General features: G+C 43.1%; 7 protein-coding genes across 10 annotated transcripts in view; 2 read left to right on the top strand and 5 right to left on the bottom strand.

The window, feature by feature from the left end:
* The window catches only part of LOC127784191 (probable monogalactosyldiacylglycerol synthase 1, chloroplastic), a 6,615-nt gene extending 3,613 nt beyond the window's left edge, over window positions 1-3,002 (top strand). The window contains exons 3-8 of the mRNA XM_052311382.1: window positions 584-745; window positions 861-1,002; window positions 1,104-1,328; window positions 1,702-1,764; window positions 1,872-1,946; window positions 2,540-3,002. Coding sequence (XP_052167342.1) covers window positions 584-745; window positions 861-1,002; window positions 1,104-1,328; window positions 1,702-1,764; window positions 1,872-1,946; window positions 2,540-2,776 — 904 coding nt within the window. The 3' untranslated portion in view covers window positions 2,777-3,002. The remainder of the gene's footprint in view (window positions 1-583; window positions 746-860; window positions 1,003-1,103; window positions 1,329-1,701; window positions 1,765-1,871; window positions 1,947-2,539) is intronic.
* Window positions 3,003-5,141: 2,139 nt separating this feature from the next.
* On the bottom strand, window positions 5,142-7,743 carry LOC127785502 (aspartyl protease family protein At5g10770-like). Its single transcript, XM_052312968.1, has 2 exons — window positions 7,261-7,743; window positions 5,142-6,670 (listed from the first exon to the last, which is right to left on the bottom strand). Exons 1-2 carry the CDS (start codon window positions 7,388-7,390, stop codon window positions 5,379-5,381), a joined length of 1,422 nt encoding a protein of 473 aa, XP_052168928.1. The 5' UTR covers window positions 7,391-7,743; the 3' UTR covers window positions 5,142-5,378.
* A 5,173-nt stretch (window positions 7,744-12,916) lies between these two features.
* LOC127783980 (probable folate-biopterin transporter 6) lies at window positions 12,917-19,262 on the bottom strand. Of its 2 annotated transcripts, XR_008019415.1 has the most exons (6): window positions 18,586-19,262; window positions 17,307-17,566; window positions 17,105-17,203; window positions 16,395-16,568; window positions 13,309-14,344; window positions 12,917-13,163 (listed from the first exon to the last, which is right to left on the bottom strand). XR_008019415.1 is itself a non-coding variant. In XM_052311147.1 (5 exons), exons 1-5 carry the CDS (start codon window positions 18,935-18,937, stop codon window positions 13,715-13,717), a joined length of 1,515 nt encoding a protein of 504 aa, XP_052167107.1. In that variant the 5' UTR covers window positions 18,938-19,262; the 3' UTR covers window positions 13,242-13,714. The 2 variants fall into 2 exon arrangements, 1 of the variants encoding a protein (XP_052167107.1); XM_052311147.1 differs by lacking the exon at window positions 12,917-13,163 and having other exon boundaries at window positions 13,242-14,344.
* A 408-nt stretch (window positions 19,263-19,670) lies between these two features.
* On the bottom strand, window positions 19,671-23,368 carry LOC127785230 (pentatricopeptide repeat-containing protein At4g30825, chloroplastic). The gene is made up of 2 exons (XM_052312662.1): window positions 23,178-23,368; window positions 19,671-23,050 (listed from the first exon to the last, which is right to left on the bottom strand). Exon 2 carries the CDS (start codon window positions 23,000-23,002, stop codon window positions 20,114-20,116), a length of 2,889 nt encoding a protein of 962 aa, XP_052168622.1. The 5' UTR covers window positions 23,003-23,050; window positions 23,178-23,368; the 3' UTR covers window positions 19,671-20,113.
* Window positions 23,369-27,951: 4,583 nt separating this feature from the next.
* On the bottom strand, window positions 27,952-34,507 carry LOC127785305 (putative leucine-rich repeat receptor-like serine/threonine-protein kinase At2g24130). 2 transcript variants are annotated; one of them, XM_052312743.1, is made up of 5 exons: window positions 34,093-34,507; window positions 33,824-33,924; window positions 33,043-33,182; window positions 28,683-32,309; window positions 27,952-28,605 (listed from the first exon to the last, which is right to left on the bottom strand). In XM_052312743.1, exons 4-5 carry the CDS (start codon window positions 31,534-31,536, stop codon window positions 28,187-28,189), a joined length of 3,273 nt encoding a protein of 1,090 aa, XP_052168703.1. In that variant the 5' UTR covers window positions 31,537-32,309; window positions 33,043-33,182; window positions 33,824-33,924; window positions 34,093-34,507; the 3' UTR covers window positions 27,952-28,186. The 2 variants fall into 2 exon arrangements, with proteins under 2 accessions (XP_052168703.1, XP_052168704.1); XM_052312744.1 differs by lacking the exon at window positions 33,043-33,182.
* A 21,249-nt stretch (window positions 34,508-55,756) lies between these two features.
* Window positions 55,757-61,978, top strand: LOC127785260 (AUGMIN subunit 8-like). Of its 2 annotated transcripts, none has more exons than XM_052312695.1 (7): window positions 55,757-56,006; window positions 57,400-58,703; window positions 59,105-59,224; window positions 59,896-60,012; window positions 60,123-60,212; window positions 61,223-61,330; window positions 61,490-61,978. In XM_052312695.1, the coding sequence occupies exons 2-7, from the start codon at window positions 57,468-57,470 to the stop codon at window positions 61,553-61,555; spliced, it is 1,737 nt and encodes a 578-aa protein (XP_052168655.1). In that variant the 5' UTR covers window positions 55,757-56,006; window positions 57,400-57,467; the 3' UTR covers window positions 61,556-61,978. The 2 variants fall into 2 exon arrangements, with proteins under 2 accessions (XP_052168655.1, XP_052168654.1); XM_052312694.1 differs by having other exon boundaries at window positions 57,393-58,703.
* A 574-nt stretch (window positions 61,979-62,552) lies between these two features.
* LOC127785259 (cellulose synthase A catalytic subunit 9 [UDP-forming]) lies at window positions 62,553-67,007 on the bottom strand. The gene is made up of 11 exons (XM_052312693.1): window positions 66,597-67,007; window positions 66,256-66,491; window positions 66,064-66,160; window positions 65,846-65,972; window positions 65,147-65,759; window positions 64,794-65,057; window positions 64,499-64,711; window positions 64,169-64,376; window positions 63,881-64,077; window positions 63,446-63,799; window positions 62,553-63,342 (listed from the first exon to the last, which is right to left on the bottom strand). Exons 1-11 carry the CDS (start codon window positions 66,865-66,867, stop codon window positions 62,755-62,757), a joined length of 3,168 nt encoding a protein of 1,055 aa, XP_052168653.1. The 5' UTR covers window positions 66,868-67,007; the 3' UTR covers window positions 62,553-62,754.
* Window positions 67,008-69,417: the final 2,410 nt, after the last annotated feature.

Here is a 69,417-nt window from a genome sequence, read left to right as displayed (position 1 = left end):
TTTTGTTAATATCAGGCCAGCCACTCTTATGGTCATGATTGAATTAAAAATATATTATGTCGCCTTATCTAAATTAAGCGGTTTTTTTATGATTAAAGAACATTAGTTAGGACCACTGCCAGGGATGTGGGTTTATATACCCAATGCCTCAATTCTATGGTTTCCCATGAGCCTGTGATGATGTTCTAAAGTTTAGCTTTTCGACAACACTCCGCGGTGGCTAGCTTTCTTTACTTTGATCTCTTTAGTTATTTTCCTGTTAATATTAAAGTGATTCACATGTAGACCCTTATTGTCTTGTTAAATACTCCCTTCATCCCAAAATACAGCAACTTCTCCCTACTCCCTGATCTCAACCAATCACAACTCTCTCATTTAATTTCTCAACCTACTTCCTCATCTCAACCAATCACAACCATCCCCCATTTAATTTTACCTCTCTCCTTAATCCCCGTGAAAAACTCCAGAAGTGCTTATACTTTGGATGGAGTGAGTATGTGCTATACTTTAGCTGTGGTCCTTGCCTATATTTGTGAATAACATGGTATATAATATCGAAATTGCCTCTCTTATTTTCCTGCAGAGAGGTTGCAAAAGGTCTCATGAAATACCAACCAGATGTAATTATCAGTGTCCATCCTTTAATGCAGCATGTCCCACTCCGAATCCTAAGGTCAAAAGGTTTACTGGATAAGATTCCGTTCACAACAGTTGTCACAGATCTGAGTACTTGTCACCCAACATGGTATGCCGGTTTCAATGTTCATGTAACTTAATACCAGTTCAGGTCACTTATCAAGTTTAAGATACACATGTTATTGCCCTTACAGTGAAATAGTTATTTTACTGCTATCCCGTAGGTTTCACAAGCTTGTGACTAGATGTTACTGTCCATCAGCTGAAGTGTCAAAGAGAGCACTAAAAGCTGGATTGCAGCCCTCGCAAATTAAAGTCTATGGCCTCCCAGTACGTCCATCTTTTGTCAAACCTATTCGACCAAAGGTAAACAATTTATTCAACTATCAGCACCTTACTGCCTTTTGGATCTTTTGTCATCTGCACAAGTTCCTGAGTTTTCTACATGTTCTTATCTTCTTTGATAGGATGAACTGCGAAGGGAGTTAGGTATGGATGAATATTTGCCTGCTGTTCTACTAATGGGTGGGGGGGAAGGGATGGGTCCTATTGAAGCCACTGCTAGAGCACTTGGTGATGCTCTATATGACGAAGTCCTTGGTGAACCCACTGGTCAAATACTTGTGATTTGTGGCCGTAATAAGAAGCTGACTAGCCGATTGCAGTCAATCAATTGGAAAGTTCCAGTTCAGGTGCATTCTTAAAGCTGATCCAGATTTGTATCTTCCAAGCATTTGGAAATTGCAACAACTCTGGCTTACCAGTTTTTGATATTGCTCTTTCCTGCGCAAGGATATGTTTTCTTCAACCTTTGCAAAACCCAAAGTATACAGCACATGTCTTCATCTGTTAAGTGCAGAAAGAACTTAAACCAAACTACCATATTGATTGTAGAATTCGATTTATGGTGGATTCAGGATACATCGAGTGAGTCATAAGCGTAGACTGTAGCATAGGCTTTCTTCATCTGTTGCACAGAATCTTTTACTAAAGGAATTATTTGCTGGCTGCACCAAAGTTATACACTCCAGTGCTTTAAGTCTTCTTTTGTTTTTGAAATCTTAGGTTAAGGGTTTCGTTACAAAGATGGAAGAATGCATGGGTGCTTGTGACTGTATAATTACAAAGGTATGCTGTACATTAGCTTCACCTTTTCAGATCATGTTCTTCGCTATCTGATATATATTACACAATTAGTGATGAACTTATGATACATGATTTATGGTGATCTTCAGGCGGGGCCTGGTACAATTGCAGAGGCCATGATTCGTGGCCTGCCCATTATACTAAATGGATATATTGCTGGTCAGGTAATTCTCCAGTCAGTCAATGTAGTGATTGCTTGATTTCATCATTTTCGCTGAGAAATGACACTGATTTATATGTTGTTGGGTAGTTGGCACATCGTTTCACCCCTCACTATAAGCTTTCATAATATTACAGCATTAATGCACCCATTTATCCTTTTTCTGAATCTAGATTGAAAATGTTTGAGTAGTGGTAAATAAAGATCGCAACAATATCTGTAGAATACAATCATAGATCGAATACCACCCAGCTCAAGCCAAGTTCCAAACTATGCTCAACATTTATTTTGATGGATTCTTAGTTTACCGAAGTTGGCTTTTATACCCACATGCCATTCTTATACACACCTGGCATCTTTGGTTTACACCATCCATTTTTGCTCTATCATCAGGGTTCATGCAGCTATTCTCGCCATATTTATTCCAAAAGTTATCCTGATAATATGTCTTTATGTTAAATTAAAGATGGCATTAGATCCCATCAATTCCTTAAAAGTTTTTTTTTTCCATGGACGAGGTGTATCATATCTATAAGTATCGATGTGGTGTACAACATGATTTGTTTATCTTTCTAAAATATTTTATTCACACGACAGGAAGCTGGCAATGTTCCTTATGTTGTTGATAATGGATGTGGGAAGTTCTCAAAATCTCCAGAACAAATTGCAAAGATTGTAGCCGATTGGTTTGGCCCTAGGTCAGACGAGCTCAAAATGATGTCTCAAAATGCCTTGAAACTAGCGCGACCGGATGCAGTGTTTAAAATTGTCCACGATCTGCATGAGTTAGTCAGGCAAAAATGTTTTGTACCCCAATATGCGTGTGCATCATAAACTCCTACCATCCTTAGCGAGTTTAGTTAATTCTATTATTTTTTGTGCGGCATTAGTAACTAGTTTATCTGTGAGAATTCATAAATATCAATTGATTTGGAAATTTTCTCCATGATAGAAAAAGGTCATGATCCAATTTGGTTTTCCTCAATATTTTGCTTGTACATGACTGTTGGGACTAGACAGTTTAGGAACTGTATGAAAGAAAAAAGAACAATTGAATTTCCATGGTGCTATGTAGATTTTAAGGTGCTGTTTGGTTGTGACTTACTGACCTGTGACACGGTATTGAATGATCTTGCCACACTTTGGTGCATTCTCGGTAGATGATGGATGTAATTGAGTTTAATAGTTATTCTGGAGTATAAAGAAATGAATTAAATATTCTGTTGTTTAGGCGCATGGCAAGCGTGCTTATGATGGACCTCATCATTTCCTCCGTACAGAATCAGCTGTTGCTAAAATTTAAAATTTAAAATTTACTTTAAAGTTTTTTCAATCGTAGTTTACTTTTTAATATTGTTATTTAAATCACTAAGAATACATATATAAAAGTTTTACTTATATTTTTTTTCTAATATGTTGTATGACATATTTTCAACCTTTGACAAAAAAGATGGGGCCCGATAATTTATAATCTGTAAGCTATAAAAAGAGCAATTGGCCGAGCACATAATCTTGCGATCGGCATCCAAAAAATTCCATGCAGTATTAAGAATCATTGAGCTTTGTGACAGTATCTGGTCAAGTCAAACATGGGAGCTCTGATCACTCTTGTTTTTGACTGACAACCCTCTGCAGCCTGCCTCCTGACCCCATCAAACTATTGCTTCATGTGCTAAAATCTCCTGTCATCTGATTCGCATTGTCAGGCAGGCAGTCACAACTTGAGCATACCATATAAATCTATTAATATATCGTATTCTATTAATATATCGTATTTTGTTTTATTATGATAAACTTTAGCTAAAATTTGCTTTACTAATATAGGAGTATCATTTATGTGATACCAAATCAAAATTATAAGGAAGTGCTTTTGAATATAAATCAAACAACATTAATTTTGTGACAATTTTTTTTTTGATTGAGTAATTGTCGGTTAAAGTCTTTATCCTAACGAAACATAATATGCATCTTATATGTTTGAACGGATAGAACAATACACTAATACTTCTTAAACTTTAGAGAAGCTTTAATATCCCAAAATCTAAGTATAAGCCTCCAAACAAACAAGCTTATATTATATAAAAAAATCAAGGAGTTGCCTAATCAGTCACTCCAGCCTTAACCTGATGTGCATGCTGAGGAACATGCATCCTGAGCTGGAGGATGCATATGTTGTTTGGCACGTCTGCATTGCACGCAGGCAGGCTAGCCTGATCCACAGCTGTGTTTCTTTGGTCTCTTGTGCTGTCTGCAAGCACCGAAAGGCCAGCCAGCATGTGGATGTTGGGTCGATGGACGGATGTTGTGTTGCATGCCCTGCCGGGACACTGTCAGATCAGGTGGATGATGAGCTTCTAGTGCTTAGCGCGAGACTGTACCTTGCTTTAGATTCTGAATCCGTGATTGTACTACTACTTCAGTTTTTGTATTCTATTAAAAAAAAATTCCCTCCGAGTATTCATGTAAGTACATAATGGTGCAGCAGTATGTATTGCAGTATTGGTAGCTCAGTGGCTAAGACTGCTTGTTTGTTTGGTAGTTTTTTCTTCCATTCTAGCCAGAACAAAGTGAATGGTTGAAAAAAAAATGCATGAAAAATGTGAAACTTGCAGGAGACATGTACTGGGTTATAGGCAAATATATTTTGTTCATAAGTTACAACTATCATTTGCCAGTTATTTTTTCAGTTTTCATGAGATAGAATACCTGAAATCACTGGAGCTCGCATTCCCAATTGGGTGATGTGGGAACTGAGAATGCGATTCTAGCCTTTTATTCTTCTTTCATTTTTAATTTATACTATCAGTAACTCTGGCGTATGATTTGATCTGTATCCTGTAAAAGCACATTTCTGCATAGTGTATATTCTCTGTCTGCTGTTTCTTGCAGATGTCTTCATTTGGAAAGGTAGTGCCGACCTCATGTGTCATATCTGATCGCTATAGGATCGGCATGTCCTGATCTGCTTTCTTTTTACATAAATTTTCTTATTCGGCATTCTCTCAAGTGATTGCGCAGTTGCTGTACATTGCTCACTTATGCCTAATTTCTTTCATTAAAAAAAAACATAACCACTACTGCCTTCCCCTCTAAATTTACAAGTTGGTATTGTGCTTCTTGTTGTCAATATGCACTGGATGATCTACAGTAGGATCTGAAATTACAAGGAAGTTGTAGGATCTAATGAAACAAGAAGACAAACAAAAAAAATCCACTTGTTTCTTGAAACGATATTAATCTAGGATGAACTGAAGCACAAAGAAACGGCAGTAAAAAAAAAAAACAGAACGAAGCAATTATAGATGCTTGTACATTTGACAATAACTAATACTGTACTACCATTTGCCAATTACCAGAAGTAATCTCAAAACAGATCTCCAGGTATAGGGATATTCACATAGCTCATGGCCCCCTTCCCCCTCCAAATCAAATCATGTTAAATATAATCACAAGTCTCTTGTGCAAATCCAATTTGAGATCCTAGAGTGTCAAATATGACCCTCAGATTCTTCTGCTGGTAATTACCAATGATTGAAGTTTCATACTCAGATTTCAGGGAGGCCAGAGCCAAGCAAACCTGAGAAGAATCACTGCTGACAAAGTAGAGCACTCCACTGGAATCAACCTCCACCTCCACATTGCCTTCAAACACAAACTTCAGGCTAGGAATCTGCACTTCTCTGAACCCTGTCAAGTTGAAGCAAGTGTCAAGAATCGAGAACCCCGGCGCTTGCGGATACTCCGCGAACTGGCTCAAGAACTCTGCCTTGACCGCATTGTACACCGAAGGCACGAGGCTCGTGATGATCGTTCCCGAGTCGACGATAACCTTGCCAGCTGAAGATTCTACCTCCTGGCCGCCAATGGTGATACCGGTCAGGTTAACAAAGTAGAAGGGCCCTTGCACCGGGTCGGAAACCATGGTTGTGTACACAATTGGGGTTGAATTCCGGTACACCGAGGTGTCGTCGCCGAGGACAAGAGACCCTGATGATTCTGACTCCTTGAGAGGTAGGCAGTATGAGAAGACACCATCGAATTGATCCATGGTTTGTGATATCAGCGAGAGCTGGCTCCGGCCTAGACCCATCAGACCGGAGGTGCCGCCGAATGGCCCCTGGTTGCTGGTGCCGCAGCCGAACACGAAGCCGTCGATGACCTCGCCGGCGAGGCTCAGCTTGTCGTGCGCCAGGACGCCCTGGGAGTAGGAGCCGTCACGGTAGCTGAGGGTGTAGCTGCAGGAAGGCTGCTCGCCGCCGCCGCACGCCCCGGCCGCCGAGCCGGTGGCCACCTGCAGCGCGTCGCAGGAGGAGGAGTTGCACGGCAGCACGGCGTAGGACGGCGACGACGCCGGGTCGAACAGCGGGCCCTGCTGGTCGTGGCACGACGCGCACGGCGCGCACTGCACCCAGGTGAGCTCGCTCGCCGTGTCCACGATCACCGTCGCCTCGCCGCCGCCGAGCCCCACGGTGGCCACGTAGTTCAGCGTCCGTAGCCTCGCCCCGGACGTGACGGGCACCCGCCCGGTCGCCGCCGCCGCCGCCGCCTTGTCCTCCGCCCAAGACCCGCCGCCTGCGCGACGCTGCAGCGACGAGACGCGCGCGGCGTCGGAGGAGAAGAGGCCGCCGAGCTCCTCCTCCCTGCTCCTCCCGCCGCTCTTCCCCGAGCCGCCGCCGCCGCCGCCGCCATGGTGCCTGAGCTCCAGTATGGTGGCGCCACTCTCTGCTCCTGAAAAACCTCAAAGCATCATCGATCAGTCCGAGTCACCACCATTCACCAACCACATGGAAATCAATCCACCAGCTCACTAGCTACTATTCCCATCATTGCTTATGCAATTCTTCCCATGGTCGAAGGCTACATTGGAGGCGTGCTACTTTTGGCAAACGCCCCGGGTGAGCCGCTGACCAACGAACACCATAGATATAGAAGGAGCTCATCACATTCATGGCGCAGTCACACTCACATCTTGGCAATTCACGCGCCTCCATTTTTCTTGCCAAAACGGGTCATTTTTCCCCCCATTGGCAACACTACGATGTAAAACTGGGAGCAGTAATCATTAACTAATCCAGAACGCAAGCACCATCAAACCAACACATTGCAGATTATCGTGTTACAACAACACGTCAACACCTATGCATGTTCAGAGAAAACTATGGTGTCTGAAGCCTGAACACCAAGCAATGAAAAGCATGGAATCCGTTCTAGCTAGCTAGCTACCCAATCCCATGCCATCGAAGAGGATCAAGAAAGAAGGAGAGAAGAAGAAGAAGAAGGCGATGAGCAAAGAAGGGATCAATGCAAAGAGAACTCACTTGACCTCAGGTGGTGCCTCCTCTGCAAGGCTCTCCTGCTCCTCGTCACCTCCAGGCAATGCACCCCTCCTCCTCCTCCCGCACCAAGTACCAGGAGGAGGAGGAGCAGAGCGCAAGCCCCCCACGCCATCACTGACCTTCACCTCACCTCACCTCACTGAGACTAGAGAGAGAGAGATGGAAAGAAGAAGAAGAGGAAGACCGAGTGAAGTGTGTGAGAGAGATTCTTGGGTGGTGGTGGTGGTGGTGGTGGGGGTGGGGTTTCTTGCGGGCGCATGGGAACGAAGGCGCAGGAGCTGGCTTGGCTGGCGGCTGGAGGACGCGAGGGGTGGGTGGGCCCCGCGGCGCGGTGGTGGTGGTCGCTGCGGCCTGGGTGGGGTGAGAGCCGAGAGGAAGGAAGAGGAGGAATTATTGAGTAGTAGCGGGGGGACTTCACATGCATGTCCTCTTGCTCGGCAGCCGCAGCAGCAGCAGACGCGCGCGCGCTCGTCGTCGTCGCCGAGCTGAGCTGAGCTGAGCTCTCTCGGGTGTCGCCGCGGGGGTTGGGTTGGGTTGGGTTGTGTCTGACAGGGTGGTGGGGGCCGGGAGGTGGGCCCCACGCGCTGACACAGGTGGCCTTTACTTTAGTGGCACTGAGGGAGGGTGGGTGGGTGGAGAACTGGAGATAAGGAGGAGAGAGAGAGAGAAGGGAGGTTTGGTTTTTGGGGGGCGAATTGAACACGGGGCGTGAGGGGGGCATTAATGGTTTGTCAGCCGCAAGGGGGGAAGAGAAGAAGGGAAGAAGGGTCAGCGTGGCACGGCGCCGGCGCCATGTGGTGCGTGACCGTGTGCCCATCGTGTCATGAGTCCTGACTGATGACTCATGGCACATTGATTCCTCGGGGGTGTCTAGATCCACCGGTAAATTTTTTTTCTTCATCACATTAAACGTTGGATAGGTGATGTTTGAATCTCTTGAAAATAAAGATGAAGATTAAGTTTTTTACGCAAAATAAGATGGTATTAACTTATAATTGATTGAGTTTTACACAAACTTGAAAAATAGATTAATATGATATTTTAGAGCAACTTTCATATAGAAAGTTTTCGCACAAAACACATCGTTTAGCAGTTTGAAAAGTGTGCCACAAAAATCTTAATCTTAATCCAACTTTTGTTGGAGAAAAGAACATGACCATAGAGTATTAAATATTAAAAAAAACTAATTACACAGTTTGCGTATAAATTGCGAGACGAATCTTTTAAGCCTATGTCAGGGTTACGGATAAGGTATACCCTCTACCCTTGGATATACGTCATACATCGATATGGTATATCTGCGCGTATACGGACGTTCTCTGTACACGTTAAGGAAATTCATCACGGAGTCCACAGATGGAAAGATTCCTACTCGGATAGAACTGGGTCGTCACTGTATCGTGTAGGGTCCGATGTCTCCAAGTCCTACTTGGAGACCAACTGACCTGCGGTATAAAAGGGAACCCCCGGGAGGACCTAAGGCATCGAATCTTATCGCCAACACATCCACTACAGCTTACGAAGCCGGAACCTACAAGAGCCAAGTCGCTGGGTGATCTAGTCGAACCAACTCAACTACGATCTCGTCGGTATCATTGAGTTCCACTATTCCCTTTGTAATCTATGATTTCCGTCATATAATCCCATATCAACTAGATTAGGGCTATTACCTATTAAGGGGCCTGAACCAGTATAATCCCTGTCTTTTGTTGCTTGATGTCGTATTACGTAGATCCTCGTACCAGCGTACCCTAATACCCTTTATATCCGGTCTACGGGTATCCCCCATCGACAGCCTAATTGCGCCATAATCTGACGATGTGGTGCTACAATAAATATTTGCTAATGATGGATTAATTAGGCTTAATAAATTCGTCTCGTAGTTTACATGCGTATTATGTAATTTATTTTGTTATTAGTCTACGTTTCATACTTCAAATGTGTATCCGTATATCTGATATGACCCAGTAAATTCTTTTTACCGGTGGAACTAAACACAGCCTTTACCATATTTAGGGCTCACTCCAGGGTTTATAGGTCATGTTTGGTTCACTCTTAAACTTGGCGAAAGTTACTCCCTTCATCTATTAAAAGTATATATTATTTTAAGCTAAGTTAAAGAGAATTAGTAGAGGATTATCATTTCATAGTCCCATCGGTTGACCTAATGAACCAAAGAAAAAAAACCAAAATTTGAATTTTTGAACTTAATTTGAAGTTGATTATAAGATATTCTCAACGTAATTTCCTTTTAATGTTGGCATTTAAGTTACTATGAACAAATACATAAAAGTTTTACTTATAAATTATTTTTTCCTCTAATAAACCTTTTTCTTATTAGGAAATATGGGCGACCAATGAGGCTCTCATAGAAAAAACGAGGGGGGGGGGGGGAGAAAACAAACGAGGATGATAAGGGAATAAGGGAATATTGTTGGTTTGATGGTTAAAACGAGAAGAAAATGATAATGTACTATTATTAAAAGGTCTAGTGAATTACACCCTAAAGATAGTTTAGGTGAGACAAATATTGAAGACAACTAACAAACTTATGGTCGCATCTAAGATAAGATTTGACTAAAACATAGTAAATGTATAGCACGTGGGGTCTAAAAATTAAATATCTATGACATGCACCAACTTTGCAATGAAACAAGCACATACCTAAAAGAGTATGGCAAAGCGAGACGATAAATTAAATTTTGCGCAAGGTACACCTCTTGCCTCAGTATAAGAGGAGATAGGAAAGTTGTGTTTTTTTAGCATGGGTTCTACTTGTGCATGGAAATCAATTGAAAACAATTTTGGTGTATTAACCTTTGCCATTTTATAAGCTGGGAGCTGAACAACTGGTACATGATGTTTGGTTGTTTGAATTTCTTATAGTGAAGAAGCAACATGCCAAAATCAAGGCTAACTTGGGCCAAGTCACACTATGATATTCCACCAATTTTCACAATGATAAGTTTAACATGGATCACCCACTACCATTGATTCATATTCATTGTCACCACTTATTAACCACTTTGTTTCTCTCACCATCGTAATTGTCTAAGTTGACTATCTAATTTCCAGTTACTATAAATTTCACTCATATTTAGAGGGTCTAGATTGCAACAAGATCCATGTTGCTACAATGATTCCAACCTTATCTTCTCCCCTCGGGTGTTTCTTCCCACCAACGCCTAACATGCTTCGTGCACAGCGGTGAGGTATCCATGAGTCCTACAAGGTCGACCTCCCCCCTCCCCTTACCCTCTCCTTACTAAGTCAAACAACGGTAAGGTGCCTCCCCTCTCTGCCCTGCCATATTCTTCCCCCATCTTTGGTGGTTAAGGCTGCCAGAGATACCATTACCTCCTAACTTCTCTATCATCGACCTCTCTCATTGTCCTCCTTCAAACTCATGCTTTGTTGATGGCTCTGTTGTCTCACTACTAACACATGTCTATTGTCCCTGTCGGTCCACCATCTAACACAGGAAACCCTTTTCTTCCCCTTACACTAACCTCTAACCTTAGCCCTACCCCCAATCCTTACCCCGAAACTCTAAACACTAACCTAGCTATCATCGTTGTTGTTACTACTGTCATGCCTTCGCCAGATAAGACATCACTTTCATTATGTCGACGGGGGATACCCGTAGACCGGATATAGAGGGTATTGGGGTACGCTGGTACGAGGATCTACGTAATACGACATCAAGCAACAAAAAACAGGGATTATACTGGTTTAGGCCCCTTAATAGGTAATAGCCCTAATCCAGTTGATATGGGATTATATGACAAAAATCACAGATTACAAAGTGAATAGTGGAACTCGATGATACCGACGAGATCGTAGTCGAGTTGGTTCGACTAGATCACTCGGCGACTTGGCTCCTGTAGGTTCCGGCTTCGTAGGCTGTAGTGGATGTGTTGGTGATAAGATTCGATGCCTTAGATCCTCCCGGGGGGGGGTCCCTTTTATACCGCAGGTCAGTTGGTCTCCATGTAGGACTCGGAGACATCGGACCCTACACGATACAGTGACGACCCAGTTCTATCCGAGTAGGAATCTTTCCATCTGTGGACTCCGTGATGAGTTTCCTTAACGTGTACAGAGAACGTCCATATACGCGTAGATATACCATATCGATGTATGACGTATATCCAAGGGTAGAGGGTATAGCTTATCCGTAACCCTGACACATTACTAGAGCACAACATGTTGGATTTAAGGGTTTTAGGTGACTCAATTGCAAATCCTTCGTCCTAATCAACCATAAACTCCTATATCAAGGGTAGGTTTAGTGTCGTTACCACTATCTCACAGCAAACATTGTATTGCTATCTACTCCATCTATCCTAAAATAAGAGGATTGCTACAGCACGGGATTCCATTCCAACGGGATACTTTATAAATCTAATCCCCCACCTCCTGTCTTCCCCATGTTCGAGCACCCATGTTGTAAATAAATGAAACAGTGGCACCCCTAGCTCCTTGCCCTCACTGATCACAGCAACAACAAAAGAAGGAGGGAGGTGTCGATGAGAGGAAGGGAGAAGAGAACATGAGACAATGATAGTGACTTGTTGGTCAACCAAACGATGACAATGCACTATCTTTCCTCATGTCTTGACCTGGCACCTGATACCATATGTACCAGACCCGATACCTAATACTCCTACTTGATAACATGCACCTAGTACCTATGGGTACCGACTGGTACCTAAGATACCAGGCATGATACCCCAAGGTACCAGATCTTGGTACCTAGGTATTAGGCACAATACCCGAGGTACCAGACCGGTACCAGGCATGATACCCTAAGGTACCAGATCCTGGTACCTAGGTATTAGGCACAATACCCGAGGTACCAGACCCTAGTACTTGGGTACCAGACATGATACCCCAAGGTATCAAACCTTGGTATCAACCCTCTAATACCTAAGGTATCAGCTGTGACGTACCTGTACACAACATTAGCGAGTAGAAGTGATAGGCTAGCAAGGAGCATGAAGAAACCCGACGACCTCTCATCGATCCACTTCATCAACACCAAGGTCATCATCTTCGTCGAGACCGGATGCCTCCACCTTCATGTCGGTGCCCAGGAGCTCGTCCCCCTCGGCCTCGCCGCCTCTCTTTCCTTCTGCTCGCACATGGCAACCCCCAACCTCATAGTCATAGTTGGCTTCGTCCTTGGCTATAACCCCCATGCCCTCGACAACCTCCACACTCTCACATGCTCCAGATTCGGTGTAGAAAGGGGGAAAAGAGGATAGGGGATATCGTCGGCGTTGAAGACGATGGCCAAGGAATCGAGGACAGGGAGAAGGAGGATGGCCACTGGGGCAGAGGAGTGGATGGAGGGAGGAGGAAGACGAAGTGCTACTCCTCGGTAGGGGAGAAAAATAAATTGGTAGGAGAAACTTGATTTGGGAGAAATGGATCTAGGAAATATATAATGCTTACCCCTGTTTTATCACGTGTCCCTATGCCCCCGATGGGATTCCGTGTATTAGTTTTTCTGTAAAATAAGCTAACCTTATACTAAGATGTGACACATCCAAGTACAATGAATCTGGACATATACCAGGATGTATCACATCTTAGCGAGATTGTTTTATTTTGGGACAGATGGAGTAGATGCCTATATATGGCTAGTTCGGAACTTTTTTTGGCAGATTATTGGCTCGTATTATTTATGGATTATTTACTTCATGCCTATAAAACATGTTTTTCTACTTATTTTCCATCCGCTTGTTCCTAGTTATTAATTAATTATCTTTTAAAATATTAATGTATCACGTTAATTAAGTGAGTCATCCCATTTCATTTCATCAGCCAATCATCACTTTCAAACAGGAGATGGCCACCATTGCCACCGTTGTCGGAGAAACCTAGAAAGCCAACAGAGCACGAACCTTAGAAAGCATTCCATGATGAGGATATCAAGTAAGGATGAGCAAGAAATCAGATGATCAATGAATAACAAATCTGTGTATATATAGTCTACTATATATATTCCCAGTTGTTATAACTTACTTATAAAGTAGAGATGTGCTGCAACCTGAGATAGAACCCAAAGTTCAGCATCTTTTCTAAAACAAATCCAGAGTTTAGTATCAAATTCTCCCTTTTTTTTTTCTGTAGAATCCTCCTATGCTAACCAAACTGAACAGAAAACAGAATCCGTACATCCCAGCTCATCTTTCCACTCCGGGTTGCCCGTACAGAGAGAGATGCCATTTCTGTCACCTGGCAACGTCTCATCAGAGACATGCATGCGCTCGCCATGAACGAATCAACGAATCTATCTGATCGATTGATCAGAGCTACTATAGCTGCATCCTCACCTGACAGTGACAGGATGCATGCAAGAACGCGCTGCAACAATGTCTGAGGATGCATGCAAGAACGCGCTGCAACAATGTCGTATGATCAACTATGTTCAGTCGTCGTCGTCGTCGTCGTCGACGTGATCAGCGAATTTCGCGAGCTGCAGTCTCTCCTCGTCGTCGCCGTCGCCGGCGGCGGGAGGAGAGCCGTCGCCGGAGACGGCGAGGAGGTCGCGCGGCAGGAGCACGTCGGTCTGGTCGGCCGTGGGGACGAGCGAGATGGCGGCGAGCGTGGACAGCCGGAGCAGGTTCCTGACGAGGACGGCGAGCCAGAGGCGGGCGAAGTCGGTCCTGGTCACCCGGAGCGCGCGCAGCACGGCGGCGCCGCCGGCCTTGGCCGCCAGCATGCCGGCGCTGTCGATGCACATGAGCAGCGCGAAGAAGGTGCCCTCGGCGCCCGGCGGGCACAGCTTGGTGCTGAGCACCATCATCGGCATCAGCCTGACGCGGCCGACGACGCGGGCGCAGCACTCCTCCAGGGTGACGAAGGCGGCGTCGGGCACGCCGAGGAGGAGGTTCCACCGGAGCACGAAGGTGAGGTCGAGGAGGCCGGAGACGCCGTACAGCAGCTGCGCGTAGAAGAGGATGCTCCGGAAAGGGTAGTCCTTGAGGTACTTGTGGTACACCAGGACGCCCACCATGGATGCAACTGCGCCGATGGCATGGACCATCCCAACAAATTCCTGCATATGCAATGGGATGAGTACTATTTTTAATCTTGTGACAACATTATTGACGGAAACGGATCCTCTGACGTAAAGTTACCCCCTGACGTGGTCAGGGGCGGAGGCAGCATTTTAGCAAGAGTAGGGCTAAACCATATAGCTATAAATTTTGTGTGCAAATTCTACGTAAATTTCAGTGTTTCTCCATTGAAAATTTTTGCCACATGTGGAGCCCAAGCCCAAGTTGCCCCACATGTGGCTTCGCCCCTGGACGTGGTCACTGACAGGTGGGCCCAAGAGCGGTGGGGCCCACATGTCAGTCACCACGTTCCACTGACTTTACGTCAGAGGATCTCAATCCATTATTGACACCCTTAGCACCTGTTTAACAAAATGCGGTTGGATTAAGCCGAAAAAGAAATCTTTGTAAGCTGTTTGTATCTTTTCAGATGAAGGAAAGCTTTATTGATCTTAGATAATCGTATCGTTAAGAACATTTCTGTATAAGTAGGATGCACATAGCTTATGATTATTAAAAAAGAAAAAGAATTGGGAAAATTTGACAACAAATATTAGGCAGCAGTAGACTATGACCACAATTGATCTTATCCCAAACTACTACTTGTAAACTGTTCGTAAGAATCTTGTTGTACATGCGTCCTTTTCCATTGTTTAATTTAATTTACTCTTATGACGCCCTTAGCAGTTAGCACTTGTTTAACAAAAACTGGTTAGATTAAGTGAAAAAAGAAATATTTGGAAACTGTTTATGTCTTTTTAAGATAAAGGAAGATCTATTGATCTTAGATAATTATATCAATACAATTATTTTAAGAATGCTTCTGTATAACTAGGAAGTATATAGCTTATGTTCATTAAAAAAGAAAAAAAAAGGAGGGAAGAGATGACAACAAATATTATGCCGCAGTAAACTATGACCACAATTGATCTTATCCCAGACTACTACTTGTAAACTGTTTGTAAGAATCTTTTTTGTACATGCGTCTTTTTTCATTGTTTAATTTACACTTATGATACCCTTAGAACTTGTCTGATAGAAAGGGATTAGATCAGATTCCTTTAGATTAAGCAAGATAATTACTATATCAGAAGGGATTGAACTACTGATGCTAATCTCCATTCACCCTATAACAAGTGTGAATTTTTCATGATCAACAGTCTTCTTTTATCCTTTGTGAGGGATGCTTTATGCATTTGCTTTCGCTATTCACAAAACATACTCATCATGCCCTGACTTTATATTTGTATAAATGTCTAGGAATCTGGAGAAAACCCAGCTCTCCAAATGGGGCCTGACTGCCTAAGCTTTAAGGAACAATGCCATTGTAAAGTTTCCATGCAACGCTTGAACATGGAGATTGTGTACTATCTATTCATTATAAGCTCTTAGATCATGGAGATTAGGACTAATTGTTATGTGCCAGGCTTAGATTCTGAGATAAGGTGAAGAAATATTTTTGGGATAACATAGTCTATCTTATATAAGGCATCTGTTACAGACAGTGAGGACAGCATTGTGGACCAAGCAAGATTGTGGGGACATAACCCGTGTGAGTGCATACTAGATTCCCAGTTTGAAGGAAAGGGCACACTTTTGTCTAGGTTTCCTTCCTGATATACCTTGATTGTGTTATTTTCTGTTGCTTGAAAGTGATTGGTGATTAGTGTGTATGACCAATTCAACATATCCTATTGCACCTCACTTGTATTATCTTATTGACAAGTATAAACAAACCCTGAGAAAAAAAAAAAGGTAGCATCATAAAGACATGATATGAACTTGAGAAGAAATGAAGGTAGTTGCTGTTTTAAAGAACATCTGTATGCCTATGATGTCCCTGCGTTTTGTACTTCTGTATTATGTGTAGAAGTGTTGAGAGCAAAAAGAAGAGTACTTGGGGGCACATTGTAAACTTGGTTTTCCCAGTCCAAAACCATGTGCTATTGTTTCAAACTTCCAATATGGACTTGGATTAGGCCTTTTATCCAACAAATATGCTAATCAGCGATAGGATTAAGCAGGCAGGTAAAAAACAAAAACATTTACCTGAGAAAATCCAGGATTAGGTGGTTCCTTGCTAGTATACCAGTAGAACTGTCCCTCATGAGTGCTGATACTAAGCGCCAGGGAAAGAAACATGTACAGGGATGGCTTCCACACTACTGGGTACTTTATTGTCTGAGCCATCCCTTTCACTGCCATATGAACCTTATTCAAAACCTGCACATTAGCATCTCGGTGAGAAACTATATATTGTGTATTTCTTTCATTGTTATACCATATATTAAGATATACTTGGTTTCTGCCTATGCTTTACAGCCTATTGAGTTCACTGTCTGTGTTTACTTGGGATTCAATCCGTAAAGGTCTTAGTTGCTTTAACAAGACCTGTGATGAATCTCAGTCACTGAAGCATCAGTTTCATTTTATTGTGAACTTTGCTAATATGTTACACATCTCAGAAGAACAATACACAAGCCACTCGTCTCAGCTTGGCTAAGCCAAGTGGCATGCAGCGATATCAGATAAACCATCCTCTATCTGTACGACCATATGAAGACACCAAAAATATATATTGATATTCAAAACTTGGTAAATTTCAATGCAGGAAAACAAAAAAATATCATAATTAAATGGAACAAAATTTCAATGCAGGCAAATAAAAAATGTCACAAGTAAAGGGAACAAAATTTCAATGCACACAAATAAAACTGTCACAAGTAGATAGAACAATATTGCTTTTCACTTCGGCATACCTTCTCTTTCACATTATGCTGATACATTTTCAGCTCATATATGAAAAATCCTAGAAAAACCAACGTTGCAGGAGGTAAAGCCATCACACCTAATGCACCCTACAAAAAGAATCATACAAAATTTAAATTATCAATGAAGCAACATACCAAAAAATGGAACTTGGCAATTCAATAAGCTTCAAGAATTTAGGCTGTAATTGACCTGTGCCCCAAGATGGTGGACAAACATTCCACTTGTAGCATACCCAATAAGTGCACCTAGAGATGATGAGAATGCACAAAGGCTTTGCATGTCTGGGACTAATGATGGCTTATCAATACCATTCTTCGCAATGCATGCATCTATTGTAACATCTGCTATGGCAACTGCTGTTGATATCCCCACAAAGGAAAGTATAGCGGAAGTCATCGGTAGTCCATTAACCATGGTAACAATAGCAGCTGAAGCCGTTCCAAGTACTCCTGTCAGCACCAGAAATAAATGGGATTTATTTGTCAAGTTTATAACTGCTGGAGAAATCGACAAAATGATAACATATAAGTTTCTGATCAATATGTGACCATGCTGGTTGATCCCTAATTCCCTGTAATAAAATGAAAATTGCTTATGCTCCATGTTCCATGTTTGCTACTTTCTCAGACTCACTTTAAAAACTTACTACAGCAAGGAATTGTTAAAATGATCATGCCCAGCAATTTGTAAAGTGCAATATCACAGATACATCACATTGATACTTCAATTGTTCTAAGAATTGGCAAGATAACATCTTACACCAAATCTTGCACCTACTAATTAAGATCTGGTTAGACCTCCAATAAACAATGCATATATCATCAAATATCCAAAGTCCCAAACGAAATCCACATGGTAGTTGAACCAACACATCTTCATCCCCAATTCCATCCAATGAGCTGCTGATACCTAGCATAAACAGTTCCTGCCCGTGCCTGGAACTACCTCTCCAGTCTCCACTCAACCTCTCTCTACAAAGTCTAAAAGTATGTACTATCACCAAGCACTCGTTGTGTTATCAATTCTCTACCCCCAGCAATCCCCTGAACCTTTTGAAAAAGCTGAACTAGCACTATGTTTTCAATTACCACCACATCAGACCCCAAATATCATTTAAGAACTTACTATGCCTACCAAATACTCCCTCCGTCCCATAATATAAGAACCTAGGGCTGGATGGGACATTTCCTAGTACTACGAATCTGGGACCCTAGGTTCTTATATTATGGGACGGAGGGAGTACCAAATATGCCACCACAACTAAAATTTCTACGACATTATGGACACAGGAGGAATTCAGGATGTTCTTACCAGCAAGCATATTGCTAAAATCTTCACAATTTTTTTTGTTCTTTAACTGTGCGCATACTCTATCTACTGATAAGATTCTCTAATCTCTACTATTTATGCACGCCAACTAAAGATCATCAATCTCATCATTTTGAGATGCAGGATTCCAGTGGCTGACCTGCGAAGAGGAAGTAGGGGCGGCGGCGGTAGCCGCGGACGGGGAAGACGTCGGTCATGATCCCCCAGAGGGGCTTGAGGACCCAGGGGATGAAGAAGACGGCGGAGAGGAGCTGCACGGTGGCCGGCTGCACCCGCTGCACGTCCTTCCAGTAGTAGTCCGACGCCACGCGGAAGAAGGACCCGGCGAACCCCTGGCTCAGCCCGTACACCAGCACCACGCCGGCGACGAACGTCGCGCCCAGCTCCCGGCACAGCATCCGCAGCCACCGCACCGGCTGCAGCGCCGTGCTCGCCCATCCGCCGCCGCCGCCGGCGATCCCCTCTTCCGCTTCTTGTTGTTCTTCCGGCATTGACCTTGGATTTCTTTTGCTGGTTTCTTGAAGGATCACCTCACCTGCTCATGAGGAGTTCTTGGCGCACGTGCGGACGCCTCGCCGATGAGCTCGAGCACCGGAAGCGAGGTCGGCATTTGGATTAGTTTATTTGTCCGGGAGGAGGTGTTCACCGGGGAAGCCTCGAGCTCCGGGAGGTGGAGCTCTCACCTCACCTGCTGCATCTGAACAAGGCGAGGCGTTGACTAAAAGGCATGGAGGCGACGAGGTGTTGCTGACATTTTCGGCAAATTTTTTTTGACTTTTTAGTATGGATAGTCAAAGGAAGTGGAATTGCCGTCACATCTTTTTTTTTTTTTGACCGTTTAGTAGTACTACGAAAGGTTGAAATTTGGAGATCGGGTCTTCCGTGAAAGGAAAAATTTTAGGTGTTACATCGAATGTTTAACTGAATGTCGAAAAGGGTTTTCGGACACAAATAAAAAAACTAATTTCATAACTCGCCTGGAAACAGCGAGTCGAATCTTTTGAGTCTAATTAATCCGTCATTAGCATATGTAGGTTACTGTAGCACTTATGGCTAATCATGAACTAATTAGGCTAAAAAATTTGTTTTGCGATTTCCCCCTAATTGTGCAATTAATTTTTATTTTTATCTATATTTAATGCTCCATGCATGTATACGAAGATTAGATGTGATGTTTTGGGAAAAAATTTTGGGTAACTAACAAGGCCATACAACTACAAACTGACCGAAAACATTTGGTCAGGTACGTCAAAATCAAGCGGGAAAAGTTGCCTGAATTGAGACCGCAGAAAGCGCACAGATTTTACAATGACAGATTGACAGACATGAGAGGGTACAATGGACATTGAACTTGGGTTTCTCAATGAATCTTTGATCATTATTATCAGAAGTTCAAACCAGTTTTGGTAAAAAATTTACAATTGTATGATTGGTATGATAAAAGTTCCTATCTTGCTATCCACTGATTGAGTTTCATCTTGTAAGAGAATGGAAAGGTAGGAGGTTTTTCTGAATCTCCGGTACCCATAGGATGTGTAGAACAATCAGAAATAGTTCTCTGTACAATGTCACTCACATGTATGTATGTACTCTACTGAAAGATGAAATATAAACGTGTGCGGATGCCAGAATTTGCATGCAACCAAAACTCTGAATTCTTAGGCACATCATGTTCGAGTTGCAGCAACTCCAGTTTGCTTCATCCAGAGAGACCACTTAACTGCTTCCAGGAAATTCTCATTCCTCTGTAGAGCAGCTATAAGGTTAGTATAGGTTACTCGGTCAGCGGCAATGCCTTTAATCCTCATCTCCTGCATCAGTTTAACAGCATCTTCAGGCATTCCTGCTATCCCGTATGCTTTTATCAAGGTGTTGTAACTGTACAGATCTGGCTCGCCACCACGGCTCTTTAGCTCCGCAAGAACGTTTGCAACTCCTTCGATCCAACCCTTTCTCCCGTATATATTGATCATAATGTTGTAAGTATAGTGATCAAACTCGCATCCTGCTCTCTCCATTTTTTGCAGAACAGCAGCAAACTCCTCCAACTGTCCTGCCTTACCGTAAGCATCCAGCATACAGTTGTACGCCTCCAGAGAAACAGGGAACCCTGCCTCTTGCATCCTCTGGACGAAATAAATCATGCTACGAAAATCCCCATTTTTTGCATGCGCGGCAATAATGGTATTGTATGATATGATATCTGCCATACCCTGCTTGCGAGCCATGAGAAATACCTTTTCTGCCTTATTAAAAAGCCCGGCTTTTCCATATATGTCTAGCAATACATTGAGGGTAACAGTGTTGGCCAAGTGCCCTTGTTGAATCATTTCATCAAAAATTCTTGAGAGCTCATCAACCGGTATTGCCCGCCCACAACAGTTTATAATGCAGTTGTACATGGCTTCATCCAATTCAACTTGACTCTTTAGTATCCAGTAATATGTATCAGATAATTTCTCGAGTAGGCCACATTTTTGGTAAGTCCGAAGCATGTCAAGGAAAAGGTACTTATCAGGAACTATTTCCTTTTGTTTCTCCATGTCTTCCAAAACCAAACAGGCATCTTCTGGTCGCCCAGCTTTAGTATACATCCTCACAATTACGCTGTAGGCAATCATGTCAAGAACACAGGATGATGCTTTCAGTTCAAGATATAAAGCTTCAGCATCAGTGAATCTCTCCATGATGCTGAAAACATCAATCATACTGCAACAAATACGCAGATTTGGATGTGTTGCCGACTTAGGCATCTGATTATATATCCTGACAGCATCATCACAACAGCCAGCCTCTTTGCAAGAACAGATCAAGATATGATATAAATTGTCTTCAAAATCAGAATCTTTCCACTTCTTTTCGCGCAAAACACGCATAGCTTCTTCTACTAGAGAATTTTGAACGAATCCTGTTACTAAAATAGAGCATGAGGTGGCATCAAACAAAATCTTCTTATAGAAGCATGCTTTTAGAATCTGAAGAACTTTATGCATCCTTCCTACTGACCCATATGCTCGGACAAGAACAGTGACAATCGATGAACACTGGCAGCCTGCTGCCCGCATGTCCTCGAGAATCTCTGTTGCACCTTCACTGTCATCATGTCTTGCTAGCAAGTTAATCATTGTGTAAAAGTTGGATGCATTTGGTTTAAATCCAGAGTTTCGGAGTTTCCTGTAGTATAAAATTGCCTGTTTGTATTTGTCTGCTCTACCAAAACCTTCAATCATTGATCTATAGGTTGTTTCATCAGGAGCTAAACCTGCACTCTTAAGCCTATCAAACACTTCCATTGCCTTCTGCATGTCAGAAACTTTTCCATAACCTGTAATTACCGTATTGTATGCCACAACATTCAGAGCAATTCCTTCATCTACCAAGGACTTCAATACCAATTCGGCTTCTTCCATTTTGCCTTGTTGACAATAAGCATTTAGCCGCACTAACCAATTTTCCATGTTCGGAACTACTTCATCATTATTCATTAGAGTAATAACCTCCTCAGATTTGGCAAAATGGCCTAACCGTGCATACAAAGTAACCATAGCTGAGTAGGCATTAACACACTTAATGCCACATTTCCTCATTTTAGCAAAAGTGAATTCAGCTTCTGGAAGGTTCCCAATCCTCTGGTAAAGTCCCATAAGCATACCAACTGTAGACACATTCGGCTGCACATCTCTTTCAAGCATCATATGAAACCACTTTGTTCCCCAGTCAACAAGCCTCCGTTTGGCACAAACATATATAAGCCCATTAAATGCTTGAGCATCCAGAGCGCAACCCGAATCAGCAACCATTTCATGAAGCAACTGTCCAGCTGCTTCCCAATCCTCCTTCCAGGCGATCGCTTGAAGCGCTAGGTGATACGCCTCAGCATTTCCCTTCAGCTTTCCATTAGCCTTCATCCACTCAAAGAAACCAAGAGCTGTCTTATCACTATGCTTCTCGAGACGGATGAGAACAGAATTGCACTCCTCGATGCTAGATTCATGGGTAACACTGGACAAAATTGCAGCAATATCATCCTCGCTCAACAAAATCCTCTGATCTTGCCCACTCTTTCCACTGGCACGCCTCGGAGCACTACGCCGTGTCAATCTATTTCCACCCTGCCCTCTTCTCCTGAACTTCATCCCCTTCTTCTTTCCCGCAGAAATTCTTGGAATACCACTAATACCATCCACCATGTCCCGACGCAAATCGGACAACACTTTTCCACTGGAGCTAGCGTCTTCAGGTGAATCAGATACGCATAGCGCAGGCTCCCCGCCGCTACTGTCCTCCAGAGATGAAACCACACCATTCACCAGACTTGCCCTGGGATGATTCTTCCTCCTCCCACTGTCAGCACACGAGAGCCCATGGCATGCGGCAACTCCACCAGCTGCTGCGTGCCTCCGGTCCACGGCATATCCGGCGCTGATTGGCAGCACCCAAGAACTGAACCCGATCAAATCCGGTCCATGCTGAACCGCGCTCCCGGCAGCAGCAAGACTGCCTCTTCTGGCCTCCGGAGCACCACCACCCGGCGTGCAGATCCGCAGGGCAGCCATTCGGATCCGGACAAGGGCATAGACTCACTAATCCGGATCGAACAATACCTGCGCATCATAGCAAAACAACGAAACAGACCGCGATCAGCGAGGTGCAGGACCAAACGATTCTTTACAAAAAGATCAGCTGGTCAGCTCGCGAACTGCAAGATTCACATTCGGTGCTGTGGTTTACCTTGGAGGGAGGCTGGCGGTGACGAAAGCAGAGAACTTTGGAGGCGGCGGCTGCCGGGGGGGGAGGGGAGAGGAGGTTTTGGGATGGGATAGGCGGATAGGGAGTGGGTGACGGAGGGGGAAAGCCGTTGGAGCAGCTGCAGGCCTGCAGGGGTGACCGGTGGTGGTGGCTGCTGATCAGCAGTGCTTCAGTGGTGAGATTACAGAGATCTGCTAGCGGTGATGAGGGATCAGATCAGAATATCCCAACTAGTGGCCGAAATTTTGACAATTTAGGGTTTTTTTTTAACTTATTAAAAAAAAGAACCGTGCCAAGAAATTATTTTAGAAATAAATCACAATTCAACATCGTCGAGGATGACGCTGAAGTATAATGTATCCGCGCACATACCTTTTAGCGCTTAGAACATTATCACATTGTCACGAAATCCCTATCCGTAAGGTTTAGCGCTATTAAGCTTGGCGCTGACCTCACTTATATATAATAGCGCCATCCGAGCAATAATTAGAGCTTAGTGCGGTGTTGCGAAGTTTGTGCATATATGTGGACGAGGCATGTTTGACACTCCAGCAATATTTTTGTTGTTGTTTCTATTTTATGACATTTCTTTTTTTACACTTTACTAGCCAGTGTTTTTTTTTAATTCTTGGATATCATATATAGGACAGCTTTATCCTACACCCCCTCCCAGCTAAACAGCTGATCTTTTGAAAGAGATCACACAAATAGCTAAGTTGATATTAGACAACCATTTAAAGTTCCAAAAATAAACTCAATTCCGTTTATGAGATATAAAATTGAGAAACATTGGAGAAAAAGAGGACAGTGGCTTTCCTCTATGATTTGTTAATTTTATATCTCATAAAGGAAGTTGAATTTGTTCGTGCAACTTTGTAGGGTTGTTTGTTTACACATTACTTACATGTGTGATTTTTTGAGATTTTTTTAAGACCTTTTATATATAAAAAAAAGTTTCAAGTTTTGTCGGTGATATAGGCCCGAGGGTACCTGAACTAGGGGGAAGGGAAGCCCTTCCTGTGCGGTGCGCACGGCGGGCCCAGTCCCCCTCAAGGGAGAGGGGGGGCTTGGGGTACCTTGTCGTACCCCTCGGGCCCGAGGGGATGAACCGCCCCCGAGGCCCTCGCTCGGGCACCACGTGACGGCCATGTGGGGGCTTGAGCGGGCGGGGCGCCGTTCGCCAGGCGCATTTATGGGCGGCGCTCCAACCGCCCCCATCGCATTTAATGCGACGTGGCAGGTCGTGCGCCGCCCACTGATGGACGTGCGCCTGGCGACCGCTTTTTGACCGGTCTGTGACCCGGTGATGGATGGATGGGACAGGTGGCAGCGCACCCACGTCCCGCTTTGTGTCAGACGGCGTGGGGGCTGGTATGCCCCGTCCCATCATGCGCAAGGGGAGGACATGCAGATCGCCACCTCTCACGCGCGTGTGCCCACGAAGTCGTCAAACGTTTAATAGGGGATGACAGGGGATGTCCCCCGTGTCAGACGAAAGGATTCAGTGGGGGCCACCCAAGGGCAGCTGCATGGATCGCTTCTGGCCCAAGGCATGGGATGCTTTTTAATATAGGCAATGTGGGCCCCTTTCCTGTGAGGAGAGTGTAGGGGCGATGCATGTGGTATCCCCTTCTTCTATAAGAGGACCATGCCCTACGAGTAAGGGGACGTCTCTTAGAAAGCCGGGTTCTGGGAAGAGGCCGGCCAAGCCCTAGCTGGTACTCCCAGGGTCTGAAGTCTTTGTAACCACACAAAGATCATCGCTCAAATAGGAGTAGGGTATTACACTTGATAGCGGCCCGAACCTGTATAATCCCTCTCTCTTATTCCCTCGCCTTCCACCTCGTAAGCCCAATCCCCGCGGATCCACCTCGCTTGCGTGAGCACACGTTCCTTGGCATTGCACCCGGTCCCCTGGCCGAACTCACAAAGGGGAGCCTCACAGCCTCCCGCTAGGAAGGATCACACCTCGACAAGTTTCTACCTAGGATGTGATTTTTACCATATGTTAGCCACGTAGTTGCGCTCTGCGCGACTTTTGATCCCATATAATAACTTTTGTATACGGTATGGTATATTAGTTTATAGAAGGTTATAACATGAGTTAATTGATTTACAAAGTATCAATTGGTCTAAACTAACTATAGATTTAGCTAAGTTGTGCTATATGAGAAATCACTAGAAGCCTCCAAGTTTTTTTATTTCTTTGTTATCTTTGCCCCCTCTCTTGGCACTAGAAACCTCTGGAAATTACCATACGCCCATTTGTTGTTTTTTTATTGTATGTGTACCTTTTGATGTGACGCATCCTCGTGTGAAAAAGCTTGCTGCTTTCACTGTATAAGATAAGATAAGATAAGACTAGAAAAGTAGCGTACCTGTTGGCGCGCCGCTATATGGCCCCTTATGTGTTTACCATCAATTTTTCCTCTTTCCTTTTAAATTGTCCTATGATTTTTTTTAATAAATTTGCCCTGTGAATTTTTGTTACTGGTTTCTGTATTGGAGTAACCGAAGGAGAATAAGACAGCAGTTCAGATTTTTAAAGGCTCTCGCTTTCTCCATTTTAGTTTATATTTGAGAAGGTTCTAGATTTCTGATATCTTAACCTCTTCTCTCTCTGTTTCTTGTCCTACACAAGTGAGTTTTTCTTTTTTTTCCCCCATCGGTAAATGCTTGATTTATCTCAATATTTAACAACATCATGTGGTCCAATTAATGCTAGCTTGAGATTAGTTGATGTCTGTGTGTGTTACAGAGAAGGCAGATACTAAAAGCTGAGACCCGTTGATATAGATTGGATTTACCTTTTGTTTTTAACTTCACACACATGACTGGATGTATCTAGATCATTCATTTCATGCACATAATATTGCATATATCTAGATATTTCTATTCATTAATCTCCTTTTACATATCCTAGCATTTTTTTATCCTCATTACTCCTGAATTTATCTTAAACGTTGGCACGCCATGTGGACCAATCAACAACCGGTAAAATTGCAATTGAGATCCCTTGCAGTAATGTTCACTGACATGTGGGTCCGAGGGGCTGTGGGGCCCACATGTCAGTTGCAAACGACCTGTATCCGTAAAATTGCCGGCTTGAGAAGGATTGATGATTGATTGATTGATAAGATTTTCCACGGTTATTCTTTATCATCTATTTAACCTATAAATAAGGTCAACACAATTTACCTTGGTGCCCTTGCTGATGGGAATTTCGCACCAGTGTGTCGATGTTCGTAGCAACGTACCCTTTTTGGCTGAGATGTTGTACTTTGGCGTCATTATACTATGTGTATTCAAGTTATGGTTTATTACTGAAATAAGTTTTGACATGATCTGTTCTTATATTAAGATTTTAAAAAGGGTTCAATTGCCAAATTTTCATTCTCTAGTGGATCTTGAATTCTGAATTTATGATGGGATTGGAAAGTTTTGCAAATGGAATGGACCATGGTGTATATGTCCTTTTTGTTAGTGGATACTCACGATACCATGTACTCTTTGTCTTAAAATAAATGGATCCTTATATCTGGTGAAAACTTTGTAGTGAGGAAAAAATCAAAGTGGATCTAATTAATAGAAATGGTAATAGAGGATGGGAAGGTAAGGTGTATTGGGATAAAACTTCTTAATTTATAAAACGGAGATAGTGGACAAAAAAAACAGACGATAGCATGCTAGATAGCTTATGTGGTGAAGTGGATCTTACAACAAAATATCATGGACAATACCTTTGTAGACCGCCATTGTGGAAGAAAGAAAGAAAATATAGTGAATTATATAGTGTCACAGAGTATCCTGCAGAGAAGACGAGTATACAATATTTTTGTAAAGTTTATCAAAAATATACTTTGCCACCGGAAAATGTAGATAGAAGTTTCGGCAATGATCGGTTTCACTCTGAGAGCAGGTACAATAGCAGGCTATAAGCCAGCTGCAAACATATTTTAAGCAGATAAATAAGGAGAGAGAAGGGCAGCGGGCTACAGATTTGTAGCCAGCTGTAGCACGGACTCCAAAATACAATGTGTGTATGATAGGTAGGATAAGGTATTAATAGTGTAGTATGTAATTATTGTATGAATGAGCTATTAGATTGGCTATAGATGAATTGGATCTAGTAATTGGCTATATTATTAAACTTGCTCTGAACATGCTAAAAAAAGCCTTTAACAATATCCAATGAGAATCCTCATCAGTGGAACATTAGTAGACTAATATTTGGATAAGAGCGCAACAATGATATGCATAATCTGCATAACCGCATAGTATGCAAGATCATGCTATTGCCCTCTATTATATTTGCTAGACTGGTCCATTTTAGGCATTGCTAGTTTGCCAGTGCACAGCACATCCTCAAACGTGCTCATATCGCACGCTCGGTTTACCTCAACGATGCGTGTACAATTTTCCAATAACCAGCTTTGTCACCAGCCTATTCCTTAATAAATGAGCTTAGAGTCATATAGACCAGATTTTGGTCTGAAAATTTTATGTGCAGCTACACCATGTCATTCATGACCTAACCCTCTTTGTAAAGCCTAAGAAGAAAGGTGTCAAAGCTATTAGATTTTTTTTTCAGTCGACCTTTTCGCAATTTTGCTTCTCATTTAATTACACTGCAGTTTCTTGCTAAGCTAGAGTCAATTTAGCATGGTTGTCTAGAGTTCATGTTCTTCAGGCAGCATATACAGTTTGAACAGACGCAGAGATAGGAAGGAAGAGCATGCATAAGCAATACGACTGAATCAGCTACACACTGGGATTAATGTATTTATCGATATCTATAACCGAAGATATCACTCCATCAAAATTTAATCAGATACTTCCAAAGAATCCTATAAATCTCGCAATATTTCTGCACAAATTGCACACTTCTTTAATTTCCTGACAAATAATCTTCCTGCCTCTTAGCTAAATTCCTAGCTATTTACACATCATGCATGATTCATATGCGTCCTTAGGAATGCTGCTGCCTGCTGCTAGTCGTCGAGATCTTCAAATGTTGAGGATGAGAAGCCCAGCGACGACGCGAACGTGGCCGTGGTCTCACCGCCGATGTACCGCTTGAGCCGGTCCAGGTCGTCGGCGGCGTCCATCATGGTCGGGCGCACGGCCGCGCTCTCCTGCGTGCAGAGGATGCCGAGCTCCAGCAGCTCGCCGATGGCCACGTCGGACATCCTCCTGACCTCCGGCGTCTGGTCCCGCACCATGCGCGCCAGCGCCGGGTCGACCACCGCGTCGGCCCGGCCGTGGTAGTGGTTCTTCACCCACTTGTGCAAGCTCAGCCCCGCGTCGAACATGTCGTCGATCGGCTTCTTCCTCGTCACCATCTCCAGCACCAGCACGCCGAAGCTGTACACGTCGCCCTTCGTCGTCGGGTTCGAGCCATACCCATACTCTTCGGAATCGAATCGATTAGAATTCGTCATGAGAAAAAATGATGATGAGTTTGCTTGATGATGATGGTTAATTTACCTGGAGGAATGTATCCGATGGAGCCGCAGAGCATGTTGGCGGTGGAGGCGCCGACGTCGGCGGCGTTGGCGACGCCGCCGACGCTCATGACGAGGCGGGAGATGCCGAAGTCGGAGACGAGAGCGGTCATGTCGTCGTTGATGAGCACGTTGCTGGGCTTGAGGTCGCAGTGGATGACCTTGACCGGGGAGTGGTGGTGCAGGTAGGCCATCCCCTCGGCGATGTCGCTGCAGATGTTGACGCGCTGCACGAGGCTCAGCTCGCCGGCCGGCGGCCCCGCGTAGAGGCACCGCTCGAGGCTGCCGTTCGCCATGAACGGCAGCACCAGCGCCTTGAAGTCCGGCAGGCTGCACGCCGTGACGATCCGCATGAGGTTCCGGTGGCGGATGCGCTTCAGCACCTGGCACTCGCGGTTGAAGCTCTTGGTGGAGTTCCCGGACTGCAGCTGGAGCACCTTCACGGCGACCATGGTGCCGTCGCGCAGCGTGCCGCGGTACACGCGGCCGTAGCTGCCCGTGCCGACGAGCCGGTCCGGGCTGAACTCCTCCGTCGCCTCGACCAGCTCCCGGTACGTGATCCGCGGGAACTTGTACTTCATCACCGGCGACGAGCCGCCGCCGCCGCGGCGTCCGCCCCTCCTGAACTCCTCCCGCACCGCCGCCAGCCGCTCCCGGATCTTCCGGATGCTGACCGCGCAGAGGATCGTCAGCATGAACGCCAGCACGGCGGCGCAGATGCACATCACGACCAAGAACTTCCGGGATTGGTACCACCGGTGTCGCCTCCCGCAGCGGCGCCCGAGCACGGCGCCGCAGAGCCGCGGGTTGCCGAGGTACGACGTCGAGGTGAAGTTGGCGAAGACGCTGGCGGTGGGCACGACGCCGGCGAGGTCGTTGTACGACAGGTTGAGGTAGGTGAGCGTCGTGCATTTGGTCAGGCTCTGCGGGATCTCGCCGGTGAGGGAGTTGTCGGAGACGTCGAGGCGCTCGATGCTCTCGAGGCCGTCGAGCGACGACGGGAGGACGCCGGTGAGCAAGTTGTGCGACAGGTCGAGGACCTGCAGCTCGGCGCAGGCGCCGAGCTCCGGGAAGATCGCGCCGGTGAGATTGTTCCATGACAGGTCGATGACCTCCGCCATCTGCAACCTGCTGAGCCCCCTCGGCAGCCGGCCGCCGAGCAGGTTACGAGAGAGGTTCAGCGACATCTGGACAATGCCGGCGACGGCGTCAGGTATCTCGCCGGTCAGTCGGTTGCTGGAGAGGTCGAGCCGCACAATGCCGAGATGCTGGCCGAGGCTCGCCGGTATCTCGCCGGACAGCTGGTTCCTGTGCAGGGAGAGGTAGGACAGCTTCAGGCTGCCGATGCTGCTCGGGATGCTCCCCGACAGCGCGTTGCTCGACAGGTCCAGCTCGCCGAGGCTCGTGGCGTTGCTGATGCACGCCGGCACGGGGCCGGTGAGCGAGTTGCGGGACAGGTCGAGCTGCTGCAGATTCGGCAGCCAGCAGATGGACGTCGGGATCGTCCCGTTGAGCAGGTTGCTCGACAGGTTCATCAGCGTGATGTTTATCACGTCGCCGATGTCGGCGGGGATCGGGCCTTCGATGGCGTTGAGCTCCAGGTTGAGGTGTGACATGTTAGGCGGCAGCAGCGAGCCGAGCAAGCTTGGCAGCCGCCCGCCGATCCCCAGTGCTCCGGCCTCGATCTCCAGTATGCTGGTACAGTTCGACACCGCGGCGAAGAAGGGCCCCAGGTTGGTGTTGCCGTCGCCGCTCGCGAAATGGACGTTGTTCGACAAATGCAGGTACCTGAGGTTGCGCAAGCCGGAGATGATGGCGGTCGGCAGATCGTCGGCGAGCGAGTTATTCTCCACGTCCAGCAGGTAGAGAAAAGTGCAGTTGGCGAGCCACCGCGGAAGCCTCCCGGTGAGGCTGTTGGAGTAGAGATTAAGGACGGCGAAACTGTCGGAAAGGCTATCCGAGGCGTCGCCGGGGATCTCGCCGGTGATGTTGTTGTCGCCGAGGTCGAATACACCCATTTGCGTGCAATTTGTGAAGATCGTGGCGGGGATAGAACCTGACAAGGAGTTCTTCTCGAGGCTGAGGTAGAACAAGTTCTTCAGCTGGGTGAATGACGCCGGTATGCTGCCGACGAGGTTGTTCTGGCCGAGGTTGAGGCCTTTGAGCTTGCCGATGTTGGAGAGCTCTTCTGGGATTCGGCCTGTGAGAACATTGATGGACATATCAAGGATCTCGAGGTTCGTGAGGTTGCCGAAGGACGGTGGGATGGCGCCGGAGAGCTGATTTTTCGATATGTCGAGCTTCCGGAGTTGCGTGAGGTTGCTGAAAGACAGCGGGATGGCGCCGGAGAGTTGATTTTCGGACATGTCGAGCATCAGGAGTTGCGTGAGGTTGCTGAGGAATGAGGGGACGGCGCCGGAGATGTGGTTGTCGGACAGGTCGAGGTACCGGAGGTGCGGCAGCTGGGCGAGCGCCGGCGGGATGGAGCCGTTGATGCTCATGTTGGAGAGCTGAAGGCCGACGACGTGCTGCCGCCTCCGGTCGCAGGCGACGCCGGTGAAGCCGCACACGTCGGTGTTGGAGTCGTTCCAATCAGCAAGCAGCTTCGGCGACAGCAACGTGAAGCCCCGCTTCAAGGCCAGCAGCGTGGCCTTCTCCTGCATCAGGAGCCGCCGCCGCCGCCGCCACCCGCCGACGATCGCCTCGGCTGGCCGACGCCCATCCACCGCGGCAGCCGCTGCGGCGATGACGAGCACGAGATGTAGGAGGAGGAGGACGGCCGTGCGCCGCACGACCATGGGAGGAGCCCTCGCCCTCGTCCTCTCCCCTAAAGCCATGTACTTAAGCCAGTGGTGGTGCCCTTGCTGGTGCGCTCCTTGCTAGCAGCTAGCTAGAGCGCTAGCTAGCATCTCTGATCCAGTAGAGGCATAGATGAAGCTCTTCTTCACGTACTTGGTAGAGAGAAGGCACTGAAGCTGAAGCTGGAGAGTTGCACGAAAAGACGGAGATGGATGAAAGAAAAACGGACAGATACAGATGGAGAAGAGCTGATGCGATGTCAATGGCGAGGTAAGCGAATGGAGGAGGAGGGGAAGGTGCAGGCGTTTCAGCGATAGCTATGATTATGCTGCGCACGATGCGCGGCTCTTTTTTGGGGCGATGGGTTCGTGCATGATGAGTAGGCTGCCGGCCGGGGAAGCAAGTCGCCGAGGGATCGGACGAAAGGGACGGGGCTCTGCGCACATTCGACGACTCGCGGTGGGCTCCGGGCGCTGGCGCGCGCGCACCGGAATGTAGGAGGGGCTTGGCGCACGCCAGCTAACTGCGGGTTTTGAGCCTATTTGGGAGAGCTTCTCGCAGCTAGAGATTTTTCTGGAATCTGCAGATACCAAAAGCTTCCTCCAAACAGTCCAAATTTTCACTCTGATTTTGAGAAGTTATAGTTTTAGAATTCAAAAAATGAACTAAAGTCTCCAGATTCTCACCCGTGAGCTTCTCACCAACTGATTTTCAAAATCTTAAGCTCCCCTAATACTGATCGTCTTCCACCTGCACACGGCTGCACTTGCGGGTTGCACCGGTGAGTGGTGTGTGGTGTTTGCCAGGCAGCCTGCAGGATGCATGGACAGAATCAGCTTGGTTTCCATTCCATACAGTGTTCTCAACAGGGAAGTGATTAAAACGATAAAAACCAAAACTGGAGCCTGTTAAGCAACATGCAAAAATTGATTTAGTGTGTTCAGTTGCGAGGCTAATCTGGCTAGATAAGAAGCAAGTTTGGACCAGGTAGATCTCTGTTGATAAAACTGTTTAAGCTAGCATAATCCAGTTAGATGGCCTAGCTAATTTGAGGCTTTGGGCCTAAACCAAAACATTATAAAGAAGAGAAAATTCAGAAGAAGTAACTTCTCCCTCCCACAAGGACAAGGAATACAAAAGGAGGACGGAATTATTGATGGTCTGTTTATCTCACGTAGTCATATCTCTCTGGGTTATTTCAGTTTCTTGTCATTCTAGGGGTTTATGTGATTTTTTTTCCTAGCCCTCAGTTTGACTTTGGTCAAAGTCAAACTATTTCAAATTTGACTAAGTTTATAGGTAAATATAGTAATATTTATAATACTAAATTAGTTTCATCAAATCAATAATTAAATATATTTTCATAATAAATTTGTCTTGGGTTGAAAATATTACTATTTTTTTCTACAAACTTGATCAAACTTAAAAGCAGTTTGACTTTGACCAAAGTCAAAACGTCTTATAACCTGAAACGGAGGGAGTACCATTCACGTAATATTTTGCATGCGTGGCAATAACTTGGGAGTTGGGAGCAATAGACATACCCCTGAAGAACACATAAGCTGGCCTCAACTAACTGAACTCTCATGGAGACGTCATTTATCTGGCCTGTTGCCATCAGGACCCGACTTCACAGGGTATATACATGGGGTCCATTCATCATGCCAAACATGCATACTCGCCCCTATATATGTCCAGCAAAAAATTCCAGCTTTCAAAAGGTTCACATATGATTCACACATCAGAATTTCAACGGTTTGGCCTATGATGCAACACTGCAATTGTATATTTTTATGGGGAATATAAATTTCAGCCTAGGAGAGTGACCTTTGCTGCTTCGCACGAGCGGTGGGCCAGAAAACTCTACCTATGACACTCACTCCTTTTTTTGACATCTAGGTGATCAAGAAAGTGTCAAAGAATAATTAGCACATTGTGATATTGCAGGACTGTGTGGCTAGAAAGATCTGCCTACATGTCTAAGACAGTTCTTAAATGATTTGTTAGGTACATCATGCCAGCCCTTTTAACCAAATCTAGTGGGGCACTCTTTGAGAGTTGAGAATGTTTCATTTGCCCCCTTTTGTGTTCCTAACTAAAAGAATGATATTCAGTTTACACATTTCTGGCACTATTCCACCATCAAAGATATGCCTGTTCTTAAGAAGATTGTGCATGCTATTTATATTTAGAGTTGCATGCTGTTCCCATGAGCTTACGCAACAAGAGAACGCATGCCAGCATGCCACTACCTTTCCAAAGCAGCTAATTCCTAGCCTTATCAGTAACTACCTACAAGATAAATTAGCAAATACTAATTCTGACCTTTATAGAATTATAGTGGAAGTGATCCATATGCACAAGCGTGTGAGTTTCCTTCTGTGCTGTCAACTTCTTCGGAACGAGAAAATTGCACCATTTGTTCCCTGCAAAGAAATTTGACTTGGTTGGGGAAGATCCTCAAGAAGGGAAAAACAACTCCTACAATCCTACTACTACGTGATAATCAGACATATATCTACTGAACATTGAACAATCATCACCAAATTCACCTTGGTTCAGTTGTAAACCAGCTAAATTTGAGAGGTTGGTACCTGAATCTCCATGAAGGATCCGACGAAGTAGCAGTTCCGTGACTCCACGACAGAGACCGGAGCCCCGCAGCGGCTCTGCTGCCTGCCAACAGGACGGTACTGGAGGCACACGCGAATCATGACCGCACTCTTCCCCCCAACGACAATGCGCGTAAACGGGTAGCACCGCTGTGGCCGGCTCTGGCTCTCGCATTTGCACGAGCAGGTGGCGGGCGTCCTAGGGTGGGCGCCACGCCGGCAGCGACGGGAGGCTGAGTGGGCGACAAGAACTCAAGGGGGTGTGGTGGGGCTCCCTTCAACCGCGCCACGGCGCGCTCCCGGTCCACACGGCACCGGCACGCGGCGACGGCGAGTCGGCGACTCGGCGGGTCGCCACCGCGGCCGTCGGCTTGGGATGCGGTGGATGTGGGAGTGCCCCGCCCCACGCTGGACAAGGAAGGCTCGAAGCCCACCCATAAAAATTGCTCCTTGGTGGGCTCCCAATTGGCCCCAAAAGGCCGAACTTCTATGGGCTCTTTGGGCCGTGTGAGCAACTTTCTAAACCATATCGGGCGTATCACGTACTCCATCCGTTCCATAAAAAAACCAACCTAGTAACAGATGTGTCACATCCGATATTAGATTTGATTCGTTTTTTATGGGACAGAGGGAGTATGTGTTTGTGCACGAAATAATAAGTCCACTGGTGGCTCCGTGAAGGTGTTGCCGGCCTACGAGCACAGCGGGGGAGATTGGGGGAGGTGAGGGCCAAATGGGGACAGCGTGGCGAGCACCCTTCTCGCTGGCCTCATCAAGCTCCCATGTCGCCGTGGCCTCCTCGAGCTCCTCTGTTGCTGGCATGTCCACCTTCCTCGCCACGACCTCCAGGAGATCCTGCCGCCGCCACCACAAGGATTAAAGAGAGAGAGTAGACAAAAGTTGAAGACGGTGGTTGGCCACTTACAAGTGGGTCCCGCATGACCTTTGCTTTTTTATTTTATTTTTTTCTAACTAGGATGACATGTAGGAAACCACTCTCAAATGCTACCGATGAACTTGATTTGCCCAGTTTTAGAAGTTGGAGCACGTCTTGTACCCAGTTTTGCGGTCGAAGAATGCAAATCAAACTCGACTTATATTCGATCGGACCTAAAGTGAACTTATTCCTTTATGCGCTATGCAGGCTTTGTCATATGTTACCAACCAAGTTGGCTACTTTCTTTACAGTTCTCTTTAAGTTTTGAGAGGAGTAACACAAATTATTCAAACTTTTACATAAAAACAACGCATTTGCTATTTTGCAGTCGCCTGCAAAATTTTAATCGATCAATCAACTTTTGTGCGCGCTATCGGGCTAGTGAAAAGGCTCTTTTTTTATATGGGTCGTGCTTTTCCATCACCTTTTCCTTGCTAATAAGCCCAGAGCCCAGAGCCCACAGCCCACAGCCCACAAATAGCTCTGGAAAAATCCACCACACCCGTGACTCTCTAGAGAGCGCTTCTGCTTCTCGACGTTTCTGTTTCTCGAGTAGGAGGCGGAGTCCTGCGAGCGGAAGGCACCGGAGATTCTTCCAAGGCAGGCAGTGGAGGGGAAGGGGAGGGGGGTGGCGAGAGGTGGGCTGTGCACCGCGAGCGGCCGCGGACGGCGCCGGAGAAGAGAGGCGGGGGAGAGGAGTTGATGCACTGCAGGTTTTTCATCTTTCTTTTTTGTTCAAATCCTCACGCCGTGGCGGCCTGATTTCCTTTGGTCCAGATTTCTATCCTATGGATTGTGAGCTATTAGGGCTGGATTGGCTACCATTTCAAGGGGGGGGGGAATCCCGTGGAGTTTGTTTCATTGCTTGAGTTTTGAGTTGATTTTGCCCAATGTCGAGTAAAGCATCCTGGATCTGAAACCACATGGTGTGTGTGCTTTGATGTTTTGTTCGATGTAGTTTGGGAAATTTTTTTAGGGTTTTACTGCACATCGTGTATGATATAGTCGGCGGGAGGTGGGCTGTGCCTCTGCCTGGTTCTAAACCTTGGCACTAATTATTTTCTCTCTAACTTCATTTGTTAGGGAGTTTTGTAGTTTCACTAGTTGGATCTGATATATCATGGAATGCACACACATGGTTTTGCTCTAGATTTAGTCGTTAATCCTGTAGGCCAGTGATGACCTCTGTGCCGTGGCATTTTAGAAAGGGGTTTAGGGATTTGGTAGCAATTCGAGCTCAAGAACTAACCAATATTTCATTAAATCCCAGCAAATGCTCTTACATTTGTCCCCAGTATTGTCAGATTATACAGGGAGTTTAATCAGAGGTTACTCTATACAGGGATACCACAATTTTTTTGGATTTCAGTGTCACTGTATACAGGGAGGAGTTGTGTTTTCTGCTTGTAGACAAAAGCTATCTTTTGTTTTGTGTGCTGTGTATTTTTTTTAACGGTAGTCCTGCTCAACTGTGACATACTCCTGCTCAACTGTGACATACTAAGCCACTTTTGCTTCCATTCCATCAGTGATCAATCTGAGATAAGCCTCTCTAAAAATGAACTCCAGGCTCTGCTCCTATCAATTATGTTTAATCTTTTTGAGATTACCAGTAGATCACTGAGAGAGGAGAGTAATCGCAATTCGCAAAAGCATCGGTCTGTGTCATTAGCAACTCAGCAAATGACAGTGGCAAACACAAACGAGGGTGAGATTAATGGAAACAATAGGATTAATCTAAAACTAAAATACAGAGAGTAAATGGATAATATAATTTGCGATAGTACTGTATAAATGGACAGTATAAAGCATATCTCTTCATATGCTACGTACAGTTATGTTGTATCAATGATTCACTTATTTACTGCTTTAAATATGGCCTCAAACTAAAACCTATGCTTTCGATCAGCACATGGCCTTAAATTTTCATTATTTCTTTTTCTGAAAATTATGTATCTACGCTAGTTGCACTCCCTGACTATTGTAGTAGCCATTTTGAATTTTCGTGCAAGTCGTGTAATAATTTTGTGCAACTAATGTTTTTTTTAACCAAATTTCCGTTTACTTTGATAAATAGAGTTTGTTGTTTGGGAAAACATGCATACAAGTGAGGACTTTTGGTAGACAACTTGTTTTCTTAGTAATTTCATTGCCTTTTCTTTTTCTTTTTATTATGATGGGAAGGGGATTCATTTGGTGTTTTGCGGGACTTGGGATCAACGCCAAAACAAATCGGCGGTTCTTTTGGATGTTTGGCGAGCTCAGGTTTTTCTGGTGAAAAACCTGATCTGGTGAAAAACCAACAGTGACTCTCTTTGCAATTTTTTGGCTGTAACTTGGGGAGTAGTCTAAGGATGGTTTGGATATAGAAGGATTGGCAGTGGTTCGACAGTGGGATTGTGGAGCTTGTGGCTGGAAGTTAGTTCCCTTGTTGTTAGTTACCTTTTTCTTCATTTTTCATAAATCCCTTTGGCAGTACTGATTTCTTTTTTTAGAATTTGCACACCCAAGATGTTGTAGTTGACACTTTTCTAAACATGCGCAACCATTAATATGTTTTTATATAGCTTAGTAATTGCCTTTTTTTTTTCAAACATGGGCAACTTCTAGGTTAAGTCTCTACAAGTTTGGTTTATAAAGTTTTTTTTGTCCAACTTTTCATGTGTTTTTGCTTTTTCCAACCCATACTACTTTTCATGTTGTATCTTTTTTTTCTCATGAACACACGACATCAAGTGTGTCTCTTTTTTTCATTTACTGTGTTTTTCCGCTTGAACCATCTACACCCCAGCAGCATAGTCCAAATAGCAAAATCAACTAATACTATACATTTCGCGCAAGTTATGTTATAAATATATGCAATTTCAATTAATAAATCATGCAACTAATTCTTTTTTAGCTGACTAATATATGATTTTTTTTCCTAATTTTGGGTATAAACAAGCACAACTTCAGACTGATTGTATGCTCAGATGTAATAGCTCACTACGATTTTGTTTTCAGGGAGCGTTGGATCTACGGGGGAGGAGCTTGCTGCAGGCCAAGAAGAGTACATTTCCTTCTGCTAAGGTTTTTGATTTTGCTGGTGAGCTTGGAAATGTGGGCGGTCGAATAATATAATGTCATATCTATCCAGTTTGTTACTTTTATATGCAAAAATTGAACCTCCCTATTCCTACAGTCGCCATTTTTTAATGTTGTGCAACTTTGGTTATTAATTCGTGCAACTTTAATTATGATTTTGTGCAACTATAATCATGCTAATAGTTAACACAATTTTTCGCAATACCAAGATGTTGTAATTGACATTTACTTATATGAGATAGTAATCAAATTTTCTGTGCAACACATTAAATTTTGTGAATTAATAATGTTATACCTGCATATGCAGTTTGCACATGATTTCAACCTTTGCACGAATTCTCAAAAAGCAACAAGATGCAAGTGGTATTGTTTGAATTTGGCACTGCTTCTTTTTTTTTTGGCACAGTTTAACATGTGGCTTAGCAGCCTATCAGGACATTGAGAGGTTTTTTTTTTTTTGGTTTGATTGGTTACACATGGGCAATTTCTAGGTTAAGTCTCTACAAGTTTGGTTTATAAAGTTTTTTTTGTCCAACTTTTCATGTGTTTTTGCTTTGCAACCCATACTACCTTTCATGTTGTATCTTTTTTTCCTCATGAACACACGACATCAAGTGTGTCTCTTTTTTTCATTTACTATGTTTTTCCGCTTGAACCATCTACACCCCATCAGCATAGTCTAAATAGCAAAATCAACTAATACTATACATTTCGCGCAAGTTATGTTATAAATATATGCAATTTTCAATTAATAAATCGTGCAACTAACTATATGATTTTTTTCCTAATTTTGGTTATAAACAAGCACAACTTCAGACTGATTGTCTGCTCAGATGTAATAGCTCACTACGATTTTGTTTTCAGGGAGCGTTGGATCTACGGGGGAGGAGCTTGCTGCAGACCAAGAAGAGTACATTTCCTTCTGCTAAGTTTTTGATTTTGCTGGTGAGCTTGGAAATGTGGACGGTCGAATAATATAATGCCATATCTATCCAGTTTGTTACTTTTATATGCAAAAATTGCACCTTCCTATTTCCTACGGTCGCCATTTTTTAATGTTGTGCAACTTTGGTTATTAATTCGTGCAACTTTAATTACGATTTTGTGCAACTATAATCATGCTAATAGTTAACACATTTTTTCGCAATACCAAGATGTTGTAGTTGACATTTACTTATATGAGATAGTAATCAAATTTTCTGTGCAACACATTAAATTTTGTGAATTAATAATGTTATACCTGCATATGCAGTTTTGCACATGATTTCAACCTTTGCACGAATTCTCAAAAAGCAACAAGATGCAAGTGGTATTGTTTGAATTTGGCACTGCTTCTTTTTTTTTTGGCACAGTTTAACATGTGGCTTAGCAGCCTATCAGGACATTGAGAGTTTTTTTTTTTTGGTTTGATTGGTTACACATGAAAATATCAAGACATTTGACAAGATCTCTCTTTTTTCCTTTTAATGTGCTTACTTCTCTAGTTCTTTTTTCCAGCATGGCAAGTGACAGGACATCATCAGATGATGAATGTTCATCAAATAGCAAGTCGGACAACAAGGTGGCAGATTCTGATTATGCCAACTCTATTTCAGAAGAGGAAGAAACCAGTGATTCTGACAAATACATAACAAAAAAAGATCTCGTCAGCACATTAAAAGATCTGGTATATATGTTTCTTCCTTTTTTTTTCCAAAATATCATTTTCTACTACCACAGACAGCTATCAATAACTTCATACTTGTTTTGCCTCTATTAGTTTTCAGGATCGATCAAAAGGAAAAGAGCTAGGACAGACAAACCAGTAAGGAGACAAAAACAAAAGGTATCACTTTCTGTGTTTTTTTTTCCTAAACATTTTTTTTCCACATCCAGTATGTTAATTAGTTTATGTTGTTCTTTGTTAACAAGACATAATTGCATCTCTATTTTTTTTCTTCCAGCGCACAAAACTTGAATATGACCAAGATAAATCTGGAAGTGCAGAGTCCCCAAAACCAAGAAGCAAACTAAACATCACATACTTTTCCAATTTGATTGAAGGGCTCAGCAACGAGCAAAGGTCAATTATTGAGAATTCTGCTTTTGGTTCTCTTCTAAACTTTCAAAGGTGTGCTATACCACTATCTTTTGTCAAATGGATAGCTAGTCACACTGATGTCAGCTGCTCAGATATAGTTGTCAATGGGAGATCCATACCAATCAACCCAAACACCACCAACTTCATACTTGGTATCCCAAATGGAGGTTTAGAGATCAAGAATGACAATGATGCAGGAAAACATTTTTTCATCAGCATTTTGGGAGCACAAAACCCTTAATTTCCTTCTTTGGCACTAAGTTGCTTAGCGACAAGGGTGTGAACAAACTATCAGAAGATGATGTCCTACATTGTTTCATGGTGGTTGCACTATCAACCTTTCTTTGCCCCAACTCAGACACTCACCCTAGCCCAAAATACCTTGAACCTCTGATTGATATCAAGTCTAGCTCAAAGTGGAACTGGTCAAAGTTTGTTTATGAATGGCTTATGACATACATAGCCAAGTTCCAAAAGGAGAGTAAATCAAAGGAACAAACATCAAAAACCCTTGGTGGCTGCGGACACTTACTTGCTGTATGCATCTCTTCTTTATTACTTAAGTCATTTTTTAAACCCATAATATTTCTAAACATTGACTTATTCTTTTTCTTTTGTGTTGTTTCCTTAGATTAATTATCTTGATTTCAAAGATTTTGGAATTAGAAATATCCCAATTGGTCCACCACCTAGAATGTCTGTTTGGAAAGGCGGAATGATAAAAGAGTATTCAAAAATGGATGAATGCAAAACAGGAGATTTTGGAAAGCGACCAGTAAGCAAAAACAATAGAAAAATTTTATTCTGTGTCAATTTGTATCTTTTTTTCTTAGATCATACTCTGTTTATTTTCTCAGATCAAAGCAATGGAGAAATTAAGTTATGACGCAATATGTTCAGGGGCCCGCTACATTGAGCAACAGGACAACAATAGCAACATGTCATGCAACGATGCTCTCTGGCAATACCATAGAAAATCATTTAACCCACGGGTAATTTTTTTTGCTCCTCCAAATGCTCTGTTTTTTTTAAAAAATTGTTTTTTCCTAGTTTGTATATGTATGCTCCAATATAGTCACTCCTATTGTATGAATCCTACCAATCAGATTATAATCACCCTTTTCAATCCCTCTCCTCGCCACACTTAAATGATGAATACATTTTTTATAATGATTTATGTGCTTTTTTTCCTTTTGTTAATCCCTAGTTTTGTATATATGATTTTTTTACCCACCTTCTATTGTGTTTTTTTAAATGCAGCTCATTGATGACATTTCCACAGTTTGCAAGTGGTTCACAAGAGAACATTCTGACACAACATACAAACAAAAATGCACAACTAGCTGCCAAGGTTTTGGATTGCGTCTACATGTCAAAAGCAAGCCTATTCACACAAAAAGATACCACCACAACAAGAGAAGAGAAGAGTGGAGAAGAGAAGAGCAAGGGGGGAAGCAAGCAGGGTGGCAACAATGTAGCACATAATGGTAATGCCCCACCCCTAGAACAAAACCACCCAAACAACACTGATGTATGTTCCCAACTACCAAAGACACCACAAACAAAATCAACTGTAGAGCATAAAACAAAGTCTAACATCAACAACACTAGCACTAGCAAAGGAGCACCCCTTACAGTTATATGTTATTATTTTGTTAGTTTGTAAATTTTCTTTTTAGACAAATAGCACACAAACACAACAGATCAAATAATTGTGCCAATGCTAAGCAAAATTTCCCTACCACCAACACCAATCTATCCAGTCCAAAAAAATGTTCATTATGGACTATAGCATTTTTTTTACTTGGCATGTATACTTTCTTTAAAATCTGGAACAGGACTAAGCATAGCCTAGTTCTGCGTCAGTACTCAATGTTACCAGAACCATAAGTTACCAGGCCCAAATATCTGTTTTGTATTTCACAAATATAGAAGATATATTAGGATGTTCATACAGAGCCCTATTAGTCTATTGCTCAATTAAATTTTTCAAAGCGAACAACTATCTGTTGTTCATTCAATTTTTTCACATAAATCTTGTTTTTTTGTCCCAGTAGGCTACCCATGGATCACACTGATTAGTTTTATTTTTTATCACCAATTTTTTAAGCTGTAATATGCTCCAGGATTTAGCTATGCCACAGTCCATAGCTTTGCAAGCTGAAATTTTTTCAATCTGAGAATATAATCTCGCTGCACACCATCTACTCCATTTTTTTAATGTTGTCTCACTGGTAGCTGTTTCTTTAATATTTGTTTTGACAGCAATACTTTTTTTCTGAAACAAACTTTTTTCAGAGAATGTTACATGTTCCCAACTACAGACCACACCACCATCAAAACCAACTGAACAAGAAAACTCAAAGTCAAACAGCAACAAGGACAACGCTTGCAAAGAAACGCAGCATGCAGGTTTTTTTTGTTCAATTTGTACTATAGCATTATCTTGTTTTGTTCATTTTTTTATGTAACAAAAGTGTCATGCTCCCGTAAACATTCATTTCTTTTGTTTAGTATGCTTAAGCAATGTCTTGTTTAGCATAATTTCACTTTAAAACAATCCTTTTCCAGATAAAAAAGCATCCAGTAAGGACTTTGTTTGTAGTCAGCAATCAAACAACTATGTGGCATCCAAGACTAGAGCTAAGAGATTACATTCAGCATCCCCTTTGTCGGTTGTATCAATTAGCCCATCGAAAAAAAAATCTTCTGACCAAAAGATTCGCAAAGCAGTAAGGAAACAAGGTAAAAACACTATTACTTTTTTTATGTCATATCATTATATACAATACATTATTCATGGATTAAAAAATTTAAAAAAAGTTTGCATAATATAAGTTCATTTTTTTCAGCCCTTGAAAGCAACAGAACCTATCAGTACTCAACCAGACAGGGAAGAATCAAACAAGGATGGTCTTTTCGTGGAACCTATATGTACTATACCAGCCAAAAAGGAGGACGTAAAGTTCAAAATTAGACAAGAGTCAAAATTTCAAACCATTATATTTTTCCCCCTGGCTTTTCACTACATGTCTTTTTTTTTTGTAAAAAAGGTGCAGCCCACCAAGAATCTTGAAAGCAACTCTACAGAGTTTGTTATCGATATAGATGGTCCATATGATGCTGAAGACATAACAGGTCACACAACGGTAATAGAAAAAGATTTTTTTTGACTACATAATGTACTTTTTTAAAAAAAATAATTTTTTGTTCCATTTTTTTCAATGATTTTAATCAATTTATATCTTTTTTGATTATGCTTTTTTTAATATTTTTAGGATAAGACGAAGTTCATTCTTGTGAATTATTCAAACTCTTCAGAAGAACATAAGAGCCAAGATCCTACACAAGATGAATCAGACAACATTCCAAACAAGAGCACAAATGTATCAAACATATATCATGCATTTTAAAGCACTAGTATTTTTTAGTATTTTTTTAGTGTTTGTTTTGTGAGCAACAAACCGCTTTTTTTTTCATTTTGTCTTATTTTTGTGTATTATACACCTCTATTTTTTATATAATGTTTGTTTGCATTGTACACTGGTCCATAATTTTGTTTTGTACATATTATATATATGTGGATGATTTTTTAGAAGCGGATAGACATTTTTTTAGAAAACACCTCTATACACAAAACGATAGACTGCCGTGCCTATGTAAAGTTCAAATTTTAGAAAACAGATGAAACTAGAGCATAGAGGTGTTTTCTAAATCACTTTTATTTTTTGGGTCATCTTTAATTTACAGTGTCATCTTTACTTATACACGTCAAGAACAAAATCTAAACTCCACATATCATAAAAATTTGGTTTGTCACAATTTTTCTACTAGTACCGTGTACTGATTTGTTTTATTGTTTTGATTTTAATCCTCTCAATTTTTGCAGCATTGATTGACTGATAAACTAACTTTTTTTATATCTGTGTTGCACTTTTAATGTAGAAAAAATGTACTTTATTTTTTTGATCTGTCCCGATTTGTAACTTTTTCATTTCTTCTCATGTAACTCGCACACAGCAACCCAAATTTGAATGCTTACATCATTTTGATGATAAATCAAAAACAAACAAAAGTGCCAGCCTTGGGCACTTCTTGTCCCAAACAACATCAGGCACAAACATCATGGACATTGAACATAGCAGCATGCAGGTGACGCAGGGGGAGAGGTACATGCACACACCAAAAACATGCATAAACAATAAAGATGGAGTTCAACATTTATCAGGTACAACTTTGACATTTTTTCTCTGTACACATAAAATGATTTTTTTTGTACTATCATTAATTTATTTTATAGACTAAGTACTAACAATCAAGGGGGGAATCAAAATGTCTAGGAAGAATAAAGAGATTAACTAGCCAAATTTATTTTGCACAATCATGTTAGATGTTTTTTTCTTGTTACTCTTTTTTATTTTTATGTGGATGATTTTGTTAGCAAACTTCATTGCAAACATGGGGAATAGGAGGCTTGAGGGACAGCACTGTGATGAAAACGAGTACCAAGATGACTTAGCAGAATTCTTATATGAAGAGGAACCATCAGATAACATCGATATGGTTGAACAACATGCGGTAATAACCTCTGATTTTTTTTACTTGTCTTTTTTTTTCAAACATCAACCCTTTTTGGGGTATGCTCCTTACTGGACAATTTCTAAACTTTTGATATTTTAACACTGGTATTATAGTATTTTTGAGAATAATTCTTATGCAAAAAAGGAATAATTCTTTTTATATTTATGAGATGGAGGTAGTAGTATAGAAGTATATATTGGAGGAATAAACTAGTAGCAAAAGCTGGCACTTGAAAAATATAATACTATCTTGGGATCCTAAACTTTTAATATAACAGCACAACCTAAAAGGTTTGTTGGTTTTTGGAAGGTCAGTCCACAATTGCAATTTTGATCAGAGCATCATCTTCTCAGTTCAGAGCCACTACCTCTTTGAGTTCACCACTTCCTTTCGAGTTCACAACAACAAACACATCCTTTGAAGTTCATATCCTTTTTCTTTTACTTTTATTTTTCATCGTTGCAGCAACCACAAATAAACAATGAGCAAAGTAGCCCTCAAACACCACTGCACATAAACATTGCTTCTGCAAGGACACCTGCTACAAAACAAGTAATACAAATTGTAAGTACTTTCCTATCAATTTTTTGCTTAATTTTTTTCAATCAGCACGACATAAAACTATGTCTTATACTCTTTATACATTATTACAATAAATTCTTTTTTTCCCATTTTTCACTTGTTTTATTTTTTAATGCAGAGTTCACAATCATCACCTGATATAGGTATGAATTCTCCAAGAATAGCACAAATGAGGGAACCAAATCAACATGCTCAAGCAGAAGAAAGACAATATTCAATGATAAGAATCATCAACTCACTAAATGCTTCTGCCAACTGCTCTAGTACCAGACACAATCTTTATCGCCCTAAAAGAATTGTCCATCCAAGTAAATACAAGAGCTCACCATATGATAACTACACACGACACCAAACCATCTCGGCAGCTGAACTCAATCACTACAACAACATACTCAGCATTGGTGAGACACAACAATATAAATAGTAAGTGTCACAAAACAACATTATAATGGTTGCTCTTTTACATTTCCTTTTTTCAGATTTTGTGATCATTTCAAGCTTTTTTTTATTTAAAAAGAAATGGGAGGTGGGGTGTTTTCTGTAGTTTTTTACAAATGTTGTTCATAACATAGAGTAGAACATGCACCGCTGAAGTGATACATGTCGCACTAATACTGTGCTAGGAATGCAGAAACACTATGAGATGAACAAATGTCAGCTTTGTACCTTGAATTTGTCCCCTCACTCCTTGCTGTTGTCTGAATCAAAGGGCACCAATTGCTTTTGAAGTAAACTGATGCCCATCTCTTTCTAGTGACCCACATAAGCTGAAAATACCTAACATTATACAGATTCTTTCTTCTTATGAAATCTTTCCACAAATATTCAAATTCAGCCTCTGTCTGGGATTTTGTAACAATATCATGGAAATCCTTGTAAACTTCTTCATCCTCTGAATTAAATGTCCTTCCTGTTTTGTCCCTTGCATTTGATAACATATGGAACAGGCAATTCCTATGAACAGTGTTTGGAAAAACTATGGCAATAGCAGCTTTCATTGCCAAGTCTTGATCAGTTATAATAGTAGCAGGAGCCTTGCCACCCATACAATCAAGGAACGTATTGAACAACCACTGAAAAGTCTCACTTGTTTCGTCTTGTAGGAATGCATAACCAAATAGGCAATTGTCACCATGACTAGTTATCCCTACAAATGGAGCAAAGGGCAAATCATACCTGTTGGTCTTGTACGTCGTGTCAAAACTAACTATGTCACCAAACATCTCATAAAATTTTCTGCTGTTCCCATCGGACCAAAACAGACTCTTCACAACATTGTTCTCATCAGTTCTGAATCTGAAATAAAACAATGGATCCTCTGATCTTTTCTTCTCAAAAAAATACAAACACTGCATCATGTCATTTTTCCCACTTTCTCTTCTAACACAATCTCTATAATCGCTCACAGCCTTTTTTGTGTAAGGAACTGCAGACAAGCCACCCCTAACATATGACAAAACAGACATAATCATCCTTGTGGGCACATTGATTTTGTTCAGAGTTCTTATCAAAAGTTTCTCCTGATCTATCATATGTTTGTGAGACCTTAGGAATTTTCTTTCTTCTGGTGGAGATAGTGGATGATTGTGCTCTAGATTAAGCCTTGTAATGTACCAAAAGCTCCTCTTCAATGTTATCACCATCTCAGCTTTGCAATTTGTGTAAACCACTTTGTTCTGTTTTCTTTTTTTTACTAATGGATTTGTTGTGTTTGTTTGCAGACAATTCTCAACTTCATCAACCTCAGGTAGGTCCTTCTCCTTTGGATCACTTGGTTTCCTCCACCTGTTGCATTTGAATGTGTGCCTTGTCACAATATCGGTTTTCCTGCTGTGGTAATTGCTAGCTTTGCATGTAGAGAAACCAACCATATAAGCATAACCATTGTAGAAGTCAAAAGCTTCATTCTCATCAGCAAAAACTTTGTTGATTGACGGCACATGTGCACTGTTAGCTTCCTGACCACCTCTCTGAACAGCTGTTACACTTTCATTCTCCAGAAATATGTTTATATCTTCCTCACTAAAATTTTGATCTGGATTTTCTGCACTTTTATCTTGTTCTATTTCCTCAACTTGCTGAAATGTAACTATTGCATGATCAGACAATAAATCCTCTTCTGTTGCTTGCTCAAAGTGCTGGTCAAAACAGGCATCAGCCTCAATGGTTTGAGTCTGCATTTCATTATAAATCACTTCTACAGATGATGCTTTCAATTGTACTGTTGACCTACACATCTCAGCTTGATTATCAACATCAGCACTTGATTTCTGCATTTCATCATATAGCATGTCCAGTGATGCCACAGGAGGATGCACAGCTACACTTTGTGGCAAAGAGTTGCACATCTGAGAGGTGTCTGTTTGTGCATTTTGCAGGTCATTTTGTTGATAACCATTGTGAGGATCGAAACCCCAAAAGGTGTTGTCATACTCAAATCTATTGGATGTCAAATATAGAGCAGTCTGCAATGGTAAGAAAAAAAATTCTAATAAAGAGACCTTTTTATAATTCTATTTTGATTTGAACTTTTATCCATATTAGCTATATCCACATCAATCATGAATATGTTTTTAATCAAATAATGGGATGGCACAGCACAAATCAAATAAACAAGAGGGAACACACCTCTGATTCAATAGGAGCTTGCAATAGCTGCATGAAACTGCCACAAGTGTTTTGGAGCAAGGGAAGACCACCCTGTTTTGCAAAAAAAAAAATACAGTGGGGGTTATGACTGTGCACATAAAGTTTTAGTTTAAACATTTTCATTTAATATGTGTTTTATTTCTACTCACTGCCACCTGAGCACCAGGAAGAATTGCATTAGGTGAGACAGAGACTTGCTGGATTAAATTTGTATAGGTGATGCCTCCCTCCTGTGATAACCTATAACATCCCATAGTCTCCATTTGATTCTGTCTCTGTGCCCTGTACATTTGGATAGATGAAAAAAAATGACATTACATCCTTTGTACAATGTAATGGCATTGCATGAACAGAGAGCTTCCATAATTCAAAGAATGACCACAAGAGAACAACTACTTGAACCAGAGCAGTTTTAACAGTTAGCGAATCAAGATATTCTGAGTTGTGCACTATTAGAAATTCAGTCACCCTATTGTGCATAAGGAAAAGAAGACACTCTGCACAAGATTTGCTATAGTTGACTGCAGTATTGCATTACAACCACATGAAAAAATAGACCAGATCAATATTGTGTTGCTTATGAGCTTTTATATAATAAAGTTTTGTGCAGGGAAGCAGCAGAAAACGCAGGGACAGTGGAAAGGGAAGAAAAGCAAAAAAAAAGAGAGAAAGGAAGAAGAGGTTAAACTAGAGAGAGGGAACACAGAACAAAAAAACCTCCATCAATTAAATTTCCTCCAAGTTCTTCCTGTTCTTTCCTCAACACACGTTGTTCTTCAGAGGAAGGGAGTGGTGGAAAGGGAAGAGAAAGCAAATAAAAATCAAAAGATGGGAGGAAGAGGTGAAAAGGAGGGAGGTGGGAACAGAGAACAAAGAGAAAAACCTCCATGAAGTAAAAATTTCTCAGGTTCTTCCTGTCCCCCCCGAGCACACGTTCTTTCTTCTTTTTCGTGTTCTTTCTCTCCCTTTCTCCTTTTTGCTTTTCCAATCTGAGTTTTGATCTCTCCTCTCATTTTTCTTTTGGATCTAAGTTTTGGTCTGAGTTTCTATCTTGGAGCACAAGACATTTTTTTAAGGGAACCAGGGAGTGGACCATTTTTGTGACAGAACCCAAATCGGAGCTAAAAAGCCCAAAACGGGTATCATGTGAGAGCCCATTTGTTTTGTTGAAAAAAGCCCAAATCACAGCTAAAAAACTGAAAATCCAGACTCACTGAACTACAACCCAAAAAGACTTGGGCCCATACCTTCGTTGGCCCATAACACAGCACAAAAAAACTGGGGCCCAAACATTGGGCTTTTGTAAGTTTTTGGACCCAAAAGTGTGTTTTAACCAACTTTGGGCTTTGGGCTTTTTGTTAGTTTTTGGGCCCAAACATCTGCACCAGATTGTGATCTTTTTTGCACGTCACGTTTTGATTTTTTGAGCTTTACCGTTAGATACATATCTAATGGTGCACAAAGTTGACTGATCAAACGCAAAAATTGCAATCGACTGCAGAATAGGCGGTCCCTAAAAACAAATGCATACACATAAAGATTGGATCGTGGTCGTATCATGTAAAATTAAATGATTGCTTACACTCAAAAGTCAGAGTAAACATGATGGAGTAATATCAAGTTCTTTCTCACATATTCTTCATTGAGAAAATTGCTCATGCATCTCGGTTTTCATGATATCCTTTCCTGCCCTTGAGTTTCTATTTTCATCCCATCTATGCCTATTATGTTATCTGACCGTGTTCTAACCATTAGATTTCCCCAAATGACTACATTGCCCTTCTCACAAGTCACAAGCATGTTTTAGTACCTTCATATCAAAATATAGCAACATTTGGTTATGAATTTAAACACACAGTTATCTAAATCAATAGCTAAAATGGTTATATTTTAGGATAGAAGGAGCACTTACTTTCTTAAAAAAAATAATAACTTCCAATGTGAAAAGATTTAATTTAGAATAAAATCAAGGGGGACAAAATTATTTGACCCCACATTTGAAAAAACAATTCCAAACAAATGTCAAAAACAATGAATTTTGTAGAAAAGTTTCACTGAGGATTTGAAAACCAAAACTATTTTTTACTTGAATTTAAATTCCAATGAAACTATTGTATGAATTTCAGCAAGTTTGATTTGAAAGTTATTTAGAAATTTCACTTTTCTAATGTATGATCAAATAAGTCTATCCTTTTTTTATATATAAATGAATGTGTTCACTTTGAGAACTATATTTATTAGTAATCCCTCCATTCCATAATATAAGGCACAACTAAAAAGATGTTTCATAATATAATGGCATGAATTCATGCTATTAACTAGCCATTCTTTTGCACTAAATTATTATTTTTTTAAGTTCTTCATCCTCAATAGCTTTAATTCTATTAGGTGCATGCATTATATTTATTAATGTGATTCAAACTATGAGGTGATAATAATTATTTCTTGGTCTTTAGGTTAAGGGTGATTAAGCTTTATATTTTGGAATGGAGAGAGTAATAAGCTAGCACATAAGCACGACAACATATAATCGTTTCAAAAAACTAGCAATCAATTCAAGATCAATTAATGGAATGAGAATAGAAGGGGCCAAAGTGAAAATTCATGGGATGTAGGGAATGAATCAAATTTCAAGGGAATGCAATGATGCAAAAGGAGTAAAAACCTAATTAGCAGCCGTTCAAAAGGAAAAAAAAGATCCACTCCACAGGATTAATTACAACCAATACTGCATCTTTGTACTAAAAACTGAAAACATATTACAAGTTGGGAGCTTTGTAAAACATATCATGGTCATGATAATAACATAACATATTATCATAAGCTGATATCTTTTTAAAGCATACCAAAGGTTATCCCCATGCATTAAAAGAAATAACATAGGTATGCATGCATGCCATAATGTGAAAGCTGGATACCTTAAACTAGCACGACTGATGATTATTCTTCTAATACTAGTATATCCAAACACAGTTTCAATGCTTTGACATGGTCATGGTAAGGCTGATAAAATATCGATCGGCAGGATAAGTTAAAGATGCGTGTTATCTGGTCATACCCATGCATGCTGCGCATGCACACGCTTGAACTTGACCATACTTAGCTTAATTTCTTTGATTAATTTCTCCCCGAGAAGAAATGCCCGGTGGCTTGCATCTGACTGACCTGCCTAGCGCATCTGATCACATTTCACCTCTGCTTAATCAATTGAGATCACAACTGATCAGGAAACATGGTATAGATAAACAGAGAGAGAAAAAGAATATCACCGTGAATCGTGATGTGGTGATGCTTTCGCTCGTACGTACTGTCGTACTCTCTGGGTCAGTGGGTCGTACATCTGCCACGTTGTGTTATTAAGGCCAGAGCCCAGAGCGGCGATAATTATGATGGCTGCCTCCTTAATTTGATTGCTGCGTGTTAACTTTGCTGGTGCAGTGCTTATTAAGCATGAATGCATGGTGTGTTTTTCTAAAGGGGCACGGGGGTAATCATAGTGCCGCGCACGTTGCTTCCGCTCTAATTTATTCTCCATTGTCCATCCAAAAGACCAAAAAGTAATAGCAGTATCAAGTACCTTAAGCTGTGCGTGTGTACCTCGTAACGCTCTACGGCTCATTTCTTTTTATTAATAGGATTGAAAAAATAGATAAATAGTAAAAATACAGTTTTATCTAGGAGTGAAAACGTTACGGAAACCTTCCGGATTCCGAACCTATTTTCGGAAACGGAATTTGTCGGTCGGAATTTTTCGTAAACGGAAACGGATTCGGAAATATTTTCTCGGAAACAGAATCGAAAATGACAATGGCAGTTTCTGTCGAAACTTGAAATCGGTTGGAAACTTTCTGGAAATTTCCTCAGAATTTTCGGAATTTTTCTTGGAACTTCCAGAAATCACGAAATACATTGGATTCTTTTTTTTAATTACTAAATAGTTAATACCATGGTGTTTGGCTGTTATTTTTTAAAAAATATTTGTTATACAAATCTAAAATTACATAAGAATATTTTTTCCTGCATTAGGATTTATCAACACAGCATTACTAATTTATTCCATAGATTGTGTTTTATGATGTACTGTTGATACTTAACAATTGGACTTATATGATTGTGTTTTACGATGAATTGTTGACCATTGAGATTTGAGAATTGGGTTTATCGGTTTAAGGGGGTTTTTTTATTCTGATAAATTTTCGTTACCGTATTCGCACCGGTTCGTTTTCGCTCCGTTTTCGGTTTCGATAATATTCGATTCTGTTTTAGTATCCAGGGTTTCCGATTCCGATTTCGATTCCGAAAAGATATATGAAAACAAAAACGATAAAAGATGATTTCCGTCCGTTTCCGTACCGTCTTCACCCCTAGTTCTATCTAATAAAAATCGGTGAAACAGATAATTGCAAAACGCAATAAAAACACTTCAACGATCGTTTAATAGACAAAAAAAAACAAAGAGAGATAGACTCAAATAATTTTTTAAGGGATTAGAGCCATTGCCGATATTTCTTCGAGATCTATATGTATTGAGCCAATACTTAGGAATTCATTGAATATGAAAAACACCAATCTTTGTTTGAAAGGACCATTTAGGAAAAATCATATAAAATTTAAATCCTAAAAAAATTCCTCTACAATTGTTTTGTAGTAGAAAACTTGTACTTATAAGAGCATATGTTATATATTAGACTTTATGGATGAGTAGGAATGATATGATTTTTGATAAAAATACCATTTGTTTTATAAATACAGATAATTTTCAAGGCAACACATTAGCTCAGGTCTTTGTCACAACTACAAAGGTGTGATGAAGATGACCAGCTTTTAAAGGTTGTATGTCGTAATATTGAGACAACGATTATGCAATTATTTACCAATTTAGGATAGAGGTTCACAAACAGAATTCAATAATTGTGTACTCTTTATCTTGGGTTGATAGTTTTTGGTTTGTTTGTTCTTCATGATTTGTGTCTTTTATTTCTATAATTCTATTTAAATTAATTGCACTCATTATGAGTGTTAGGCTATAATAATTGGTTGCAGCTCATTGAGCAAAGGCCGGGATGTTATATTCTATTATCTTAAAAAATTGCTTTATTTTAAAGCCAACCTAAAATTGAGGGCCTGTTTAGATCCTCCAAAATGGCAAAAGTTTTGCTATTCTGAAGCACTTTTTGCTATTTTGGATTTAAACACTAGTAGCAAAAGTTGGCAATTTATTATTTGCCATTTGCTAGTCCATAGTAGCAAATTATGTCAAAAAGTGCTTTGGGCACTCACTCTTTCTCTTTCTCCACCAAAAAATGCTAGAATGGCAAAAGTTTAGGATGCATCTAAACACCAACTAGTATTTTTGTAATGCTAAAACTTTTACCACCAAAATTTTTACTATTTACCATTTAACATTTGCTATTCTAAATGAATCTAAATATGCTCCTAGAAAACGACAGCGAATTCCAAATAGCAGTGGGCGAGGCATCACGCATGCGCAGCGCCATAAGCCAGTGGTGAGTGGTGACCCGATCAGTTATTGCCAGTTTGCCACTGGAACGTGGGAATCTCCCGTATAAACACACATCTCAAACTGGCGAAATGTTTTCGCAACGAATAGTTGTCTCTCTGTGATGGACGGGTGCGCGCGCGGGAGGGTGCGGCGTGTCGCGATCGGGCGGCGCGCGCGGCCACCATGTGCGCCAGAGTGAGCGCACTGATGGAGGCGTGGGGCGGGGAAACGTGGCGGTTGGAGAGACGGCGAACGTGGTCACCACGATGGGGCCCTCCCGGCCGGGCTCCCCGCCTCCGGTTCTATGGCTCCACGTACGTATGGTGCGCGCCTGCGCGGGAAATAGAGAGCCTGACGGAGCAACGGCAGGCAGAAGCAGGCATATGTGTGTCTTCGGTTCAGAAACATCAAAACATGCAGGTACCATATAAAACTAATCACTGCCTGTCCAGACTTCAAAATTAATATACCGGGTTACCCGTAGATGTTCTCATGTTCAGAATATGATATGACTTTGGCAAGATAAAAAAGAGAGAGAGAAATAGAGTGATATTTCGCCAAGTTAGAATTCTGCAACTAACTAAAAATACAGCACTTATTAACAACAAAAATGATTTTTATATATAACTTTTATATGTGCGATAAAAGAAATATCATAATTAACTTTTTAAATTATGTTTTAAAATTTAAAATTTAGTAATGGCTGATAAAATAAAAAGCAAACGGTGGAGCCGATGTCTCATGATCATGAGAACTGCGCATATTGTGGGCTATAACCCGCATTTGACTTGAAGCACTCACCGTTTCCTCTTACCATATGTATGTCTCAAAGTTACTCTCTTAATTTTGTAAGTAAAATTGATGTTTTAAGACTTGTCTTCAAAAATACTTTCATATAATTGCCAGTAAAGCCTTATTCTAAAAAAACAAAATACCCTTATATTTTAAAATGAAGAGAATTTAGGATTATAAAAGTTTGATCGCCATCAATTTTGGACTCTGGAGGGTGTTTGCTTTGATTTGGATTCTTCATTGAATGGACTGTTCTTGAATGCTATTACTAGCCGCCTAGCTTACTCCATATCAGACATCAGTGTCTTCCAGCGATGATAAAGATTGAAAAGGTCATCGTAAAATAAAGGGGTCTCTACCCTAGAGATTAGGTCAGCTAATGAAGCCTACCGGCATCATTGACCAGGCTTTGTTAAATCGTGTTAATTACTTTTAATTTGGTCCAAGGAGATGAGCTAATCCGGGAAGAACTCGCCTGCTCTCCTTTTTTCCTATGTTGTTGCTTCCGTTGAACAAATCAGTTATGACCATGAGGTCCCATATTTCTACCTCCAACTACAAGTCTACAAAATTCCGATTGCCCCATGGAACATAAATATTGTTTGTCTGCACCCTGCAGAGAGGTACTAGCATGCTATTCATTCATGTACCCATGATTCGACAATAACATCCTAAAAAATTGATGTAAAATGCATTGTTATACTCGTATGCGTTTCACATTTCGGTAACCAAGCTACCCCTCCATCCCAAAATATAAGCATTTTTAGGCTTCGTCATCGTCTTCGAGATGCTACTTTTACCAACAATTCTATAAAAGTAAGATATTTTAAATAAAATGAGTTACATATTATGGTAGTTTGTTTAATGATAAATCTAGTAATATCAATTTTATATGATTGATCTTTTTTATATTTTTTTTCTATTAATAGTCAAAGTTAAAAACATTTGACTTGACACTATGTTAAAAATGTTTATGTTTTGGGATGGATGGAGTATAGATTGGACAATTTATATACGATGAATCATAAACATAACCCTCAAGTATTTATAGTGTTTATATGATTATAAACATAATATATTTTTTAAGTTTTTTAACTAATATTGAATTAATCTCGCGCTAATCCTTTGTTTTGTTTTTCGTGTCAGACAGCAAGGGTGCCTCCGAACTCAGTCTAAACCTGTAGTTAACCGCAGAGAGACAGGAGTGTTAATTCTCTCTGGGTACGAAGTTGCGTGTGCACGAGGGAAAAGCCCAGGACCACAGCCCCCACCTAGCCAGGCCCAGCTCCTCCAATCCCCTCATCGCCCTACTGCACAGCGCACGCTGGTGGGGCCGGGGTACACGCCCGGGGTACACGTACCGGATCCCCCGCCCCCCGGGTGGTGGTGGGGTTTAGTAGTAGTCCTCCATGGCTTAACAACAAGAGAAGCGCGCAATTAGGGAAACCGTTTGGTCTTCCTTAATTGCGCCCTCGCCCCCGCGGCAACCGTCCTTCTCCTCCATCTCCCCTTCCACGCCGCTGCCCTCCCCTCTCCTCTCCCCTCCCGCCGAGAAATCGGTAAGTAGTGGACTAGTCGCTGCGACTCCGCGAGGGTTCCCCGGCTGCTTGTCCACGGGATCCCACGACCCGGCGGCGTTGCGGCGAGGAGGAGGAGAGCAGTTTGGGGGTCTCGCCGCGATCGCTGAGGTGAGGTTCCACGTTTACTTGGTGCAGTAGTTACGGTTTGGTTGGCGTGGAGAGAAGCTGCGGTGTGTTTTTGATTGAATCCGATTGAGCTAGGGGGGGAAGGAAGAGGGGGTTTGGAGCTCGTAGGCTAGGACGATGTTTGGATGGTGCTCCGCGCCTCCGCCGCGTGGGTTTTGACGGGGATGGAGCATCGGCGAGTCCGGATTGGCTTCGTCGCTGTTCTCGGATGATCCTGGTGCGTGGTTTGGGTTTCTCGCGGCGGATTCCGTGGGGAACTAGGGTGTTGCGGCGTGAGTTCTGAGGAATCTGGCTTGGCATGGTTTCTATTGGCTTTTTGCCTTGTTCGTTGTCTGTATCTAGGGAGAGTTAATTTTATTTAACTGCGAAATTACTTTTTCTCCGTACTTTGAGCTGTTATTATAGGTGATTTCGGTGCTTGGGGTAGTAAACAGTGCATTTTTAAATTATGTGCTATTTAAACCAATTTATGGCGATCGAGCCGTACAAATCCCCTGTTGTGAATCCTAAGAGCCAGGGAATATGCCTCCATCTATGCTATATGTGGTTGATTTGCTCTTGCTGGGTGAATTCTTCTAGCTAGGATTATCTAATTTAGAGCCCAACAATGTAAGCATCATGCTGTTGCCTTTGAGTGTGATATTGTTTTTGCGTTTGGTTAGTCGATTTGATCGAAGAAAATTCCCGGCAACTTCAAGTGAACTCTGCCAATTTTATTTGGCACTATGTCCACTGTTATATTTTTTCTCTTTGTCTGTATTGGAGCATACAAAATCTCAATGCATGTGCATGGTTCATAAGTGGTAATCATTAAAAAAGGTCCCTGTTTCCCATGCTGCTTCTGATGAGAAATTATTAAACTTTTTTCTAGCAAAGAGATTCGTCTCTCATCTCATGCATGTGGATTGTCCTGTCTGTTCCAAAACCATCAGAATCTCCGCAAACAGTTTGTTTATTTGCTTCGTCCTTTCTCGAATGCTGCATGATCCCATGTAGCAGCTGTGATTTTACCCAAAATATCTTCTTTTTTATGTACTGTAATGGATGTGCAATGTATTCATAAATGCCACCCTCCTCCCTTGCTTCCAAGCCACTATTAGATCACTTCCCATCACCAATCTGCCTTCGATATCCCTGTGAGAGGAATTGCAGCAACAATCATAGCTGTAAATATTTTTGGTCCTTGAACTGGTATAGCAGCATCTCATTTCTCAATTCAGCCATCTGCGATATCTGCATTACCTTTTCATTGCTTATTTATTTGTATATGTGAGAAGTTTCTCTTGCTTACTTCAAGTTAAATAGATGATTGCTTTTTGTATTCGAAACCTTCTGATTGTTTGGTGTTCTTCTTTGGATGTTTGGTAGATCTCAGTTTGCCAAGGGGTTCAAGTTTCATGAGTCATCTTGACGTTGTTACTACTGTGGAAGTTGCAATTCTTCATGGATGTCCTCAAGAGTGATGTGAAGAAGACTGGTATTCTCAATGAGACTCTAAGACCACCGCTAGTTCCATCCGAGAAGCATAATGCTTCTCCAGTAAACCGTGGGAGAGATGTTGCTTCCAGGTACAAGAATGGTCTGTCTGCTCATTCTGCTGCCACCACAGCAAGGAGATGCACATCACCAAGTCCTGGGCGGACCTCCGCAAATGAATGCACACCAGAACCAAAAAGAGCTCAATCAGCAGACAGAAGAAGGCCCTCAACTCCTTCTAGAGTGTCAACACCCTCCACCCCTGCATCAAGGTCTGTCACACCAGTTCGTAATACTGTTACAGAGGGACATAAGAGTTCTAGGCGAATAACAAGCACAAGGAATACTGATGGCTTGTGGCCAGCAATGCGAAACCTATCTTCCTCTTTCCAGTCAGAATCTGTGGTTACCCCCGGTAATAAAAAGGATAAGGTAGTCTCCAGTGGATCTTTGGATCAAACGAAGGGGCAAGCTAGTGTTATAGCCGAGAGGAAGAGGAGTCCTCTGAGAAGGAAGAACATTGGTGAACAATGTGAGAATGCTCAACCCTCAGAGGACCAACCTAGGAGGGTAATCGAACAACACCGCTGGCCAGCAATGCAGAGTGGCTGTGTGGCCAGCAATATTTTGTCAAGGAGTATTGACATGTCTGACAAAGCTGGCAGATCAGTCCCTTCAACAAATATTTCTAGAGGTGTTTCACCAAGGAAGACGCTTGCTTCTGAAGGCACAGGCAAAGGGTTTAATAAATCATTGGATGAGGTAGCAAGGAGATTGGCTATTCATGCAGGTGGAAGAGATGACAAAGTAGACTCTCGCTGTCATGCTTATTCACAGTCAACAGAGAGATGTAAATCCGTTAGCCGTCCAAGTAGGGCAGTTACTTTACCTGTTCCTGTTCTTCATCGCTCATCTTCGCCAAGCAAGGCCTCTTCAGTTACATCCTCTATTTCTAGGTCCTTTCAGAGCCCATCTCGGACAAGGCCTTCAACACCTAGCCGGTCACAAAGTGCTGGAAGTATTCAATCAGGTGTTGCGTCACCTATTATTAGCTACATGGTTGATGCAAAAAAAGGAAAGAAGAACTCCAGCCAAATTGAAAATATCCACCAATTGCGCCTGTCTTATAATAGATACTTGCAATGGATCTTTGTAAATGCTTATGCAGAAGATACTATGTCTTTCCAAAAGGTGACAGCTGAGGTAAAGTTAGCATTTGGTTTGCATCACATTACACAGTCTTCCTTGTTCCCTTTGCAGTGTCCTCCTTTGATGGATACCAACATAACCATAGGTCCATAAGTATGTTTATGCAATGATTTGCTTCCTGATCTGATAAGCTTTTGAGATTACTTTTCTTTATGATCAATTAAAAAAAGCTTCCAGACTATGAAATGTGATTAAGTAAAATATCAGCTAGATCTACTGGTGGTTATTTGTTTGACTTAAAAACTGACAATTGATTTTGCACTGTAAATTTGAGGTCTGCTATTTCTTAGCATTAGTCTCTTGGGTGTGTAGATGTACTCTCCTTTAATATTTGCCATTATTTTTTTAGTGATCTTTAATTGTTGAAAGTTTTTCTATGTTGTCATGTAAAACAGAGTATTATATATAATGTTTTGAGGAATACCTCGAACTTGCGGGATGTTGTTAATATGAGAAGAATCATGGTTCAATGCATACAACAAGAGTTGAAGCTACATGGCATTCTTAAAGAGCAGGTAAGCTCTTCCCACTCATTAATGATTTTTATAATTGTATAATCTACCAAGGTTGTTCTAAAATGCAAGTTATCACGCGTTCAGATATAATCCCAACTTGTGTCAGGTTGGCACAGACTTGCTATAATGCTCATAATCGAAGCACGGCTGGTGAAAGTAAATATAAACAATTTGCTATGTAGTCTCTTCTGTGAAAGATAAAGGCTGGTTACAGAGTAAAAAGAGTCTTCTGATGCAAATAGGATAAACTTAGGATAACTTAGCAATGTTGAAGTAAATACATTGAACTGCACAATAAGGACATAGTTGTGAGCTTGTTATGTCACACTTTGGTTTTCTAAAGATGGTGAGACGTGAGATTTGAAAAGTAGGGGTTTGCAAGAGATCATTTATCCTCTATTGGACAGCAGAGAGAACATTTAATCTACTCCAGCAGATCACATGACAACACTAACATCTTCTTTGCAATCAAAGCAGTGTCAGGAAAATTCAAAATAATGTGCTTAGAAAGCACAAAGTCTAAATATTGTGTTGTATCAGGGAGGCATCGCTATTATATATGCAAAAATTAAGTATGCAACACAGAGTAATCGGTATCTACAGTGATAAGAGAAAATATAAATTGTCAAATGCATACAACAAATTTTTAATCCGCTGTTATTTTGATTCAGATTGATTACCTTGAACAATGGCCAGCACTTGAAAAGGAGAACAGTATTTCATTATTCCGCGCAACTGAAGCTCTAAAAGCAAGCACATTGCGTCTTCCAGTTACATCAGGAGCAAAGGTATGCTGTAAAATGTTGCATTACTGAAATCACAAACAATTTCGTAATTTCTTCATTATTAACTGCTACTTTGTGATTATGGCTAATGGTTTTAATTATTGTGTTAACAGGCTGATGTAGTTGCTCTTAAGAATGCCGTAAGCTCTGCTGTTGATATCATGCAAGGTTTGGGATCAGCGGTTCGCTGTATGCTTCCAAAGGTCAGCTAACAGTGTGCATACAACTGAAAATTTTACTGTCCACTTTTATCTGTCTTTGGAAATCATTTTTTTAACCATATGAAGCTGATTTTGTTAGCTCATTGTTTAGTACACATTTAGCACAAGAATTACCTTTTATAAGGAAAATATTATCTCTGGTTGTGATCTTCCATGCCCGCCTGTAGTCATCTACTCATCTTTGTGACAGTTAGAGATCTCTAATTCCCTGAAAAAAAAAGAGTAAAGTGTAGGGGCGGTCCTTAAACTTGTAGGGGTGTGTCATCTAGGTCCCTAAACTCTCAAAATGCATATCCAAGTCCCAAAACTTGTCATAGTGTGTCATCTAGGTCCCAAATCGCCACAACCCCTTTATGATTTTACGTGGCGTTAATGTGGCATGCCACACGGACATGACGTGGCATTATTTTGACTGACAAATAGGACCCATTTATTTTTTTTCTTTTTTTTTCTTCTCGTTTTTCCCCTTTCTTCTCCTTTCTATGTGATCCGTGCAGAAGAAAGGAAAAAAAAAGAAGAATGAGAAGAAAACGAAAAAGAAAAAGAAAATAAGAAAAAAAAGAAAAAGGCACGTCACGTCCATGTGGCATTGCCACATCAGCGACACGTAGGATCCTATAGGGGATGTGTCAATTTGGGACCTAGGTGATACACTTTGACAAGTTCTGTGACCTGGATATGCATTTTGAGAGTTTAGGGACCTATATGACATAACCCTACAAGTTTAAGGACCGCTAATGCACTTTACTCAAAAAAAAAAAAAGAAAGAACCCTGCACTGGTTTCTGAGGATGAATATACAATAGATTTTAATTTTTAAGTATCTAATAAAGAACACCCTCCATCTTCTATCAAGTTCTTTTCATTGGTTGCTTAGTTTTTTTTTTCCGCTGGGCCAGCCAAAATTTATTAAGAAGGGGAGGGTTTTAAAATTACAAATTTACAGCAAACTGCCCAAACCTGGCTTAGTTTCATACTGTATTATCTTACCAGGTCGAGGACAGGACATATTTGGTATCAGAACTTTCAGTTATAGCAAGACAAGAAAAGGCCATGCTTGATGAATGCAGAGAATTATTAGCTATGGCAGCAAAACTACAGGTACTTCCAATGTAATCCCATGTAATCTTTCCTAAATCTGAGCACAGAGCCCCCTTGAATATCAAATAATGTAATTTCTCTGTAATTGATGGCAAACTGCCCATGATGGCAACAGTTCATACACAAAGCCTTACCTAGAGCTGTTGTATTTTTAATCAGGTACAGGAGTCCAGCCTGCGGACGCATCTCACACAACTGAGGCCTGGAATTGCTCATATGATTTGACAATCTAAGGGAAGATCTGCAAGTCCCAGACCAGCCTTCTGAACAGGTACACCAGTGCAAGTTGAACCTCTGGCGATATGAACATATTGTGCAAACATACAAGGAGTTTGTAGAGATGAAATAATAGACCAAAAGAACGTTGAACATCCCCTGGTGATCATGGAGTGATGCTGTGCAGCTAACAACTCATGGTGCGGTACAGATGATAGATTTACTTAAAAGGTCTCCTCATGTGTAAATAAATTCATTCAGGTTCCCCACACCCACCTACCTCTCTTTAGTTTCTCTAAAATTATTTGTTAGTATTTCTACAATGATAGAGCTATGTTCTTTCCGATTGTATTTTTTGGCATCTGGAAAGAAAATACACAGATGAAATGGAAGGGCAAAAGTAATGAAAAAAGTGTATTTCCCTTTTTCTTCTCCTCCAACTGTTGTTGCCAGATATATAGGTCTGTAGCTTTACTCTTTTCGTCAGCTTGACCAACTTAAGCGTTGGGTGAATGCTGACATCTCACTCGTACCAATATATATTTTCTTTGGATTGCAGTTTGCTCTAAACAACACTGGTGCTGGGCACATTTCAGTTTGTTGAAATGTCAGAAGTACCTTATGCAGTAGTTGAAATTTAAAACATAAGAGTTGAATTCTCATGGGATGGCCAATTTGCCGTATGCGTTCTTAGGATGTTCTCTCAGATTTGGTATCCTTTTGGTTTCACTTAGGCTTTACACCTAGGCTAAGCCTTGCCTAACACTTTCTTACCTAGATGCAAGACTCAAAATTCTAGTATGTGTTTTGTTTGAGTCAGTTTAAAGCAAAGCTGCCTGTGCTGCAATCTGAATATATTCCTTGTAGGAATATTACTTCAGCCCTTGACCAAATCGATTCATATACTTTTAAGCTACATTAATGCCCATGGTTTGGTCCAAATTACCCATATACCCCTAGTAGGAGCAATGAGAACACAGCTGCAAAAAATCTAACAAACATGGAGTGAGAATACCAGCCCTTGTTGCTTAACATTCAAATATGGCCATCTGTCCATTCCCTCTTCAAAAGTTTAAACCATTTCTGGGTCCCAAAATATTACAGAAGAACATAGCACGAACTCAACACGAGCAATACAAAACTTTTACAAATCGATCTTCTTGCTGCCCCCCTATGCACAAATCTTCAGAAATCGCTGACGCCCTCTCTCAGCAGTTGATGCCGCACTGCCTGACGTCAGGGCCCCTGGCCTTGATGGTGAAGGGATCAATCCTGACCCAGAGCAAGGAAAAGATGGAGGCGAGCAGCACGGACCAGATGACAACAATGGTGGGCGTCCGGTTCTGCCTCCCCATGAGCCCCTTGAGGAAGGGGTAGAGGTGGACGATGACCCAGAAGGCGAAGAAGAGCTTCCCGAAGAGCGGGCCCCACGCCTCGGAGCCGTTGTTGATGGCGTCGGAGACGCCGGCGACGACGCCGATGATGTTGAGGATGAGCAGCGTGGTGGGCGGGATGAGGAGGGTGGTCCACTTGAAGGCGTAGAGCTCGGCGAACTCGTCGTCCTCGTCTCCGGTGGCCTTGGACGTGACGGTGAAGTTGGTGTCGATCCCGGCCAGCACCTTGAGCAGGCCCTGCACCACCGCGAACAGGTGCGCCGACACGCCGCCGATGACCCAGAACTGCTCGTTCCTCCACCACTCCTCGATGCTCACCCCGCTCCACCTCATCTCCAGGATGCCCGTCGCGAAGATGGAGATGAAGAGCGCGATGAAGAACAAACTCGCAAACGTGCTAATCTGCATCACCAAGAAAAGGTTCAGAACATTTGAAACTTCAGTTTTGGCGGGAAAATCCATGGAAGAAGAGGAGCAATTGATGGCAGGATGGGATGGGACTGACCGGAGGCATGATGAACTTGCCGGTGAGGAGGCAGACGGCGGGTAGGGTGCAGTAGGCGAGGAGGGGGAGAGAGGTGAAGGGGTAGATGGTGGTGTTGATGTAGGAGAAGCGCTCGAGCCACTTGAGGTTGCCGTTCTTGTAGCCGTAGAGGAGCGGGCTGTGCCGGCTGAAGAAGATCTCGACGGAGCCGAGCGCCCACCGGAGCACCTGGTTGAGACGGTCAGATAGGTTGATCGGCGCTGACCCCTTGAACGCCGCCCTCTTCGGCATGCAGTACACCGACCTCCACCCGCGGCAGTGCATCTTGAACCCCGTTAGGATGTCCTCCGTGATCGACCCGTAGATCCACCCCAGCTGCATCACACACATCCATGGCGTTCACACCACAAACTCACTCAATGGTAATATGGCTTAGTGCCTGATAACGGTGGTTACCTCGAGACCCCAGTCGGTCTTGTCCTCGTAGCCGCAGCTGATGACATGGATGGCCTCCTTGAGGAGCGCGGCGGGGCTGGACGACGGCGGGACGCCGCCTTCCTCCATCAGCGTCGACGTCACGAACGCCGCCGACTGCCCGAACCGCTTCTCGAAGTTCATCTGCGACATGAGCATCTCCTTGTCGCTGTCCATCCCTGATCCACCACACACAAACTTACATTATTCCATCAGCTGAAAATTTTCTCACACCATAATTTCTTCTTAGCTCTGAATTTGGGAGCTCACCACCGTCGGCGGCGACGGCCTCCGGGAGGCCGTCCTTGCCGTGCTTCCGCTTCTTCCTCCCGAAGCAAGGGCAGCAGTCGCAGGTCACCATCTTGGGCCTCTTGGGTCCCTTGGGTGGGTTGTATCCGTACAGCGCCTGCCGCCTGAACACGCACCCTGTCCCGACGTACACCGGGCCCTGGATCCCATCAAGCCCCTTCATGTTGATCTGATGATCTCACCAAGAACGTACCACACAAAATTTCAGTCACATTGCTCGATCGATCGTGATTTGCTCTGGATTTTTCAAGATTGTATATATTCATCTAGTTTGTGTGGGAGAGAGCTCACGTCGAAGAAGACGGTGTTGCGGTTGGCGTATCGGTCGTGGACGTCGATGCCGTCGAACCTCTGCGGGAACTGCACGTAGCAAACCTTCCGTCCGACCTGCGGATCCATGAGGAAGCACATCGCCTCCCTGATGGCCTTGCTGTTGTTGATGTAGTGATCGCAATCCAAGTTGAGCATGAACGGCGCGTTCGTCAGCACGGCCGACACACGAATCTGCCAAGCAAACCAGAAATTTCGATCAAATCGAGCAGAGTTGTGTTGTTTTGAAGATGAAGGATGTGGTGGCGTGGCGTACGAGGGCGTTCATGGCGCCGGCCTTCTTGTGGTGCTGGAAGCCGGGGCGCTTCTCACGGGAGACGTAGACGAGGCGGGGGAGCTCGTTGCCCTCGGTGTCGTGGCCGCCGCTGTGGCCGAGGAACACCTGGATCATGCCCGGGTGGTCGCGGGTGTTGTTCCCCGGCCATGGCGTCCCGTCCTTCATGATCCACCCTTCCGCCGGCACCTTCTGCGCCTTCGCCACCAGCGCGTTGATCCTCACCTTGAACTCCTCGTACTCTCTCTGCTCGATCAAATGCCAATGCCCCCACAACAGTTAGCTCTTCGTCAAGCTCCGACAGAATCAGCAATGGCGATGGCGATCGATATTACCTTCATGGCGCGGCGCTCCTGGACGAAGTTGGGATGGACCTTGTCCTTGAGGTAGTCGACCTTCTGGGAGAAGTAGAACTCCGGGGCGCGGGGCTCGATGCTGAACTTCTTGCAGAATGGCACCCACTTGCGGGCGAACTCCGCCGTCTCCGACAGCGACTCGAACGTGAGCATGGACGCGCCGTCGTCGGAGACGTAGCAGGACACCTTGTCGACGGGGTAGTCGACGGCGAGGATGGACAGCACGGTGTTGGCCGTGACCAGCGGCGGCTCCTTGAGCGGATCCACCGTGCTGACGAACAGGTCCACCGCCGACAGCAGCGACGGCTCCCCCTCGCGCTCGTAGCGGAGGGAGAGGCGGTCGAGGTAGGTCTCCCTGTCGATCGGGTACCACTTGGGGAACTGGTCGAGGATCCACGACACGGCGAACCAGATCTCGCAGATGATGGAGGTGAGCCACAGCGGGATGGCGTCGGGCACCGGGTGGAGGATGCGGTACCGGAGGAAGAAGCCGAGCACCACGAGACGGAGGATGATCACCATCCGGTACGGGTTCACCTTGCTCGACGCGATCGACACCTTCCTCGACAGCGGCTGCCTCGCCTCGTCGTTCCTGCAAGCCACAGAGAGTTCAGGCATGATCAATATACTAGTTGTCATGCATGATCAGTGTAAGCTGCTCAGCTGAGGATTGCGTACAGTGGGACGTCGGCGTCGTAGTCGTCGGGATCGGGGGCGCCGCCGGCGACGATGCCCTGCTTGGATTTCCAGTCGTCCATCCTCTCCTTCCAGCTCACCTCTTTCTTCTCGTCCCACTTTGCACTCCCTGGTCAGAATTCATCGGTAGATGATTGAGATGATCAATGTGTGTTCATCAAGAACATTGATTAATTATTGTAGTGAATTAGTTATACTACCTGGCTCAGACACCGGGTAGGGGTGGATGCGCTTGTGCAGGGAAGAGGAGAACTCGCCATGGCCATGGCTGTTCGATATCGGGAACTCCCCGCTCACCTGATTTTTTTTTTACAAAGAACATTTCGTGAACATGTTGAGGTGAGAAGAGGGAGAGAATTTGGTGTGAGTGGGGTGAGGTGTGTTGTGTGTACCGGGACGGAGCGAGCGCCGGTGATGATCGGCGGGAGCGGGGTGCTGTTGCCGTCGCCGTCGTCGGGGCCCCTCCCGTAGCTCATCTTGCCGTGCAGCATCGCCTCGGTGATGTGGCTGTTCTGCATGCCATCCTGATCCTGCTGCAGCTGCTTCTGCTTCTCGTCGTCGATGTTGAACTCGTGCTCGAGGTCGTCAATGTCCTCCTCGTCCTCGTCCCCGGGCACCCTCGGGCTCCCTGTAACAAAACCACCACCACAACCATCGCCATTAGAGATCAATCAACGAAAACCTCGCGATCGCGGTATCAATGGCGTAGCGTGATGTGAGTGTGTTTTTTTACCCTTGAGGCGCTTGTAGCGGGTCTTGCACTGGGGGCAGTTCTGGGTGCCCTCGCGGCGCTCGTACTCGTAGCAGGGGCGGCACACCGGGAAGCCGCACTCGTTGCAGGCGACGAAGAGGTCGCCGTCGACGGTGCGGCCGACCTCGTCGCCGCATATCTCGCACACCTGCCCGCTCAGCGCCCGCAGCGGCTTGGGCTCCTCGTGCCCCCGGATCAGCACCAGCTCGTTCCGGTTGTGCGACCCGGCCACCAGCCCGGCGCTCGCCTCCATGGCCGCGCAACAACGGCCGGCAACGAGCTGCGGCTGATCAGGGAGGCGACGCAGGAAGGAGGAGAGGAGGAGGAGGAAGGGCGATCGATCGCTTGCTCCACCCGCTTGTGGCAGGGGCTATATGGGAGGGGGGGTTTTGGCGGGTGGGAGGGATCGAGAGGTGAGGGGTGGCTGTTTGTTCGCGCGCGCGCGGGAGAGGAGGGGTCGAGGAGGCGTCGGCGCGTGTGGGAGACGGTGGCGGGTTGGTTGGGTGCGGCGTCTCCGTTGCCGCCAAGTGAAGCGAAGGGGTTGTGTGTTGCTTGCTTGCTTTGCATGGTGGCGCGTTGGCGCGAGGGAGGAGAGGAGAGGAGGCCTGCGTGCGTGCGTTGGCTGCTGCTGCTGCAGATGCAGCTGCTGCCGTTGTTGTCAGGCTGCGTTCGCGGACCAACCCGCGAGATCAGTCACCAACCGATGCTTGGCTTTCCCGCCATCTCCTCATTTTTCTCCCCTTTGCTCTTTTATTTAAACAAACAAGAATTAAAAGGGCTAGATTATATTGGTGAGTGGTAGTAGTATAGTTGTAGTAGTACCAATATTGGGGCATTTAAAATTTGATGCATGGTTGCCGCGAGTAATTCTACCTGAGCTTGCTTCAAGATTAGTTTGGTGAGTACGGAAGTCCTCTCCAGTTGATTACTGGAGTAGATTAGTACACTGGAATGACTGACGCACACCGACGAGATTATGCGTCCAAGGAAGTCCAATTTTCTAGAGTTTGCACATTGTTTATACGGAAGTCTAGATAATGCACATTTGATATAGGACGCCATTGTTTATACGGGATTACTGGAAGCTGTAAGTGAAGGACAACCACTTTTTTTCAGTTCAGTGACAAGATTACAAGAAATGGATTCCGAGTTCAATAGCTAAACCGATCAAAACTAGTCTTTTTGACAAGATGTCCCTAGTACTCCTGAACTGATTTCTTTCTACTTGCGGTGCACAAATAGTCGTTCCTATCAACTCAAATCCAACCGAAAATTGCTGTTCAAGTCTAGAGTAGGTTGGTCTGTCCCAAGCCAAACGCACGTTTCTGCCCATCGATCGAGTCACAGCATTGAGCCATAAGCAAACGAGGCATCGATCGATCACCTTTTCTTTTCTTTTTTTTTTTCTTGGCACCCCCAGCGATTCAGAGAAGGTGACCAGGCACCTTAGTTTGGTAGCATCATCCATCACACACCCTGCCAGTTTGCCACCAACCACACGTTGTGATCGTGCAGCACACACACACATATATACAAAAACGCCACGAAAGCTTCAGCTTCCATTGGCATCTGAACATATGCAATCTGATCATCGCCGGAGGAAGGAGGAAGAAGAAACCGTCACGATGAAACCTGGCAGATGCGTCTTCTGCTGTCACCGAAGGTACGCAGCATATCATGTCGTTGCGTCCAGTGACGACCTGGAGGAAGAAACGTCCCCATCCTGGATGTGAAATGCAGGTGAGGGGCAGCAGCAGCAGCAGCTGGCTGAAGCATCTTAGGACGCAAGTTTTGATTTTGGCTGGTGATCATCCTGTCGTTGTTGCGAGATCTGCCTCGTGTTAAAGGCGAAGTATCACTGTCGCTATGGAAACTGTAGCTTACTGGGGCTAGCCCCTCCTTGCGCCGGCCTGCTGTTCTCTGTTCCTTGTGGTGTGCTATATATTGGGCCGGGAGTTGATGTGTTCTCTCCCTCGGCTAGCTGCAGTGTTGCTCATGTTCTAATAAATATTGGTTTTGCAATTTGGAAGAAGGGAGATGTAAAGTTGCTAAGACGATTGTGCAATTCTACGCTATTGAAGCTGCTGTTTTCTTGCGCCCGTACGTTGGGGGCGCCTAATACGCAACCACTCTCTCGAGGGCGCGGTGGGTTTCTCCCTCTATAGTCTCTCATGTATATACGTATCTATATATTTTATATACATATGTATAATACAAATTAGCAGTTTAACGCGCATTGTATAAGCGTCCATTTGTACCATTGCACCTACAGAGATGTAGCACTTTTTTTTTCTTGCGAGGAATGATGGCAGGGAAATATGAAAATGGAAAAGTCTATACGTACTAACTTTTTCTTATTAAATTTTTACTAACACTGACATGTCATACTATGAGTGTATCTAGATTTTTTATAACTTTCATCTACTTAAATCAAACGGTTGAGATAATTGTTAGTACAAATTTAATAAGAAAAATTTAGTACGTGTAGCGGTGTTCTATGAAAATATGGAGAAACCGTTTTAAACCATCGAGGGGATACCCCTCGTCTGTTTAAAAACCGTTGATATGAAAAATAAATGACAACACTCATACAACATATATATAAACTACTCACACCGTCACACATCTATCTATCTATCTATTATAACACCGTCACCGACAACACTCAGACAGCTTTGAAAGGAGGCACTATGTTCGCTGTGGGGGCTAAAAATTCTCACATTAATCGGAGAAAAGAAGAAAAAAATAGACCGTTAGATCATAGTAGATCCAGATTATAGTGGTATAGATTGATCAATAGAGT

The sequence above is a fragment of the Oryza glaberrima genome, chromosome 9 (assembly GCF_000147395.1).
Source record: "Oryza glaberrima chromosome 9, OglaRS2, whole genome shotgun sequence".
In the NCBI taxonomy this organism is placed as follows: Eukaryota; Viridiplantae; Streptophyta; class Magnoliopsida; order Poales; family Poaceae; genus Oryza; species Oryza glaberrima.
Note: the sequence above shows the minus strand (reverse complement) of the source record. Positions and strands in the feature narration are given on the sequence as shown.

Bases quoted from the DNA above. Each gene is read 5' to 3' on its own strand.
- LOC127785305 (XM_052312743.1), bottom strand. From the start codon at position 31,536: ATGGCTTTAGGGGAGAGGACGAGGGCGAGGGCTCCTCCCATGGTCGTG. The intron at 28,606-28,682 runs GTAAATTAACCA...TCGATTCCGAAG, and splicing joins CATCGGATACATTCCTCCAG to AGTATGGGTATGGCTCGAAC.
- LOC127783980 (XM_052311147.1), bottom strand. From the start codon at position 18,937: ATGCCGGAAGAACAACAAGAAGCGGAAGAGGGGATCGCCGGCGGCGGC. The intron at 17,567-18,585 runs GTCAGCCACTGG...TGGTGCTGACAG, and splicing joins CCCCTACTTCCTCTTCGCAG to GAGTACTTGGAACGGCTTCA. The intron at 16,569-17,104 runs GTATGCCGAAGT...GCTAATGTGCAG, and splicing joins AGCATAATGTGAAAGAGAAG to GTTTTGAATAAGGTTCATAT.
- LOC127785260 (XM_052312695.1), top strand. From the start codon at position 57,468: ATGGATGTCCTCAAGAGTGATGTGAAGAAGACTGGTATTCTCAATGAG. The intron at 60,013-60,122 runs GTATGCTGTAAA...TTGTGTTAACAG, and splicing joins CAGTTACATCAGGAGCAAAG to GCTGATGTAGTTGCTCTTAA. The intron at 60,213-61,222 runs GTCAGCTAACAG...TTATCTTACCAG, and splicing joins TTCGCTGTATGCTTCCAAAG to GTCGAGGACAGGACATATTT.
- LOC127785502 (XM_052312968.1), bottom strand. From the start codon at position 7,390: ATGGCGTGGGGGGCTTGCGCTCTGCTCCTCCTCCTCCTGGTACTTGGT. The intron at 6,671-7,260 runs GTGAGTTCTCTT...GAGGTTTTTCAG, and splicing joins GAGGCACCACCTGAGGTCAA to GAGCAGAGAGTGGCGCCACC.
- LOC127785259 (XM_052312693.1), bottom strand. From the start codon at position 66,867: ATGGAGGCGAGCGCCGGGCTGGTGGCCGGGTCGCACAACCGGAACGAG. The intron at 65,973-66,063 runs GTAGTATAACTA...AATTCTGACCAG, and splicing joins CTACCCGGTGTCTGAGCCAG to GGAGTGCAAAGTGGGACGAG. The intron at 64,377-64,498 runs GTGAGCTCTCTC...TGAGATCATCAG, and splicing joins GCAACACCGTCTTCTTCGAC to ATCAACATGAAGGGGCTTGA.
- LOC127785230 (XM_052312662.1), bottom strand. From the start codon at position 23,002: ATGGCTGCCCTGCGGATCTGCACGCCGGGTGGTGGTGCTCCGGAGGCC.